The sequence below is a fragment of the Nuphar pumila genome, chromosome 6 (assembly GCF_984573655.1).
Source record: "Nuphar pumila chromosome 6, dmNupPumi1.hap1.1, whole genome shotgun sequence".
Classification (NCBI taxonomy): Eukaryota; Viridiplantae; Streptophyta; class Magnoliopsida; order Nymphaeales; family Nymphaeaceae; genus Nuphar; species Nuphar pumila.
In genome coordinates, this window is record NC_143254.1 from 93,556,914 (window position 1) to 93,613,389 (window position 56,476).

General features: G+C 36.2%; 1 protein-coding gene, 4 non-coding genes and 1 pseudogene across 5 annotated transcripts; 3 read left to right on the plus strand and 3 right to left on the minus strand.

Annotated features, from left to right (window-relative positions):
- Positions 1-12,424: 12,424 nt before the first annotated feature.
- On the minus strand, positions 12,425-12,542 carry LOC149835198 (U5 spliceosomal RNA). The gene has a single exon (XR_016432922.1). It is a non-coding gene; the product is annotated as a U5 spliceosomal RNA (small nuclear RNA).
- A 2,578-nt stretch (positions 12,543-15,120) lies between these two features.
- Positions 15,121-15,306, minus strand: LOC149835199 (U2 spliceosomal RNA; annotated as a pseudogene).
- Positions 15,307-19,077: 3,771 nt separating this feature from the next.
- Positions 19,078-19,195, plus strand: LOC149835200 (U5 spliceosomal RNA). The gene has a single exon (XR_016432923.1). It is a non-coding gene; the product is annotated as a U5 spliceosomal RNA (small nuclear RNA).
- Positions 19,196-38,197: 19,002 nt separating this feature from the next.
- On the plus strand, positions 38,198-38,394 carry LOC149835201 (U2 spliceosomal RNA). Its single transcript, XR_016432839.1, has one exon. It is a non-coding gene; the product is annotated as a U2 spliceosomal RNA (small nuclear RNA).
- A 2,572-nt stretch (positions 38,395-40,966) lies between these two features.
- LOC149835202 (U5 spliceosomal RNA) lies at positions 40,967-41,084 on the plus strand. Its single transcript, XR_016432924.1, has one exon. It is a non-coding gene; the product is annotated as a U5 spliceosomal RNA (small nuclear RNA).
- An 8,072-nt stretch (positions 41,085-49,156) lies between these two features.
- LOC149835203 (uncharacterized) lies at positions 49,157-53,355 on the minus strand. The gene is made up of 4 exons (XM_090009536.1): positions 52,981-53,355; positions 52,335-52,473; positions 50,626-50,747; positions 49,157-49,528 (listed from the first exon to the last, which is right to left on the minus strand). The coding sequence occupies exons 1-4, from the start codon at positions 53,353-53,355 to the stop codon at positions 49,157-49,159; spliced, it is 1,008 nt and encodes a 335-aa protein (XP_089865662.1).
- Positions 53,356-56,476: the final 3,121 nt, after the last annotated feature.

Genomic DNA, 56,476 nt, shown 5'->3' on the forward strand with positions numbered 1-56,476 from the left:
ATATGCAGTTGCCACCCGGGTATCGTCAATAGGGAGAAAGCCGAGTATGTCGACTTAACAAATCTCTATATGGGCTCAAACAAGCTTCCAGACAATGGTTTACAAAGTTTTCCAATACTGTCATCAAGTTCGGTTTCACACAATCTCGAGCAGATTACTCACTCTTTTTTAAGAGACATGTTGGACACAAAATATTTATTTTGGTTTATGTAGATGATGTTATTATAACAGGCAACGATGATGTGGCCATTGAGAAGCTAAAAGAGCTTCTTGACAAAACATTTCACATCAAAAATCTGGGAAAATTAAGATACTTTCTAGGTATAGATGTGGCACGATCAAGACAAGGGATATTTCTTAATCAAAGAAAGTACATTCTTGATTTATTAAAGGAAGTAGGATTTCTAGGATCAAAACCATCAGCTATACTCATGGAGTCTCAAAAGAAATTTGATCATAGTGGAAACATGGTCACAAATGCAGCCGGTTTTAGGAGGTTAATTGGTAGACTCATTTATCTGACCATTACAAGGCCGGATATCACATTCACCGTGCATATTCTCAGCCAATTTATGCATGAACCACGAGAACAACATTGGGAGGCAGCCACCAAATTATTGAGATATCTAAACGGAACACCTGTGTGAGGTATCATGTTAAAAGCAAATAATGAACTCAAATTAAGTTGTTATGTGGACTTTGACTGGGCAAGTTGTCCAATAACAAAAAGGTCTACATCGGGTTATTGTACCTTTCTAGGTGATAATATCATATCTTGGAAAACGAAGAAACAGACAGTTGTTTCTAGATCATCAGCAGAAGCTGAATTTAGAAGCATGGCGACAGGAACAAGTAAAGTTGCATGGTTAACATATCTTCTTGAAGACCTTGGTTGTAAGCAAGATAGCCCAGCAGTCTTATTCTTTGACAACCAAGCCACAATGCATATAGCGGCTAATCTGGTGTTCCACGAATGAATTCTTCTGATTAAATACCGCTAACACTCAGGCAATCATAACGCTATCATTGACATTGAAACTATATGGGTGTGATGTAGCATTCACTTAATAAGTCAAAACTAGTTATTTGTAGGCATGATGTGTCATTCACTTATACGCTAACATAAACGTCATAAGAAAAATTAGACCTATATGTGTTAATCGGTTCAAGTACAAAGCAGATTAGCCATCATTTGTTTCGGGTTTGGGTTCAAGATCGAGTATTGTAGATCAGTAGGGGTTAATGTATTCAAGTATAGACTGGTTAGGGTATAAATGGGTTGTGTTTGTCACCAGCTCATTCTTAATTTAGTTGGTTGCTTCTTTAACAAGATAATGCATTCTCTTAAAAAAACAAGATTATACATTAAAAAGCCTTATTATATTTATGAACACTTGTAATTCGTAAAGCATATTAAAGATCACTATTATAAAGTATGCTTAAAAATTGAAGACAAAAAGAATATTATTGAAAACTAACCAAATTATCGATTTAAAACGAAAATTTTCCATTTAAAAAAAGAAAATATTGTAAATATTAGTTCATATTTAGAAAGAATCAAAATCAATAATTTAATGCAATTACTTTTTTTTTGCTTTTTAGAGCTAGTAATCCAGTTATCATAAAGGAAGCCAATTGGATTAGTGCTATGATATTTCTATAAAATGATTAAAGTTATCATAAATGTTGTGCATTGGGTTCGGGTTACATAATGTCCAGGACTGGATTTGGATCAGGTTCGGGTTCAAGTACATACCTGGTTTCAGTTGAAGTCATTTGAGGTATAGATTGCTTTGAACTGTTTGCACCAGGCAATAAAACGGTCAGGTCGAAACATGTTTGCTTCTATACCTTTCACAATAACTTTGTAAACAGAATTTTACTTGTCCAGTACTGGGTCGTTAGAAATGAAACAGGTTTGGGTTGAGGTACAGATTGTATAAAATAATTTTTGTATGTGTATAAAATGGGCTTAAGTGCATATCGGATTTGGGTTTTGGTTGGTTAGGGTATAGATTGTTTATAATTGTTTGCACCGGGTATCAAAAACAGATTTGGTTTTATATCCTTCACCATAACTTTGTAAATAGTTTTTTTACCTGATATGCACACGGTAATGATGCATCACTACAAGAAAACTCTAAATAGCGACGGATATTGGTGATGAATTTTTTCCGTCGCCCATTAGCGACGACTTAGCGAGAGCAAAATATCTGTCGCTACCATTCGAATTATTTATGAAATTAGCGATGAAAATTAGTTTGATGCTCATCTGTTTCTACGTAACAACGGATTAACGACATACAAATTTTGTCGCTACTCCATCACACAGTTGCTACGGAATAGGCGATGGCATTTGGCCATCGCTAATCCATCGCTAAATTTCCCCTAAATCCCTAATTTGAGCCACTTTTTCCTTTCTTTTCTCTGTTGTCGGTCGTCGAGCTCCCGTCGCCCGTCCGCCCACCCGTCGGTTGTCCGCCGCTCCGCGTCCTCTCGTCGCCCACGCGCCTGCCGTCATCCTCTCATCCGACAACCAGAGGTGACCCCACACCCCTCTTCTTCACCTTCTTCTTGGTCCCGCCCCCCTCACTCTCTTTCAGGTTGTCAGAGGGCCAGCAACCCTTGTCGTGCCCTCCCCTCTCTCTGTTTTGGGTTGTCGAAGAGCCGACAACCCCTGTTGTGCCCTCCCCTCTCTCTGTTTCATTGTCGGGAGGCCAACAGGAAACCGGTGGCCCCCTGTCGCATCTCTCGCCACCCTTTCTCTCTTTCGGGTTTTCAGATGGCCAGCAACCCCTGTCGTGCCCTGCTCTCTCTTCTTTTCGGGTTGTCGTAGGGCCGACAACCCCTATCGTGCCCTCCCATCTCTATGTTTCATTATTAGGAGGCCGGCATGAGGCCGGTGAACCCCTTCCACGTCTCTCGACCCCCTCTCTCTCTCTTTCGGGTTTTCGGAGGGGCGACAACCCCTGTCATGCCCTACCCTCTCTCTGTTTGGGGTTACCGGAGGGCCGGCAACCCTTGTTGTGCCCTCCCCTCTCTCTGTTTCAGATTGTCGGCCCTCCGACAACCCCTGTCGTGCCCTTCCCCCTCTTTGTTTCGTTGTCGGGAGGCCAACAGGAGGTCGGTGGCCTCTTGCCGCGTCTCTCGCCCCCCTCTCTCTCTTTCGGGTTTTCGGAGGGCCGACAACCCATGTCATGTTCTCCTTTCTCTCTGTTTCGGGATGCCGGAGGGCCGGCAACCCATGTGGTGCCCTCCCCTCTCTCTGTTTTGGGTTGCCGGAGGGCCCACAATCCCTGTTGTGCCCTCCCCTCTCTCTGTTTTGTTGCCGGGAGGCCGGCAAGAGGTCGGTGGCCCCTTGTCGCATCTCTCTCCCCCTCTCTCTCTTTCAGATTCTGGGAGGCTGACAGGAGGTAGGAGGCAGAAGGCCACTTGGCCCCCTCTTTTTCTTTTTCTTTTTTGCAAGGGAGGGGTCAAGCCTCCTCCCTGTTATTTTTTTTTGCCATGGAGGGGTCGAACATCCTCCCTGTATTGTTTTGTATATTTGTTCTTTGCAGGTACGTTGCTGAGCAAATTGTGCGATGCTTATTGCTTAGCATCACATGCTGTAAAAAATACAATGCAAAAAGAAATAAGAAAAAAATTGAAAGGCAAAAGCAATTCAAATCGGGTAAATACCTGTGGTGAGTAAGTGATGAAAGTGCATCACATGTTATTTTTTTTTTTATGCAACACTTTTTTGTTCACATACTTACTTAGTTGTTGATATCTAAGACTATTTTGATGGAGTTTGGAGATCATGTTGAGCATGATTTTAATATATGTGAATAGAAGTGCTCTTATTTTTGGAGTACGGATTTCATGCTAAGTATGGTAGTAGTTAGCAGGATAATGGAGTGTGTTTGTTGCAGGTACATGTTTGACTTTTTTTATATAAATGATTTGGATGTATTGCAGTGTTTAATGTGATTGTATCCATGCTTGCATGTAGTTACTTTCAATTTGATTATAACTTTCATGTGAAATTGTATAATGAAAGCATGCTTCAAATAAATGTATCATATTATGAATAGTTTGCATATGAAAATATTAAGTTATCAATGCATGCATCATAGTCCTTGTGATTGCATAACATTATATATGTATATATGTGTGTGTGTGTGTGTGTGTGTGTGTGTGCGTGTGTGTGTGTGTGTGATATATATCAAATATATAACATGCATCATATATTGCATGATAAATTTGATATTTTCTTCACCATAGCATTCTGATGATTCTCTTTTAATTAGTTAGGATACTATTCGTAACTTCATACGATAAAATGACTACAAACTGTGAATGGATGTATCATAGGAAAGTTGGCAATGATGTATCGCATGAATATATAGATGGTGTTGAAAGTTTTATTGAATTTGCAACAACAAGTGTCAATACCGTGGATCCCACAGGTCGGATTAGGTGTCCCTGTAAGATTTGTAAGAACAATCAATTTGTAGAACCTCTTGACGTTAGACATCACCTATACATGAAGAGTTTTGTGAGTGATTATCAGAATTTAACATTTTATGGTAAAGAATTTAGGAACAATTTTGATGCACGGGTGGATGTGGTGCATGATAATACATATATGGATTTGATATTTGATACCGCAAGAATAGAACTAAGTTCTACTATGGGTTCTAATGATATAACAATTGGGGTAGAGGAAGAAGCACCAAACGATGCAGCTAGTAGATTTTATAATTTACTTAGAGATACTGATGAACCACTTTGGAATGGTTGCGAGAGTCACACTATCTTGTTTGCAGTTTTTCAACTACTGAATTTGAAGTCCGAGTGTAATTTGAGTCAATCATGTTTTAACCGTTTGTGCATGATAGTGAAGAGTATGTTGCCCAAAGATGAGAAATTACCAAAAAATTTCTATCGTGGGAAGGTTATGGTCAACGCTCTAGGTATAAGGTATCAAAAGACAGATGCTTGTCCAAATTACTACATGTTTATTTTAAGGATCTGAAAAACAACATATCATGCCCATCATGTGGGCATCCTCGGTTCAAGCCAAAGACAATAGGCAATGGTAGCACGAGATCAAAAGAAGTTTCATACAAGTCGCTCTGCTACTTTCCTATCACCCCTAGATTGCAACGATTGTATATGTCTTCAAGGACAGCTAAACACATGAGATGACATGCAAATAAAGTTCGACATGATGAAGACAAGATCACGGATTCTGTTGACACGAAAGCTTAGAAGCACTTTGATCGTACTCAACAAAACTTCGCAATGGAAGTGAAAAATGTTAGACTCAGTCTATGTACAGATAGATTTAATCCATTTAGGGGTAGATCAACTCTATACTTATGTCGGCCAGTATTTGTAACTCCATACAACCTTCCACCAAGTTGGTGTATGAAGTGTCAGAATCTTTTCTTGTCTCTATTGATCCCTGGTCCGACCTCACCTGGCCAAAATCTTGTTGTATATTTAAGGCCATTAATTGATGAACTAAAAGTATTGTGGGATGATAGTGTTATCATGTACGATGCCCACAAAAAATAAAATTTTAATATGAAGGTCATTGTTTCATGAACAATCAATGACTTCCTTACATATGGTATGTTATCTGATTGGAGCACACATGGGAGGTTGGCATGTCCGCATTGCATGGAGGATATAAAATCATTTAGATTGACGCATGGAAGAAAGCAGTGCCGGTTTGAGTGTCATCGTCGATTTATATCCAGCGACCATCTGTTCCGAAGACAAAATAAAATATTTCGAGCAGGCATAACTGAAATGGAAGGTCCACTGACAAGATTGTCTGACATAGAGATTTTAAGAAGATTGTGATACTTTCCAGATGTATTAACAGATGCTCGTAGTTCGATGCCCTTCCTTGGATTTGGGAAGAATCACAATTGGACAAAGAACTCTATATTTTTAGAACTACCATATTGGCCGAACTTATTGATACGACATAATTTGGATGTGATGCATGTGAAGAAAAATATGTTTGATAATTTGTTCAATACAATAATGAATGTTAAAGGAAAAAATGAAGGATAATTTGAAGGCCCTTATGGATTTAAAAGTAATATGTAAAAGACCAAAATTGTAACTCAAAGAGTATAATGACAAAATACTGAAACCAAAGGCAAGATATGTGCTTCGATCTGATCAAATAAAGCAGGTATGTCAATGATTGAGACAGTTGAAATTTCCAGATGGATACGTCTCTAACATTGCTCGGGTTGTAAAGATCGGCGATGAACAGTTATATGGGTTGAAGAGCCATGATTGTCATATTTTTATGCAACGATTGATACCCCTAGCATTCCATGATATGTTAGACAAACCTATATGGGGAGTATTATCTGAGTTGAGTAGATTTTTTAGAACATTGTGTGCATCGAAAGTCATAGTATCTGAGTTAAAGAATCTCGAGAATTCTGTCGTCACTACTATTTGTCATCTAGAGAAGATATTTCCGCCATCATTTTTTGATGTTATAGAACATTTGATCATACATTTGCCATATGAATTAAGGGTTGGTGGTCCTGTGCAATATCGGTGGATGTATCCATTTGAAAGGTATATTTTTTCTTATATTTTTGTCTTCAATGACAGATATTTCAAATTTAAGATGTATATTTTTGACAGATGCATGTTTGACCTCAAAAAAAAAAGGTTCGGAATAAAGCAAGAGTAGAAGGTTCTATTTGTGAGGCGTACACTTTAGAAGAGATTTTAAATTCCTCATCTATGTACTTTGAACCTCACATTTCAACACGTTATACATGCTTACCTCGTAACGATGATGGAGAACAATTTACTATAGCTGACAAACTGTCGATATTTCAACCACTTGGGCATGCATTTGGTAGTTGCTGATCAAAACTCTTGGCAGATAGAGAGCAAGACGCAGCACAAATCTATATTCTTTTTAATTGCTCAATGATCGACCCATACATTGAGTAAGTACATGTACATACAAAACAAATCTAAATCCTTTTATGTTCTATATGTGCATACATGGTTCGGTAATATAAGTATTTGTTATGTACAAACGATTTGATCTGGAGTTGCGAAGAGAAGTTTCGCATCTCACTGATGCAGAAGTGCAAAAAGAACGTGAAACTAAGTTTATGAAGTGGTTGAAAGAGTTGGTAAGGACGATGACATAAATTGTCTATGTGTAAACAACACTAAGTTACTTAATTGGTTGTGATCATAAATTGTCTTCTTCATTATTTATGTTTGTAGGTTCGTCGTGGTGATGTTAAAGATCAAGGAATATGTGATTTACAAAATGGTCTGACCAAAGTTGTGCAATGTTACAACGGGTACATCGTAAATGGTTATCGATTCCATACAAAAGACTACGGTATAAATAAATCAATGATGAATAGTGGTTTGTGTGTCAAGGGTAGCAATTACGGTAAAAATAAACATGATTACTATAATGTTATAGAGGAAATAATGGAGTTGACTTAGGCATAAATAATAGGGTAATTTTATTCAAGTGTCATTGGTTTGATCCAACTGCAACAAGAGTTGACAAAGCCTTAGGCATTGTGGAGGTGAATCATAAATCAAGGTTTGGAACATGTGAACCATTCATATTAGCCTCGTAAGCTCAACAAGTTTACTATACTTCATATCCGAGTACAAAGAAGTCAGATAGAAATGAATGGTGGGCAGTTTGCAAGTTGAAGTCCAAACTATACCCTGAGTATGATCAGTTACAGGAAGACAAGTTAACTGAAGAGAGTGATTACTATCAAATAGATGATATCTATTACTTTTCTTATGGTAACGATGTCGCGCATGATATGATGTCATATCTCCATTGGTCGATACTCCATTCATGAAAGATTGTGATCCAAATGATATACCAAGTGAATGGGCATACAATGAAGAAGAAGATGAAGAAGAAGAAGAATATGAAAGTCAAACAAGTAATGAAGAAGAATTCTCGAGCTAGTGAGCAAAATCTTATAATACAAACCTCTATTGAATGTATTGTAACGTGTTTGAATGATTTGAATGTATTGCAATACTTGATGTGAATAATTTGAATAATTTGAATGTATTGAAATGTATTGCAATGATGTGAATGATTTGAAGGTATTCCAATGTTTGAATGTAATACAAAATCATTTTTTATTTTTTGATTATGTATCTTCGATATGTATTGAGTTATGATTTGAATGTATTGTAACGTGTTTGAATGATTTTAATGTATTGCAATACTTGATGTGAATGATTTTAAATTATTTGAATGTATTGCATGACATTTTTTATTTGTTAGAATATGGTTCGTGGAGGTTACAGTGGTCGTTTATCCAGTGTTAGCCAGTCTCAGCCTTCATCTTCATGGGCTGCTTTGATAGGTATATCATTTAACTAATTGTATACTTGATTAGTTTAAATGCGTATTCTGAGAATTTATAATGCATTTTTCTACAAATGATGTTTCGCCTATACATGACCCACCTATACCAGTTGTTCATACAAGTCACGAAACAACGTAGGATGCAGAGTCTTTTCAGTCTGACACAAGAAGACTCATTCAAATAGTGTATATCGATAATCGACCATAAGTATTTCATTTTCACTTATTACTTATCTTATAAATATTGTATATTGATAGTTAATGTGTACCAATTCATGTGCAGCGCAAGGTTTGAGCCACAAGAAGTAATACGAGATGTTAGAAATTCACTACTTCAACATCTACCAGAATTAGACTCTCAATGGAAAGAGTACCCAAAGGAGGTGTTGGACAGATTGTGGTCCTTATTCACGGTATATAATTGTTTCTTATAGTTAATGTGTTTCATATTTAATTTTTTGTTATAGTCATGTCTACTAACTTTCTGAAAATATTTGTAGGCTTCGAATCACTTCGCGACTACGATGGAGGAACATGATGCAAGAAAGGTGTGGCAGAAGGTGGTTGCCAATCGATTTGCAGATATGTTGCACAATATGAAGACTGCAGCAAGAAAAACATCTGGTAGGATAAATGATCCACTGCAATTGAAGGGCCATGGACCTCTTACTATTAAGTCAGTTGTTTGGGATGCAATGTGCAACAAGTGAGCGGGGCATGAATTTCGAAACTGCTCAGCGAAGGCTGCACAAAACCGAGCGACAATGCCTGATGTCCATCTACACATAGGTGGATTTAGGATTTTTGGGAGCTACCAGAAGAAAATGGTAATTCATCAATATATATAATGTCAATTTTATAAGTATTGTTGCAAACCTGTTAAATAATTCTTTTATCATTTAACTTCACAGGAAGCAGAAAAAGGATGCATTATGTCATACAAGGATGTGTTTGTAGAAACACATAAATGTAAGACCGCGAGAGAGTTCGTATCAGAGAAGGCGAGAACGACAACGATATGTATTTATTGTATTAATAATCATTGTAATATATAAGTTATCATAAACATTGCAATTCTTAATTATTAATTCATATTGTAATCATTACTTTGTAAGAGTCCTATGAGCAACAGATGGTAGAGCGATATGGCCATGACTTCACTCAGCATCCACATTTTGATCCTACAGCATGGGTGACTGCAACAGGTGACCCCAAAAAGGGTCGTGTGTTTGGGTTTGGGAGTAATATAAACACTTTACTAGTCGTTGCTTCCTCCAGTCACGGCTCACAGAGTTCTCCCGTCAGCATCAGCTCCAAGCATTCGACTGATCCGCCTAATTCTTGGGATGGTGTACGCCAGCTCGTTAAGGACAGAATGCATGACTACTTACATTAAGCAATTTTCGACCTTGTCCGTAATGAGTTGAGCGGGTTTTTTCAGAACAGGGGAACTTCATCTAAAGGTGAATCTCAGGTATGAAAGTTTCATGTTATGTATTGTATGTCGTTAGATTTCATGTCACTTTGATTGCCTTAACTTAGGTGCATTGCATATAATTTATTTCAGTATATTTTGTTTATCAATATTAAACTTTCTTTTCTCTTATAGGTTGCTGGCGCTAATCAGCATAGTGGAGCTGAAGGCGCAGATCGAGACAATGAAGAAGAGGACGCACAAAATCTTGGCGATGATTAGATTCATGTGTTGCATTTGTTGTACCTTCTTTTTGTTTAATAATTTTAAATGTTCAATTGTAAATAATTAAAACTTGTGAATTTTATAGTGGATCGATTAATTGTTTTAGTTTCCTTATATATGTTTTTGATGTGTACTTTGTATTTATTCACAGAAAATATAAATTGTACAGGAAAAACAAATTGTATTACGAGAATTTTTTCTCGATATTTATGTTTTAAACAATTTTTTTATTTTTTTTATTTTTTTGCGATGAATTAGCTACAGAAATATTTGTCGCTATTTGGTACCGCCATGTAATTTAGTGACGGATAAGGGACGAATTTAATTCGTCGCTATTTACTAGTTGGTCAATGTTTTTACGACGGTTCTTAGTTCGTCGCTGAGTTCATCGCTATATTAGCGACAACGTTAGCGACTGATATTAATCCGTCGCAAAACAAAAATCTTCATATAGTAATGACAGCTTTGCGACGAAACTTGTCGTTCTCTAAGTCCCCGCAAATTAGTGACAAAACGGGTGACAAATAGTTTCCGTCGCTACTTAGCAACAATAATTTTTCGATAAAAGTTATTCGTCGTTACTCCGATGTTAATCCGTCACTAAACACTTTAGCGACGGATTAGCACCATATTAGCGACGAAGTAGGGTCGTCGCTAATTCACACATTTATTGTAGTGCATGTAATATGTCTTAATGAAAATTACCATAAATGTTTCATTTTTATTCTTGAAAGGCAAGTTGGGTGGTTAGGCAGACCACTACCAGTTATGCCAATTATACTAAGATTAGCCAAAAATGACAAATTACCCTATAAACCATTAGCAAGATCCACATAATACACGAATACGGTTTAATAATTTATAAACTCCATCAAAAATATATTTAAATATAATATATATAGTGATTTATAGCTAAAAATAGTTTTATAAATGCAAATTATACCCTGATTGGCCATAAATGAACAAATGAATATGTAATATATCAAAAAATAAAAAGCTAAAAGCTAAAAATACATTTATAATTTGTTGACAAAAAATAAGATATTTATTTATTAATAATCCTTAAAAAATAGGTTTCTCCAATTATCTTCAAAAAATAAAAAAACATCTTCAGTTTTTTCAGATTTGAAACACCCAAGTCTTTTTTGAAAATTATATACATAGAAATCTTTTTCAAGAAGGTACTTCCACCATTAAGTTACCCGATCCTGCCTTAGAGTTTCAAACTAAAAAGATACTTAGGCTCTGGTTGAAAAATGGTTGTTCGAGGAAGTCTATGCATTTGGAAAATTGGTAGCTGCCAAATCCATTGCTTGGTGCAAATATAAAGGAGAGATAGTCTCATTTCTTCTCCCAAATGCAGAAATTCCCATCCCAGCAACGGGTTTCCACACAACCACCACCAAGGTGGTTTGACCATGTATTTACCAAATCCATAAAGTCCCATCCCAGGTGCCACTTACCAAACAGATTAATTTGACTTGCAAATCCTACCCAAAACCATATATGTGATTCTTCAAATTAAACACCCTTGGGTGCCTTTGAGAACCTCCGATCTCTGATCTGATGATCCGATGTAGGGTGAGGAGCAACTGATACGACACGGGGCACATGCTTAGATTTTTGTTTTGTTTTTTTATTTACGGGGAGAAATCACCCCCAGGATGAGAGACCTAGCCGGACTGGCTCTGTCTAGATCATATAGACATATCGAACTCTGGACTAGCTTTGATCGTATTGACTGTTTTTTAACTTCGATTAACTTTGTATTATTTGGCATTCAATACCATCTAGTGGTAGAAAGTTAAACAAAACTTAGGTCAGCTTACGTGACTGGGTTTAGACTCAAAATTGTTGTTTTGTGTTATCGAACTCTTTTTTTATAATAATTTTAGTTCTAATTATTTTATTCTTAAAATGTAAATGACGATTTTTTTTGTGGTGACTAATCATGATTTTTCAAAGAATCTAAATGATGAGGATGGTCGAGGCTGATTAATCACTATTTGCCAATTAAAGCACTTACTGGGGAATTACGGGCCAATTAAATCCAACAACTTCCAAGGTGTCATGGGATCCAGAATGAAGATCCAATCCACGACCCAACCTATAACAAATCGGTTTTCACCTCCTGTCTTTCATATCCAAACAAAGAGAGTCGTCCGTAACAAATGAAAACATTAATTTTTGTGTAAAAAATTCAAATAAGATTAAACGATTTTACAATAAACATATAGAGACTCGAGACAAGTTTGGACACGATAAAACATGACAAAAAACCATAGCCCCATCGAAGCAAAGAATTTAAATCAAGAACATTGCTAGGGTTTTCCCTTGAGGGAAACGCCCTCCAAAAATAGGCGTATGCCGTTTTTAAGTGGCGAGCACACGGTATTCTTTAGTAAAAGGCGAAAGAATAGTTCGCTCTGTGCTCACCACGCGGCTGCGTGATTGTAAACGGTTGCATGCCACCCCTTTATATACAAGAGACTTGGCCACCAACATCTCTCGCTGATCGATATGGGACTAACACATTCATTTGTTGAAACCACCCAACAGAACAGACTACAACGTTCCCTCGTATGCGGTTTCATCTCTGTTGCTCGTCTAAGCCGCGTAACATTGGTCTCAGGAACAGAGCCTCTATCGTTGAGCTCGGTTTGGACCTGAAACTGAGCTTCTATGGTTCGGGTCATGCTCCACTTTCTAGGTTTACTCCTAAAACTGGGACAGCCCAGTCTTTAGTTTTACATGTTCGAGGTCTGCTTGTTTGGGCATCGTGAGCAGCCCAAGGGCTTGATGCCTTACATAGGGGAGCAAGTAGGTGCGGCACTCAAGGTGTAAGTAGGTCCGAACAGGAACTAGGCCAAGTTCATGAACAGGGCTACCTTCATCTGGACCCGGAACTGGATCCTACTGGAACATACTGCCTTAATTAGATCCTTGTACCCATCCAGCATGATCTGAAAATACGGTTGGCCAAGACGAATATCAAGACCGATTATTTATTGGACCATATCCAAAAATCAAGGGGTGGATTGGAGTTCAGCTGTCGTCAACCTATTTTAATTGGATCTAAATACATCTGGAACCGATCCAGCTTGATTTTCGTCCAGTGTGGGTATGGCTGAAAATTGTGGACCCATATGGGTTTTAGCGGGTTGGGATGCAAATGGGCCAGGTCTTAAGTAGACACATTTTTTAACTGGGTATAAAAATTAGACCCGTATGTGTTAATCGGTTCAAGTACAAAGCAGGTTAGCCGTCATTTGTTTCGGGTTTGGGTTCAAGATCGAGTATTGTAGATCGGTAGGGGTTAATGTATTCAAGTATAGACTGGTTAGGGTATAAATGGGTTGTGTTTGTCACGAGCTCATTCTTAATTTAGTTGGCTGCTCCTTTAACAAGATAATGCATTCTCTTAAAAAAAACAAGATTATACATTAAAAAGCTTTATTATATTTATGAACACTTGTAATTCGTAAAGCATATTAAAGATCACTATTATAAAGTATGCAAAAAAATTGAAGACAAAAAGAATATTATTGAAAACTAACCAAATTATCGATTTAAAACGAAAATTTTCCATTTAAAAAAAAAGAAAATATTGTAAATATTGGTTCATATTTAGAAAGAATCAAAATCAATAATTTAATGCAATTACTTTTTTTTTTGCTTTTTAGAGCTAGTAATCCAGTTATCATAAAGGAAGCCAATTGGATTAGTGCTATGATATTTCTATGAAATGATTAAAGTTATCATAAATGTTGTGCATTGGGTTCGGGTTACAGAATGTCCAGGACTGGATTTGGATTTGGATTTGGATTCAAGTACATACCTGGTTTCAGTTTAAGTCATTTGGGGTATAGATTGCTTTGAACTGTTTGCACCAGGCAATAAAACGGTCAGGTCGAAACATGTTTGCTTCTATACCTTTCACAATAACTTTGTAAACAGAATTTTACTTGTCCAGTACTGGGTTGTCAGAAATGAAACAGGTTTTGGTTGAGGTACAGATTGTATAAGATAATTTCTGCCTGTGTATAAAATGGGCTTAAGTGCATATCGGATTTGGGTTTTGGTTGGTTAGGGTATAGATTGCGTATAACTGTTTGCACCGGGTATCAAAAACGGATCAGTTGCAAACAGATTTGGTTTTATATCCTTCACCATAACTTTGTAAACAGTTTTTTTACCTAATATGCACACGGTAATGATGCATGTAACATGGCTTAATGAAAATTACCATAAAATGTTTCATTTTTATTCTTGAAAGGCAAGCTGGGTGGTTAGGCAGACCACTACCAGTTATACAATTATACCATTGGGTTTTGAACCTGCAACGTCCCAACACAAGGTGAGGTGCACTAGTTGCTCCTACCAGACAAGCGGAGCCTGTTGGTATAAATGTTTCAAGTGTTGCTGAACATGATCCTTGGAATTCTTTGGTGGACATCGGGTCACCCCATCCTAGCTTGACCAAGCCTTGTTATGGCTTGACAGGCCTGACCCGGTCTCAGCCTCGCAAAAGACAACCAGACTCTTGTAGGGTTTGAGCTGGGCACAGGACTTATTGGGCTGAGGCGGATCTTGCCGATTGCCGAGCCCTTTCAGTCCAAGTAGTGAATGGGTCAGGTTTGGTTGGACCTCCAGCCTGAATTTCTTATACAGATCATGCAACAAGATCCAATCTATGGATCAGATTCATTCTTATCAGATCAGACTTTGTGTATTTTAGACTTTTAGTCAATATTTTCAGCAAGTGTGTTGAACAAGTTGTTCCACCAAGTTTCAAATTTTATTTTCCCATCGAAGTCCTTAAGAGTTTAAACCATCACAGGATCATATATCACAATCCTAAAAGACACATACCAATCCAAGACATCTTCAAAGTTTTTATAGAATAAATTGTGGAGATCTGATCCACGACCCAGCATGAATCCAACCGGTTTTCACGTCTTCCATTACTGAAAATGAAACCCCACAATCGATAAACTAATAAAATTTCATCATTAGAGATTGGTAGGGGTGCGCCAGGCCCGTGCAGTAGTGCAACGCTCGAAGGGCCCAGTAGCAAGCTACTGTGGTGGCACCTTCCCCCAAAAGAAATTAATTTAATATCGTGTGGTCACATGGACCACATATCAGATATTAAACTGATAAGAACAGATACTACACTTGATCTTAGCCAAAAGGCCGAGAAAGGCATGAGTTCAACATTCCTCTCGACCTCACTTTATACACCCTTCACCCCCTCTCACTCCGCTCTATTAGTCGATATGGGACTAAAATCGAAGTCTCATATTCTACCACCGAGCAAAAACACCCACCCATGGTTTTCCTCTCTTGGGCAAGCGTTCCTCATCATCAAAAAACATGACGATGATAGGTATGTATTGCCCGTATGGGTAACCCTTGCCCGGAACCATGATGTATGCAATTCAAGTTAAATGCAATGATCAGATGATGGTCATATTGTAGATCTATTTAGCTTGCCAGATGGAGCTGCATTTGATATGTTTTTTTTTTTTTTTGGCTCATTTTTGGTGTTGCATCATTTTCATGAGGTTAGAGGTGCGGATGGATTGCATTGGGTCGGACATCCGACCCAAATCTAATGTAGTTTTCTAAAACATATCTTCAAATAAAAACTCAATGTTGCGTTTGACGGGCAGCCTAGGTTCAAATCCCCATGGGTGTCACCCCCTGTGGAAGCCGAAGCTTGGCGACTCTGTGAGTCGAGTGGTAAACCCTTAGTTTTACACTGGCAGGACAGCGACCAAAAGCATGGCAGGCTGACCCAGCACAGCTTGGTCTATGCGCCTGGGGTGGTTTTTCTGAGTAAAAAAAAACTGAATGTTGAGTCAGTTTGGGTTCAGATTTAAGTGGTACCACTGGGTTGAACCTTTTATTTGACCTCCATTCAACTCTTAGATTGAATATTATCCATGTCATAGGTTTTTACGTAATTGCTTGTTTCCATCACTTTTTCAATACAAGATTCGGTATCACCATATAAAATCAGGTTTTCCCATAGTGACAAATATTCCTAATACTTCAAAAATGTAGCAGAGAAAGTAGCCATATTTTGGTGGACATTTTAAATGGTCAAAATATCACACAATACTTTCAAAATATCATGATATTATCACATAGCAAAATATCATGATTTTGTTGTGATATTTACCGCAAATTAATGGGAAAAGACTGCAGTTTACATATTTTGTTGTGATGTTAAGATGAACATGGTTGAATGCCAACTAAAGTTCAAACTCAGACTTAGAGATAAGAACAAGAAATTCAAATTCAATGCTAAAAAGAGAAAAATGTTTTCTCCTATACTTATGAAAAATCGGGTCACTATGCAAGAAAATGCCGACCCCGAAAGGATTTTTATAGCAATAAATCTAGTAAACTCGATGATGACTTGGTGACTGTAGTTAGTGAGGTATTTATGATTAATTCAGATAAAACCCAAATTTTGTGTGAAAAAGTGCATTGTCCAAGACCAAGTAGACCATTCATCTAGGACGGTAACTCCTTGTGAGGTTGTATATTTCCCAGAACAGGTGATCCGACATAGACCTTGTGAATATTTATATAATTAAATGAAATGTTATGATAAATTGTGATGATCTTCTAAGTTGACTGAGATAGACAATTATGAATCTATAGATTTGACTTTTCTTTGTAGCATAATTATATACTCAACTCAGATGTGAGAGTCAAATCCTTATTGATTTTATATATTGATATGAGGTTATGATTATGACGTTTATATTAGCATATAAGTGAATGACACATCATGCCTACAAATGACTAGTTTTGACTTATTAAGTGAATGTTACATCACACGCATATAATTTCATTGTCAATGATAGCGTTATGATTTTCTGAGTGAATATATCACACCTATGTATCATGATTGATGAGAATTATAAATATCTAACTAAATTTGTTAGAAGGTATGTACGTGTGTTTCATGCTGGAATGGTCAAATATCATTTGACATATTATTTATAAGAATTACGAATGCATATAAAAATGATGCAATGATCTGAATATCTTATATATATATATATATATATATATATATATATATATGCGATTACCTCTATGACTTGAATGCATATAGATTTTGCTTTATTATGTGAGTTAAGGTTAAATAGAATATTAAGTGATGAAATGCTTTTAAATGCTTTATGTTTCAATGCTTGAAATGATATAAAACCAAATCTGTTTACAAAGTTATGGTGAAGGATATAAAACCAAATCTGTTTGCACCTGATCCGTTTTTGATACCCGGTGCAAACAGTTATACGCAATCTATACCCTAACCAACCAAAACCCAAATCCGATATGCACTTAAGCCCATTTTATACACAGGCAGAAATTATCTTATACAATCTGTACCTCAACCCAAACCTGTTTCATTTCTGACAACCCAGTACTGGACAAGTAAAATTCTGTTTACAAAGTTATTGTGAAAGGTATAGAAGCAAACATGTTTCGACCTGACCGTTTTATTGCCTGGTGCAAACAGTTCAAAGCAATCTATACCCCAAATGACTTAAACTGAAACCAGGTATGTACTTGAATCCAAATCCAAATCCAGTCCTGGACATTCTGTAACCCGAACCCAATGCACAACATTTATGATAACTTTAATCATTTCATAGAAATATCATAGCACTAATCCAATTGGCTTCCTTTATGATAACTGGATTACTAGCTCTAAAAAGCAAAAAAAAAAAAAAAAAAGTAATTGCATTAAATTATTGATTTTGATTCTTTCTAAATATGAACCAATATTTACAATATTTTCTTTTTTTTTAAATGGAAAATTTTCGTTTTAAATCGATAATTTGGTTAGTTTTCAATAATATTCTTTTTGTCTTCAATTTTTTTGCATACTTTATAATAGTGATCTTTAATATGCTTTACGAATTACAAGTGTTCATAAATATAATAAAGCTTTTTAATGTATAATCTTGTTTTTTTTAAGAGAATGCATTATCTTGTTAAAGGAGCAGCCAACTAAATTAAGAATGAGCTCGTGACAAACACAACCCATTTATACCCTAACCAGTCTATACTTGAATACATTAACCCCTACCGATCTACAATACTCGATCTTGAACCCAAACCCGAAACAAATGACGGCTAACCTGCTTTGTACTTGAACCGATTAACACATACGGGTCTAATTTTTATACCCAGTTAAAAAATGTGTCTACTTAAGACCTGGCCCATTTGCATCCCAACCCGCTAAAACCCATATGGGTCCACAATTTTCAGCCATACCCACACTGGACGAAAATCAAGCTGGATCGGTTCCAGATGTATTTAGATCCAATTAAAATAGGTTGACGACAGCTGAACTCCAATCCACCCCTTGATTTTTGGATATGGTCCAATAAATAATCGGTCTTGATATTCGTCTTGGCCAACCGTATTTTCAGATCATGCTGGATGGGTACAAGGATCTAATTAAGGCAGTATGTTCCAGTAGGATCCAGTTCCGGGTCCAGATGAAGGTAGCCCTGTTCATGAACTTGGCCTAGTTCCTGTTCGGACCTACTTACACCTTGAGTGCCGCACCTACTTGCTCCCCTATGTAAGGCATCAAGCCCTTGGGCTGCTCACGATGCCCAAACAAGCAGACCTCGAACATGTAAAACTAAAGACTGGGCTGTCCCAGTTTTAGGAGTAAACCTAGAAAGTGGAGCATGACCCGAACCATAGAAGCTCAGTTTCAGGTCCAAACCGAGCTCAACGATAGAGGCTCTGTTCCTGAGACCAATGTTACGCGGCTTAGACGAGCAACAGAGATGAAACCGCATACGAGGGAACGTTGTAGTCTGTTCTGTTGGGTGGTTTCAACAAATGAATGTGTTAGTCCCATATCGATCAGCGAGAGATGTTGGTGGCCAAGTCTCTTGTATATAAAGGGGTGGCATGCAACCGTTTACAATCACGCAGCCGCGTGGTGAGCACAGAGCGAACTATTCTTTCGCCTTTTACTAAAGAATACCGTGTGCTCGCCACTTAAAAACGGCATACGCCTATTTTTGGAGGGCGTTTCCCTCAAGGGAAAACCCTAGCAATGTTCTTGATTTAAATTCTTTGCTTCGATGGGGCTATGGTTTTTTGTCATGTTTTATCGTGTCCAAACTTGTCTCGAGTCTCTATATGTTTATTGTAAAATCGTTTAATCTTATTTGAATTTTTTACACAAAAATTAATGTTTTCATTTGTTACGGACGACTCTCTTTGTTTGGATATGAAAGACAGGAGGTGAAAACCGATTTGTTATAGGTTGGGTCGTGGATTGGATCTTCATTCTGGATCCCATGACACCTTGGAAGTTGTTGGATTTAATTGGCCCGTAATTCCCCAGTAAGTGCTTTAATTGGCAAATAGTGATTAATCAGCCTCGACCATCCTCATCATTTAGATTCTTTGAAAAATCATGATTAGTCACCACAAAAAAAATCGTCATTTACATTTTAAGAATAAAATAATTAGAACTAAAATTATTATAAAAAAAGAGTTCGATAACACAAAACAACAATTTTGAGTCTAAACCCAGTCACGTAAGCTGACCTAAGTTTTGTTTAACTTTCTACCACTAGATGGTATTGAATGCCAAATAATACAAAGTTAATCGAAGTTAAAAAACAGTCAATACGATCAAAGCTAGTCCAGAGTTCGATATGTCTATATGATCTAGACAGAGCCAGTCCGGCTAGGTCTCTCATCCTGGGGGTGATTTCTCCCCGTAAATAAAAAAACAAAACAAAAATCTAAGCATGTGCCCCGTGTCGTATCAGTTGCTCCTCACCCTACATCGGATCATCAGATCAGAGATCGGAGGTTCTCAAAGGCACCCAAGGGTGTTTAATTTGAAGAATCACATATATGGTTTTGGGTAGGATTTGCAAGTCAAATTAATCTGTTTGGTAAGTGGCACCTGGGATGGAACTTTATGGATTTGGTAAATACATGGTCAAACCACCTTGGTGGTGGGTGTGTGGAAACCCGTTGCTGGGATGGGAATTTCTGCATTTGGGAGAAGAAATGAGACTATCTCTCCTTTATATTTGCACCAAGCAATGGATTTGGCAGCTACCAATTTTCCAAATGCATAGACTTCCTCGAACAACCATTTTTCAACCAGAGCCTAAGTATCTTTTTAGTTTGAAACTCTAAGGCAGGATCGGGTAACTTAATGGTGGAAGTACCTTCTTGAAAAAGATTTCTATGTATATAATTTTCAAAAAAGACTTGGGTGTTTCAAATCTGAAAAAACTGAAGATGTTTTTTTATTTTTTGAAGATAATTGGAGAAACCTATTTTTTAAGGATTATTAATAAATAAATATCTTATTTTTTGTCAACAAATTATAAATGTATTTTTAGCTTTTAGCTTTTTATTTTTTGATATATTACATATTTATTTGTTCATTTATGGCCAATCAGGGTATAATTTGCATTTATAAAACTATTTTTAGCTATAAATCACTATATTTATTATATTTAAATATATTTTTGATGGTGTTTATAAATTATTAAACCGTATTCGTGTATTATGTGGATCTTGCTAATGGTTTATAGGGTAATTTGTCATTTTTGGCTAATCTTAGCATAATTGACTTTTTTAGTGTTTTTGGCATTTGCGATCACACATAAAGGATTCATTGTATTTCTTGGGTAGCGGTTTTTACGGACTTTGAAACTCTTCTATCATTTAGGTTTTGAATTATTGTTCTTCACACTATTCACATAAGATACCTTAACTGAACTTCGTAGAAAGCATGCTTAGGCATTAATTGTGTCAGTATGATATTGTTGCACTAAATATTTAAATGAATTGCAAATACAAGTTATACACACACATCGTACCTAGTTGTCGATATCTAGGGTTCTTATGTATACAAATGTTGCCCGATATGTTTAACTGATTTGAGTGCAGGATATACCAAAAACATGATACTTATGCTAAGTATCAAAACGACTATAAACTAGTGTGCATTGAATCCTTCGTATTATGAAATGTGCATGTTCACGTATGAATGCATAGAACTTATGTTTGTTTACACATGCTTCGATGTTCAATTTATGAAATACAATATTCCTTCTGCTGATGATATGATGCGTAGGATAATACTCTTCTGTATGATATGATTTAAATGCCACATGATATAAAAATTATGAATACGTGCGATAAATGTTGAAGTTTAATAGTGAACTATGGTTCATAGAACCTTATGGATTAAATGTGTGATCTTATAATTTAGATGCCCTATAAAGTGATGTACGGTGCGATGCGAAGCATTTTGATTGTATACAGGTTTGTGCCCTTGTTGGTGGCTATAAACCTTGAGAGTAGTTAATTATATTGATGAATGTATAAAAATAATTTTTACTGGATATGGTACCTATTAAGAAACTGTTCCCACAAGATTCTCTATGAGGGTGCACATGACCAGATATTCCGGCTAGAGCGGTAAGTCTCTGTGAGGAAGTGCATGGTCCAAGAACAGGTAGCCCGCGAATTTGATATATTCCTGTGATAAAGTGCATTGTCCAAGAACAAGTAGACCATTCAACTAGGACTGTAACTCCTTGTGAGGTTGTATATTTCCTAGAACAGGTGATCCGACATAGATCTTGTGAATATTTATATAATTAAACGAATTGTTATGATGAATTGTGATGATCTTCTGAGTTGACTGAGATAGACAATTATGAATCTATAGATTTGACTTTTCTTTGTAGCATAATTATATACTCAACTCAGATGTGAGAGTCAAATCCTTATTGATTTTATATCTTGATATGAGGTTATGATTATGACGTTTATGTTAGCGTATAAGTGAATGACACATCATGCCTACAAATGACTAGTTTTGACTTATTAAGTGAATGTTACATCACACCCATATAGTTTCATTGTCAATGATAGCGTTATGATTTTCTGAGTGAATAAATCACACCTATGTATCATGATTGATGTGAATTATAAATATCTAACTAAATTTGTTAGAAGGTATGTACGTGTGTTTCATGCTGGAATGGTCAAATATCATTTGACATATTGTTTATAAGAATTACAAATGCATATAAAAATGATGCAATGATCTGAATATCTTAGATGTATATATATATATATATATATATATATATATATATATATATATATATATATATATATATATATATATATATATATATATATATATATATATATATATATATATATATATATATATGCGATGACCTCTGTGACTTGAATGCATATAGATTTTGCTTTATTATGTGAGTTAAGGTTGAATACAATATTAAGTGATGAAATGCTTTTAAATGCTTTATGTTTGAATGCTTGAAATTTATCACTCATAGAACATTGTTTCCTTGTCTATCACTTAACGATTCATGAATAATATATCATGTCTTTACCTTTAGAAGCTTGATATGTTTTCTTCCAGCTTGAGTTTGGGTTGCTTTATCAGACTTCAGCGAGTCTGACCCCATTTTATGGGAGACAGGTAATGCATGTAAAGTATGATGCATAGTTGGAGTGAAGCAGTGATTGTGTTGCATCCTCGAGGACCCACTCTTACCTTTCGATCTTGGTAGACACGATCTTTTCATTTAAAGTAGTTAATCATGTAGAAATTGAACTGTTGTTTTTATACTCTTATTTGAAATGAAATTAAAACTCTTCATATTTCAGTCCTATATTGTACATGGTTTAAAATGTATATATCCCGTACATTTTAATTTGATTGTTATCTTTAGTATAATTTCGTCCAATGTTTAACTATTTTTAAAATTACTTTCACTTAATAAGATTTGATTTACTTATACTTATAAAAAAAAGGATCTCAAAATTTTAATATTTGAATAATAATTAAGGTTAAAAATTTTGAGGCGTTACACCCACCGTACCAACTCTGGAGCTTGCTGGTGTAAAAAAACTTTAGGTGTCTCTTGCCCACAAGGGAATACATCCAGTTCTCGCCTCGCCAAAAAGGATACACACCCATAAGTTTCAAACTCGTGATGTCCTTTCAACTTGGACTTGTTCAAGAGTCACCCCTACCAAATGAGTGGAACCCTCATGAGTGCCTTCTCAACAAAATAAAGAACGATAAGTTTGTCTCTTGAATATGGGGCCTAGTCCGCTAGGGAGTCAGTTTCAGTTCAAATCTTATGGGCGTCACTCTTTGCGCAAGCTAAAGCGTGACAACTCTCTTGGGGGCGAGGGGTAAGCCCTCCCATGGAGTTTTACGTTGCTAAGATAGCGACTGTAAGTATGGCAGGCAAAGTTAATGCAGCTAAGTCTTTGTTCTAGAGGATGGTTACGAGGTGTAAATTTCAAAAAAAGCTTGTGAGATAGACAAAATTGTTGGATAGATAAAGATGTCTGTAAAAAATTGGCCCCTTACCAAAAGCCTTTACCCTTAAATTTTTTCATGGTTCATGCCTACATATATGTATATATTAGACAACGAGAGCATTCTCTTTCAATGGTTAATCTTTAATGTAAACTTTAGAAAAATTTGCAAAAATACACCTAACTCTTGGCCTATTTACAAACACATGTTTAACTTTTGAAATATTACAACTACATGTAAAACTTTTGAGATTTGCTTTTTTTAACTCAGCATGTATTTATAATATTTCAAAAGATAAGCGTGTTCAAAATAAGCCAAAAATTAGACTTTTTTTTATAATTTTCCTATAATTTATTAGGTCTGTATTTTAGATTTGCTTTCAGTAACCTCCGCCCCCTTTTAGAACATATCAGGTCCAAGTGACCTTGTACGGAAAACCATTCATGACACCTTGGATGCCCTCCATCAAGAAAATGAACAGAACTCAAAAATGCACTAACTCCTCTTTTTTTTTTATGAATTTTAGCCCTTCATTTTAGTGTACTCCATGGCATTCATCTATGAAATGAATGGCACCAAAAATTTTTGTGTGGACCATCCATATGAACACCATCTTATTTGATGAGTTTTGGGTACTGTTCTTCATTTTGATGGACAACATCTAAGGTTCCTTGGACGATTTTCTGTCATGGGCCCTTTGGACCTGATCTGCTCTCGCCCTTTTTTTATTTCTAACGTGTATATTTTGGGTGAGTTGTCATTTCTTCAAGATTTAAACTTTTTTTGATATATACATGCATAAATCGTCGTCATGATCAGAGACTTAGTCACATTGGTTTTGCCTATCGTACTTACTATTGTTGTCCTCTGAGAGTAAAAAACTGTGGGCTTACCAGTCTTTTCTTCAAGCTTCTAGCTTAGTAGGCCATTGTAATTGGAGTAAGTACGTACAATCCTAACAAAATGTTAGGAAGGGTAGTTATGCCATTCTCATCCTAGATGAGAAAATGAGGCAACAAGTGAGGGTATGCCCTATTGCCCTATATTAGCCATAAGGAAAGGTTGTTTGATTTGAACTGTCCTCACTAAATTATCATGTTTCACGTACAAGGTTCTTTCTTTTGTGTGCATAGGATTTTACTTGGGTCGGGTTTACCCGGACCCAATCCGTGCCAAACCCTATAAAATCCGGTATGGTGATAAATAAGACGGCCTAATTAAGACTCAGGTCTGGACCCGAAAGTCCAATTAATACATGGATCTGGGTATCGAGGATTAAGACCCTTAATTTTTCAATGTAAAAATGATAAAAAATAGTATTTTATTGGGTATGGCTTGGGTCTGGTTCATGTAGTTTTTATCGGGTCCATGTATGGTTTCTCTTACGGTGAGTCTGACGGGTGTGAACACAATATCATACTTGAAAATCGAGGCAAAGTCTGGTTTCACCGGGGTTTGAACCAACCCGATCTATTGACACTCCTAAGTACGAGGATCCTTGTGAGTTGAGTGAGGTGCCTACAAAGTTTTACGTTGCCAAACAATGACCTGACACACACTCCAGCTTAGGGGCGTGAATCATTATGGGCTTCTTGTAAGCATTATGGAACATCGATTCTGCAATTATTACCAACGGGGGGCTATGCTTGTTTGGCAAGACCAGTTAGTGCACTTTACCTTGTGTTGGGACATTTAAAATCCCCTTATGTAGGGACGTTGCAAGTGTTGAAGCTTATGGAAAGTTATCTCAAGCATATCGTATGATCTGTTATGAGATCACGATAATCAAGGAAGATGATATTCTGTAAATCTTACCAAGGATATCATATATTCTATTGTGAGAAACAACGATAATCAAAGTCGCCATTTGAATATATCGTGAATCAGATGCAGAGATTTAAGGAAATATTTTGAATGTTATCGATGATCTTTATCCAGAATCTGCCTTTGTACAAGTATATATATTAGCTTTGTAAACATATTTTATTTATTCAATACACAAAATTCTTTTTTCTTCCTCTGCGTACTCTACATGGTATCAGAGCAGTCAACCTGGGTTTATATCTTTAGTGCATATCAAAATTAAAGCATGTCTGCAAGGCCTTTTGAATTTGTTCATTTTTTTAATAGGCTCATCTTCTGTGGGATTTGGTCAGCACGTCTCCTATTTTTTTGCCTGCTGACGCTCTCTGTTGCTCACCAATACTCACCATTTTTTTGGTCTAGCACAGCAATTTTGTCCCACCTGTTGTCAGAACAGGTTAGTTGCAAATTTTTTTTTATCACCGTATGATACTGTCACCTACATCAAGACTATGTCATCATCTGAAGCACATCATGTTACTGGTAGCATCATGTCAACTGATGCTAACACAAATAGTCCTTACTACCTTCACCACTCCGACAATCCGAGACTTGTATTGGTTTCAAATCTCCTTACAGGAGATAACCATGCTTCCTGGACTCAGGCTATGACGATTGCCCTCACTGCCAAAAACAAAATGGCATTTGTTGATGGAAGTCTTCCTGCACCAGATGCGTCTTCCCCAAATGCCATGGCATGGGTTAGATGTAATAACATGGTTCTATCTTGGCTTTTCAATTCTCTCACCAAGGAGGGCGCAGATAGTGTTCTGTATGCTCAAACGGCAGCTGAAGTTTGGTGTGAACTTCATGCGTGCTTTGCCCAAGTTAGTGGACCCTATATATTTCAATTGCAAAGGTCCATCATAACGTTCCATCAAGATAACTTATCAGTTTCTGCATATTATACAAAACTGAAAATGTATTGGGACGAGCTTAATGCTCAACTTGCCTTGCCGTCTTGTTCGTGTGGGGCGGCTAAAGCATTGTTTGATTATAGGCAAAACGAAAAGTTAATTCAATTTCTCATGGGATTGAATGAGTCATATGCGGGGGTTAGAAGCAATATTCTTGTTATGGATGCTCTACCGACAATTAACAAAGCCTATAATCTTCTTTTTCAAGAAGAGCATCAAAGAGATGTTCGTATCCCCTCACTTATGGAAGGAAACATTGTTGCGTTTGCTAAAAGAAATATTAGATTTCAAAAAGGTCAGTATGAGAGTAGATTCAAAGGAAAAGAGAGGCCAAAATGTGATCATTGTGACAAAATGGGACACATGAAAGACAAATGTTACAATTTGCATGGGTTCCCACCACGCCTTAATAATCAGCTTGCCGCCAAATGCATCTCTTACGAATTCATCCACAAAGGAATCCATGCCCGTTTCTCCTCAGTTAACCATGGATCAGTACAACCAACTTTTATATCTTCTGACGACAGGTAAAGAAAGTCTGATGGTGAACATGACAGGTAATGACGTCTCTTACTTTTCTTCCTTTTATTCTACTAGTTGGATTTTGGATACTGAAGCAACCAATCATATGTGTTGCTCTTTATCTTTGATGACTAATGTCAAAAAGTATACTGATTTCAAGCCCATTAAACTTCTAAATGGAACGACCGCCTCCATATCTCACATTGGTCAAGTCATGTTGTCCTCAAAACTTACTCTTTATAATGTATTGTTTGTTCCATCCTTCAAGTTAAATCTCATATCTGTATCTAAACTCTCTCAATTTTACAACTATAATGTCTTTTTCTCCCCTTCTTCATGCCAAATACAGGACCTGGAGACGTAGGAGACGATTGGATCAGGTAGAAAGTGCATGGGACTTTATATTCTTGATGATGGTGGAAGTATGGTCGTTGCCACCTTCATGAATAAAGATCAGATGAACATTTAGAACATGCATTTGGGTCATGCTTCTGATTTACGTTTAAAATATTTATTTCAAAATTTTGGTTTGATACAAAATAAACAAACTCTACGTGAAATTTGTCCCCTTGCCAAATTCACACGGTTGCCCTTTCCTATTAGTGCAAGTCAATCTCAAGGTCTTTTTGCACTTGTTTATTTTGATATTTGGGGAGCTTATAATGCGACATCTTTTACTGGAGTTCATTTTTTTCTAACCGTTGTTGATGATTTTAGCAAAGCAACATGGATTTATTTAATGAGATATAAATCCCAGACACAAGAAATCTTGAGAAATTTCATTAAAATGGTCAAAATTCAATTTAACAAACGTGTGAAACAAATTCGATCCGACAATGGAGCAAATTTTTTTTCACATGAAATTCAAAATTTCTTGCAAGCAAATGGGATTTTACATCAATGCTCTAGCGTCAGGACTCCCCAACAAAATGACATTGTTGAAAGAAAGCACCGACACTTATTAGAAGTCGCCCGCGCAATTAAATTTCAAGCCAACATGCCAACAAAATTTTGGGGAGAATGTATTCTCACCACTGCATATTTAATCAATCGAACTCCCACCATTACCTCTTCTAACAACCACATACCACATGAACTTCTTTATGGCATCAAAAAAAAATATGACCATCTCAAGGTTTTTGGTTGTCTTTGTTTTGCGTGTTATAGTTCTAAAAATAAATTTGATACTCGTGCCAAGAAATGTGTTTTTGTAGGATATCCTTTTAGACAAAAAGGGTACAAGGTGTTCGATTTGGAAACAAACACTATTTTTGTTATCCGGGACATAGTATTTCATGAAACCATATTTCCCTTTAGGGAAGCATACTTTTTTGAAACATTCTCCAAACAGTTCTTTGAAGTCATTTTACCCAATCCCGTTGCGTACATGTTCCATTCAAACTGTCCTCTTGAAAATGTTTTTCAAAATCAGCATTCATGCCCAATCTCAAGTGACAATAGTCATCCAGATCCTAATTCTAATTTGGATATTCGCTGACCTGAATGGATCCGATCCAGACCCACTTATCTATCAGATTATGAATGTTACCAAGCACTTTTTTATGGCCATTCGTCACCTACCTCCAAAACATCTACTTCTCATCCCATGTCCTCTTGTCTAGATTTTTCCAAACTCTCCAATTCCTATCGTGTTTTCTTGACCTCCATTTCTACCCATGAAGAACCTAAGGACTATCTTATTGCCATGAGGGATGAAAGTTGGAAGGCTGCCATGGATGCTGAGGTACGGACCCTTAAAGCAAATAACACATGGACCCTTATGACTTTACTCCCAAGGAAGCATGCTATAGGGTCAAAATGGGTCTACAAGATTAAATACAAATCAGATTGGAGTATAGAGCATTACAAGGCTCGATTAGCGACGCAAGGTTATACTCAACAAGATGGATTGGATTATCATGACACATTTGCTCAAGTTGCCAAGTTAGTTACTATGGGATGCCTTTTATCCATTATCGCCCACCACAATTGGTCCCTTCATCAATTAGATGTTAATAATGCATTTTTGCATGGGAACCTTGAGGAAGAAATTTATATGCAGTTGCCACCCGGGTATCATCGACAGGGGGAAAGCCGAGTATGTCGACTTAACAAATCTCTATATGGGCTCAAACAAGCTTCCAGACAATGGTTTACAAAGTTTTCCAATACTCTTTCACACAATCTCAAGCAGATTACTCACTCTTTTTTAAGAGACAAGTTGGACATGAAATATTTATTTTGGTTTATGTAGATGATGTTATTATAACAGGCAACGATGATGTGGCCATTGAGAAGCTAAAAGAGCTTCTTGACAAAACATTTCACATCAAAAATATGGGAAAATTAAGATACTTTCTAGGTATAGATGTGGCACGATCAAGACAAGGGATATTTCTTAATAAAAAAAGTACGTTCTAGATTTATTAAAGGAAGTAGGATTTCTAGGATCAAAACCATCAGCTATACCCATGGAGTATCAAAAGAAATTTGATCATAGTGGAAACATGGTCACAAATGCAGCCGTTTTTAGGAGGTTAATTGGTAGACTCATTTATCTGACCATTACAAGGCCGGATATCACATTCACCGTGCATATTCTCAGCCAATTCATGCATGAACCACAAGAACAACATTGGGAGGCAGCCACCAAATTATTGAGATATCTAAAGGGAACACCTGGGCATGGTATCATGTTAAAAGCAAATAATGAACTCAAATTAAGTTGTTATGTGGACTTTGACTGGGCAAGTTGTCCAATAACAAAAAGGTCTACATCGGGTTATTGTACCTTTCTAGGTGACAATATCATATCTTGGAAAACGAAGAAACAGGCAGTTGTTTCTAGATCATCAGCAGAAGCTGAATTTAGAAGTATGGCGACATGAACAAGTGAAGTTGCATGGTTAACATATCTTCTTGAAGACCTTGGTTATAAGCAAGATCGCCCAGCAGTCTTATTCTGTGACAAACAAGCCGCAATGCATATAGCGGCTAATCTGGTGTTCCACGAACGAACAAGACATATTGAGTTAGATTGTTACTTTGTTCGAGAAAAAATAGAGGCAGGAGTAATTCGTACCGTGTACTTTCGAAGTAAAGATCAAAGAGCGGACATACTAAACAAAGCAATAAGTAAAGAAAGTTTCAGGTATCTGGTGAACAAGTTGAACCTGCTAAACATAGAGGCACCAACTTGAGGGGGAATGTTAAAGCTTATGGAAAGTTATCCCAAGCATATCGTATGATCTGTTATGAGATCACGATAATCAAGGAAGAGGATATCTTGTAAATCTTACCAAGGATATCATATATTCTATTGTGAGAAACAACGATAATCAAGGTCGCCATTTGAATATATCGTGAATCAGATACAGAGATTTAAGAAAATATTTTAAATGTTATTGATGATCTTTATCCAGAATCTGCCATTGTACAAGTATATATATTAGCTTTGTAAATGTATTGTATTCATTCAATACACAAAATTCTTTTCTCTTCCTCTGCGTACTTTAGAACAAGTTTGAATCCCAATGGTATATGGTTATATAACCAGTAGGGGTCCGTCTAACTTTAGCTTTCTCTGTCCCCCCCCCCCGCTACCCCCAAAAAAAAAAAGATTCTGCACAATCATTGCTACTAGTTGGGGCCAATACTTTATGTTCACTACACGCACCTTTTAGCGGTTGCAAATATTTTTTTAGCAAGAATGTAAGGATTGCAGGCCAATCAAATTCTAAAAAAGGTATTTGATGCCTAAACAATATAATAAACAACGAATCTCATAATTATCATAAAAATAGGAAACAATTCAGGACAAATTTCAATGGTGAAGCTGAGCCACTTGGATACCTAGTTACATACATACATATTTAAAAAAATATGTAATTTTCAAATTTCTCCCAAAGGGTCACTGCTCCGCCTGTTATGCATTGAACAGTGGATCTAAGGATCGATGTATTCATGTAGAGCCTTACTAAATCCAGAACATTTCATGCCCAGATATTTGTATCTTTGTGAGGTCTGTCAGCATGATTGCTTTTTATTGCACTCTGGATTTGAAGATGTAAATCATATAGTGCCTTGCTAAATCCAAAACGTTCCATATCTAGATCCGAGCAATGCAGGTCCAATCCATTTTCAGCCTTTTGTTCAAAAATTTGTATGTCTTTTCTTTGCTTCCTTCTCTCTCTAATTTCATTATTTTCTCTCCCACTTAAATTCGGTAATATCTCTAAGACTATTCAGCCTATCCTCAATCCTTGATCACTGCAGTTGTCAGTCCAAATTCCATGAAAACATTGCCAAGCACAAAAATAGAGATGTGGACACGACTTGACTTATGACTCGAGTTTGATATACCATTTAGCAAATTTTCTGAAATATAGGATAAGGTGATACATGCTTTAAATGTTTTATTATGAAAAAAAGTTATTTTTTGGTAAGAAAATATTTAATCATTTGTTTTTATTGAAATATAACTAAAATTTAAAATAGTGTTTAACAAATTAACTAAAATAATGTCCATACATGTTGGAGTCATGTCCTCACTCATGACGCAACATATAAATGGTGTGTCCCAGTGACATGGATCGACATAGTCCCAAAAATAAATAAACAAATTGTATTTTATTACTAATAAAACAAGAACTTAAAGGCTGTGTTTGAATGCATCGGCTCTTGGGATTTGAAATCCTCAGATTTGAGAACCATGGATCTCTAACCCAACCATACAGAGGGGGCCCACACACCTCGCTAGGTGGGTCAGCTTAAGGCTTTCAAGTTGAAGGAGGTGGATCAGCTTAAGGCTTTCAATGTTTGTCATTAACTGCTGGGAATTTGGTTTATTAACCAAACCGTTGTACCAAAGCTTCTACCCAATATATTACAGGGACCTTAGAGTGAAAAATAATTAATATTCCCAACTCTACTACGGTCCTCTGTCTTCTCTCAGCTAGCCCATTTTGCTCAAGGGTCTTAGGGCATGAAATATTATGCTTGATTTCATTCTGTTTTAGAAACAATTTTAGTAGACATATTCCTCGCCACCATCTGATTGAATAACCTTTATTTTCTTTCCAATGTAGGTTTTAATAAAATTATGAAAAATCTCAAAACATTCCACCAACTCTGATAGTTGCTTCCAAGGTAGAACTAAGTATAACAGGAGTGATCATCCAAAAAAAAATACACAATAGTGAAACTCTTGATTAGAAATTATAGGAGACGGACCCATAAATCTTAATGAACCTTATCAAAAGGCTTATTATATGAATAACCAGAATCATAAAATGACACTCGACACTATTTGGTCATTGCACAACTGGTGCAACTTTTATTCAACTTATGCAAAAAACTATTAATTATCATTTTTATTCTTCTTCAAGAAATTCACAACCTCCATTTGTGGGTGCCTGAGCCTTTGATGCCAAATGTTGTCGTGCACTACTCAATAACGAGTAGCAAAGCGAGTTTTATTCTATTCTTTCTTGGATCAAGAAAATAGAGATCTCCACTTCTATGCCCCACTGCTACTCCCGACTTGCTTGCCCTGTCCTTTAAGATAAACCCATCAGAGTAAAATTTGACAACCAGTGGTTGTTCAAAAGTCAATTGACTAACATAAATTAAATTTCTTCTTATTTTTGGAGTGAGCAAAACATTGTCAGGACATCCGATCGACCATAATCTTCCCAGGTGCTTCATACTTAACTAAGTTGTGAAGTTTACCTGAATCAAAAGACATATGAGACAATGCACTAGTGTCAGAGAACTAGGCATGATCCTAGTTTTTCCAAATTGTCATAACAGGTACGTATTACTAAATGTCTTTTGCTTGATATGTTTGATTTAAACAATGCCAGCATTTGAGAGTCATGTGGTTTGGCTTGAAGCAAATCTGGCATAGCCCATCGGTTTTTGCGCTTGATGTCTGATTTTGAGTTTGGCCTCCTTGCAATAGCTGATTATTATTTTGTTCACCTCTTCTATTTGAACCTTGATTATTGGCCTCCTTGATCTATTGGCTGACTCTTGGGCGAATTCTCTCCTCTTTGATGTGAAATTTCCAGGACTTCTCCCTTACATAGTGACAAAAGTTAAATTGAAACGGCAAATCATTGGCAACTAAAAATTTGTAAGAGTTTTTTTTTTTGAAAATCTCACATTTTTGGCAAAATTATGACAATAAAAAATTAAAATATAAATTTTATAAGAAAATATACATAAAAATATTTAAAATTAAAAATACATATTTTTTCATGATAAATAGATGTTTAAAACATAAATATCATGTTTAAAATACGATATTTATGTTTTTGATGAAAAACTCATGAGAAATTGAAAATATCTTGAGAATTTACTCATTTTAATTTTTGGATAATTTCTCACAATAATTTTGTGAGATTTTCATAAATCTCAGAAGATTTGTCACTATGCTCCGTTGAGGGTGACCAAAGAAGGCAACATTGTAATTGACAAGGATTGATAGTTTGCCTACATGAAAGCTCTTTATAGTTAATGTCCTTGAAGCATTGGGACAATCTCTTTGAACGTTTAAGTAGGAGGTTTTGACATTGTTGCCACTAAGTACTCATATCTAGGTCTGAGTCTGTTCAACAACATAGAAACCTTGGTATGAACGTTGATTGGTTTCTCGATTGCTGCCAAATCATCACAAACATTTTTAAAATTAAGATAATCAAACACAAACAACTTTCTTTTGTGAATCATTTGCAACTCTAGCAAGAGATGGCACTCTCTTTCTTGAGAGTCCAATGTGAATGTTACTGAAACTTTTAAGACTAAATCATCGTAAACGTGTTGTTTTTTAAGCAATAGTTGCTCTACTTAGAATCAAGTCATCAGAGTAATGAGTACTCGTGTAACTATGCTCTCAAGAAACAACCGAGCTTTTGAATGATCGGACCATGCCCTACATTGGGTGAGCCCAACAACCTCGACACAGACCCCCCTTGAACAACCTATTGACTAATGTTGAATCAGGTATAGATTTTGAGTATGGATATGAGTATGAATCTGGATCCTATAACAACTTGGCTATGGATCACAACTGGATCTAGGCTAACTCGATTAGGACAAAAAGAATTTGGGCTAACTGAATCTAGGTTAACCGGATCGAGATAGAAATTGAACCTGGATTCAAATAGTAACTGAATCCAAACTTCGAACTTTGAAAACCAAAAGAGGAAAGAGAAAGAAAAACTCAAGGAGAATATAGTGAGCAGAGTGCACTCGTGAGAGAAAGAAGAGAGAAGAGAATGAGATGCTTAGAATGGGAGAGGGTTGGGGTTTATATAGGCCCTAGCCTAACAATTAACAATTAAGGTCATAAAGGGCTTTGAATAGGCCCAAACGATCAGAAATAAATGAACCACGGTCGGCTAAACGGTGAGCCATGAATGCCCAAATGGCTGGAAAGAGAGGGCACCCATTTTGGGTCCAAAATAATCATGAAAGTGTCAAAGTCAACAAATACTGGGTCAATAATAGAAGGTCAATAAGTTTGGATGGCTATGGACCGTTTGGACCTTTAATGCCCATGCAAAAATGTTGGGCAAGGCCCAAACAGATTCTGGTCAGTGTCCAAAAAGATTCAAATAGTTTTAATGGAAAGTCAAAATCGATTTAATGGTTGGTCAAAGGTGACAAATATACTTGAGGATTAAAATAGTCGTAAGTACTAAAAAAAAGTCAAAGACGAAACCAAACCGAGTCAGGTCGAGTCTAGATCTGTAATCCACAAACCCAAATCTAAATCTAAATCTAAATCTAAATCTAAATCTACATATATATTATTTATGATCCAAGATCCAATTGTGGGTTTATAGGTTTGTTCAAGCCCAAAATCTAATGCCCTTGAGGGCAATGCACTCTAAGGCACCACCCTTCTATACAAAGTCAATGAAAGTTCCTACGACTTCCAAGACCAAACTTTTGTAGAACACTCAAAACCCACAGCTTAATCAAATAAAGAAAAATAAGTAGGAAACTTAGGTAGTTTTAAGATATAATCCCAATAATCCCCATGTGGATTAAAACTATAAGAAGAGATCTCAAGAGGCAATTCGCAAAGTGTATAATTGAGGGTACCTTTTGGATTTAAACCCCTATGTTAGTGTTACTTAGTTTGAGATCTCAATGACGTTAGTTTTGAATTGAGAATCCTAATTGACTTTCTAGACACTGTAACAAACACTTTCACTTTAGGTGGTCAAAAGTGTGTTTATCAATATATAAAAGCCGCACATTAAGGGTCATGTGTTGTATCTCAGTTTTATGAGTGCTTTAAAGACAAAGTTCAAAGTCTCATATTAGGCAACCCCCACCTTTATACTTACATAGATAAGTCCATCAAGGGTGTAAACTTGTTCGAAACAAACCCAACTATAAGGCATATGGATCTTATTAAGAGTTCAACACGAATCAAGCTATGTACGCAAGTTTCAAGCACTTGACATCAAGAACGAAAAAATTATTAAGTGTTCAATTTAGTTACTAAGAGACTTGTTCTTTCATTAAACCACTCGACATATTTTGACCATTATCATGTGGTTGTGTTCCTATCAATGATGTTTGCCTTTATAGACTTTAGCTCAATTTTTCTTGATGTCTTAAATACAATATCTCGAGAAAATTCTTTTGTCGACGGATCTGATAAGTTTTTACAAGATTTTACATATTCAATTGAGAATACTTTTTACTTGAGTAAATTATTCACATAATTATGCTTTAGACTTATATGCCTAACTTTTTCACATAAAATAGTACTTTTTGCTTTATATATAGTTGTTTGACTATCACAATGCATAACTATCGAGGGTACAAACTTATCTCCTAATGGCATCTTCATTAAGGGATTTTTTAGCCACTCAGCTTTGATACAGGCTGATGCTAGTTCTATCAATTCTATTTTCATTGTACAATGTGTTATCAAAATTAGTTTCTTGAATCTCCAAGCAATTACTTTATATTTTTGGGTAAAAATCCAACCACCTGTGGATAATGATTTATTGAAATAAGAAATTCGATTTGTATCATTGTACCGATCGATCAAGTACAATGGGTTCTCTCTCATAAAATCTTTCATATTCTAAAGTTTCTCTTAAGTACTTCAGGACTCGATATATTGCATTTCAATGCGCTTGTCCTGAATTACTAGTATATCAACTCAGCTCACTCATGCTAAATGTTATGTTTTGTTTAGTTCTTAACACTAGGATCCACAACTTGCACATATGAGGCTGCCAATACTACTTGCATAATCTAACTGGGATATACTTTTTTCAGTATTAATCGACAACTTAACACTATGATCAATCGGAGTAGCAACATTATTATAATTATACTGATTATATTTTCTAATTATTTTCTCAAAATAGCGGGATTGAGTTAATCCATAATCATTTTCATGTCTAATAAGTTCAATACCAAGTATAACATCAGCTAAACTCATGTCGAACTTAGATGAAATAAAGCTTTGGATATTATTTATGCATTCTACATCATTACTCATGATTAACATACCATCCACATAGAGATAAATAATTATAACATTATTATCTTTTATTTTGCTATATATGCATTTATCAAAGTCATGAATTTTAAAACCATATTAAATGATTACTTTATCAAATTTCTCATGTCATTGTTTAAGTGATTGTTTTAAACCATACAATGACCTTAAGAGATTGCAAACTTTCTTTTCTTGATCGGGTGTTATAAACGATTGTTTAGGTGATTATTTTAATCCATACAATGACCTTAAGAGATTGCAAACTTTCATTTTTTGACCTGGTGTTATATAACCTTCCAGTTGTTGCATATAAATTTTGTTCTTCTAAGACACCATTAAAAAAGGTAATTTTGACCTCCATTTGATGAATTTTAGAATTGTAAATTAACGCAAAAACAACCATTATTCTAACTCATGAAATCCTACTTCGAGGGGGTATAGGTGTCAAAATAATCAAATTCAGGTTTATGTTTGAAACCTTTAGCTACAAGTCTAGCATTAAAGTTTTTAATAGAGTCATTAGTTCAAATTTTTCTTTTGAAAATGCATTTGCGTCCCAAGGGTTTAAAACTAGTTGGTAAATCAACCAAAATTTGGGTTTTATCTGAATTAATCATAAATACCTCACTAACTACAGTCACCAAGTCGTCATCGAGTTTACTAGATTTATTCCTATAAAAATCCTTTCGGGGTCGGCATTTTCTTGCATAGTGACCCGATTTTTCATAAGTATATGAGAAAACATTTTTCTCTTTTTAGCATTGAATTTGAATTTCTTGTTCTTATCTCTAAGTCTGAGTTTGAACTTTAGTTGGCATTCAACCATGTTCATCTTAACATCACAACAAAATATGTAAACTGCAGTCTTTTCCCATTAATTTGCGGTAAATATCACAACAAAATCATGATATTTTGCTATGTGATAATATCATGATATTTTGAAAGTATTGTGTGATATTTTGACCATTTAAAATGTCCACCAAAATATGGCTACTTTCTCTGCTACATTTTTGAAGTATTAGGAATATTTGTCACTATGGGAAAACCTGATTTTATATGGTGATACCGGATCTTGTATTGAAAAAGTGATGGAAACAAGCAATTACGTAAAAACCTATGACATGGATAATATTCAATCTAAGAGTTGAATGGAGGTCAAATAAAAGGTTCAACCCAGTGGTACCACTTAAATCTGAACCCAAACTGACTCAACATTCAGTTTTTTTTTACTCAGAAAAACCACCCCAGGCGCATAGACCAAGCTGTGCTGGGTCAGCCTGCCATGCTTTTGGTCGCTGTCCTGCCAGTGTAAAACTAAGGGTTTACCACTCGACTCACAGAGTCGCCAAGCTTCGGCTTCCACAGGGGGTGACACCCATGGGGATTTGAACCTAGGCTGCCCGTCAAACGCAACATTGAGTTTTTATTTGAAGATATGTTTTAGAAAACTACATTAGATTTGGGTCGGATGTCCGACCCAATGCAATCCATCCGCACCTCTAACCTCATGAAAATGATGCAACACCTAAAATGAGCCAAAAAAAAAAAAAACATATCAAATGCAGCTCCATCTGGCAAGCTAAATAGATCTACAATATGACCATCATCTGATCATTGCATTTAACTTGAATTGCATACATCATGGTTCCGGGCAAGGGTTACCCATACGGGCAATACATACCTATCATCGTCATGTTTTTTGATGATGAGGAACGCTTGCCCAAGAGAGGAAAACCATGGGTGGGTGTTTTTGCTCGGTGGTAGAATATGAGACTTCGATTTTAGTCCCATATCGACTAATAGAGCGGAGTGAGAGGGGGTGAAGGGTGTATAAAGTGAGGTCGAGAGGAATGTTGAACTCATACCTTTCTCGGCCTTTTGGCTAAGATCAAGTGTAGTATCTGTTCTTATCAGTTTAATATCTGATATGTGGTCCATGTGACCACACGATATTAAATTAATTTCTTTTGGGGGAAGGTGCCACCACAGTAGCTTGCTACTGGGCCCTTCGAGCGTCGCCCTTGCGTTGCACTACTGCACGGGCCTGGCGCACCCCTACCAATCTCTAATGATGAAATTTTATTAGTTTATCGATTGTGGGGTTTCATTTTCAGTAATGGAAGACGTGAAAACCGGTTGGATTCATGCTGGGTCGTGGATCAGATCTCCACAATTTATTCTATAAAAACTTTGAAGATGTCTTGGATTGGTATGTGTCTTTTAGGATTGTGATATATGATCCTGTGATGGTTTAAACTCTTAAGGACTTCGATGGGAAAATAAAATTTGAAACTTGGTGGAACAACTTGTTCAACACACTTGCTGAAAATATTGACTAAAAGTCTAAAATACACAAAGTCTGATCTGATAAGAATGAATCTGATCCATAGATTGGATCTTGTTGCATGATCTGTATAAGAAATTCAGGCTGGAGGTCCAACCAAACCTGACCCATTCACTACTTGGACTGAAAGGGCTCGGCAATCGGCAAGATCCGCCTCAGCCCAATAAGTCCTGTGCCCAGCTCAAACCCTACAAGAGTCTGGTTGTCTTTTGCGAGGCTGAGACCGGGTCAGGCCTGTCAAGCCATAACAAGGCTTGGTCAAGCTAGGATGGGGTGACCCGATGTCCACCAAAGAATTCCAAGGATCATGTTCAGCAACACTTGAAACATTTATACCAACAGGCTCCGCTTGTCTGGTAGGAGCAACTAGTGCACCTCACCTTGTGTTGGGACGTTGCAGGTTCAAAACCCAATGGTATAATTGTATAACTGGTAGTGGTCTGCCTAACCACCCAGCTTGCCTTTCAAGAATAAAAATGAAACATTTTATGGTAATTTTCATTAAGCCATGTTACATGCATCATTACCGTGTGCATATTAGGTAAAAAAACTGTTTACAAAGTTATGGTGAAGGATATAAAACCAAATCTGTTTGCAACTGATCCGTTTTTGATACCCGGTGCAAACAGTTATACGCAATCTATACCCTAACCAACCAAAACCCAAATCCGATATGCACTTAAGCCCATTTTATACACAGGCAGAAATTATCTTATACAATCTGTACCTCAACCCAAACCTGTTTCATTTCTGACAACCCAGTACTGGACAAGTAAAATTCTGTTTACAAAGTTATTGTGAAAGGTATAGAAGCAAACATGTTTCGACCTGACCGTTTTATTGCCTGGTGCAAACAGTTCAAAGCAATCTATACCCCAAATGACTTAAACTGAAACCAGGTATGTACTTGAATCCAAATCCAGTCCTGGACATTCTGTAACCCGAACCCAATGCACAACATTTATGATAACTTTAATCATTTCATAGAAATATCATAGCACTAATCCAATTGGCTTCCTTTATGATAACTGGATTACTAGCTCTAAAAAGCAAAAAAAAAAAAAAAAGTAATTGCATTAAATTATTGATTTTGATTCTTTCTAAATATGAACCAATATTTACAATATTTTCTTTTTTTTTAAATGGAAAATTTTCGTTTTAAATCGATAATTTGGTTAGTTTTCAATAATATTCTTTTTGTCTTCAATTTTTTTGCATACTTTATAATAGTGATCTTTAATATGCTTTACGAATTACAAGTGTTCATAAATATAATAAAGCTTTTTAATGTATAATCTTGTTTTTTTTAAGAGAATGCATTATCTTGTTAAAGGAGCAGCCAACTAAATTAAGAATGAGCTCGTGACAAACACAACCCATTTATACCCTAACCAGTCTATACTTGAATACATTAACCCCTACCGATCTACAATACTCGATCTTGAACCCAAACCCGAAACAAATGACGGCTAACCTGCTTTGTACTTGAACCGATTAACACATACGGGTCTAATTTTTATACCCAGTTAAAAAATGTGTCTACTTAAGACCTGGCCCATTTGCATCCCAACCCGCTAAAACCCATATGGGTCCACAATTTTCAGCCATACCCACACTGGACGAAAATCAAGCTGGATCGGTTCCAGATGTATTTAGATCCAATTAAAATAGGTTGACGACAGCTGAACTCCAATCCACCCCTTGATTTTTGGATATGGTCCAATAAATAATCGGTCTTGATATTCGTCTTGGCCAACCGTATTTTCAGATCATGCTGGATGGGTACAAGGATCTAATTAAGGCAGTATGTTCCAGTAGGATCCAGTTCCGGGTCCAGATGAAGGTAGCCCTGTTCATGAACTTGGCCTAGTTCCTGTTCGGACCTACTTACACCTTGAGTGCCGCACCTACTTGCTCCCCTATGTAAGGCATCAAGCCCTTGGGCTGCTCACGATGCCCAAACAAGCAGACCTCGAACATGTAAAACTAAAGACTGGGCTGTCCCAGTTTTAGGAGTAAACCTAGAAAGTGGAGCATGACCCGAACCATAGAAGCTCAGTTTCAGGTCCAAACCGAGCTCAACGATAGAGGCTCTGTTCCTGAGACCAATGTTACGCGGCTTAGACGAGCAACAGAGATGAAACCGCATACGAGGGAACGTTGTAGTCTGTTCTGTTGGGTGGTTTCAACAAATGAATGTGTTAGTCCCATATCGATCAGCGAGAGATGTTGGTGGCCAAGTCTCTTGTATATAAAGGGGTGGCATGCAACCGTTTACAATCACGCAGCCGCGTGGTGAGCACAGAGCGAACTATTCTTTCGCCTTTTACTAAAGAATACCGTGTGCTCGCCACTTAAAAACGGCATACGCCTATTTTTGGAGGGCGTTTCCCTCAAGGGAAAACCCTAGCAATGTTCTTGATTTAAATTCTTTGCTTCGATGGGGCTATGGTTTTTTGTCATGTTTTATCGTGTCCAAACTTGTCTCGAGTCTCTATATGTTTATTGTAAAATCGTTTAATCTTATTTGAATTTTTTACACAAAAATTAATGTTTTCATTTGTTACGGACGACTCTCTTTGTTTGGATATGAAAGACAGGAGGTGAAAACCGATTTGTTATAGGTTGGGTCGTGGATTGGATCTTCATTCTGGATCCCATGACACCTTGGAAGTTGTTGGATTTAATTGGCCCGTAATTCCCCAGTAAGTGCTTTAATTGGCAAATAGTGATTAATCAGCCTCGACCATCCTCATCATTTAGATTCTTTGAAAAATCATGATTAGTCACCACAAAAAAAATCGTCATTTACATTTTAAGAATAAAATAATTAGAACTAAAATTATTATAAAAAAAGAGTTCGATAACACAAAACAACAATTTTGAGTCTAAACCCAGTCACGTAAGCTGACCTAAGTTTTGTTTAACTTTCTACCACTAGATGGTATTGAATGCCAAATAATACAAAGTTAATCGAAGTTAAAAAACAGTCAATACGATCAAAGCTAGTCCAGAGTTCGATATGTCTATATGATCTAGACAGAGCCAGTCCGGCTAGGTCTCTCATCCTGGGGGTGATTTCTCCCCGTAAATAAAAAAACAAAACAAAAATCTAAGCATGTGCCCCGTGTCGTATCAGTTGCTCCTCACCCTACATCGGATCATCAGATCAGAGATCGGAGGTTCTCAAAGGCACCCAAGGGTGTTTAATTTGAAGAATCACATATATGGTTTTGGGTAGGATTTGCAAGTCAAATTAATCTGTTTGGTAAGTGGCACCTGGGATGGGACTTTATGGATTTGGTAAATACATGGTCAAACCACCTTGGTGGTGGTTGTGTGGAAACCCGTTGCTGGGATGGGAATTTCTGCATTTGGGAGAAGAAATGAGACTATCTCTCCTTTATATTTGCACCAAGCAATGGATTTGGCAGCTACCAATTTTCCAAATGCATAGACTTCCTCGAACAACCATTTTTCAACCAGAGCCTAAGTATCTTTTTAGTTTGAAACTCTAAGGCAGGATCGGGTAACTTAATGGTGGAAGTACCTTCTTGAAAAAGATTTCTATGTATATAATTTTCAAAAAAGACTTGGGTGTTTCAAATCTGAAAAAACTGAAGATGTTTTTTTATTTTTTGAAGATAATTGGAGAAACCTATTTTTTAAGGATTATTAATAAATAAATATCTTATTTTTTGTCAACAAATTATAAATGTATTTTTAGCTTTTAGCTTTTTATTTTTTGATATATTACATATTCATTTGTTCATTTATGGCCAATCAGGGTATAATTTGCATTTATAAAACTATTTTTAGCTATAAATCACTATATATATTATATTTAAATATATTTTTGATGGAGTTTATAAATTATTAAACCGTATTCGTGTATTATGTGGATCTTGCTAATGGTTTATAGGGTAATTTGTCATTTTTGGCTAATCTTAGTATAATTGGCATAACTGGTAGTGGTCTGCCTAACCACCCAACTTGCCTTTCAAGAATAAAAATGAAACATTTATGGTAATTTTCATTAAGACATATTACATGCACTACAATAAATCTGTGAATTAGCGACGACCCTACTTCGTCGCTAATATGGTGCTAATCCGTCGCTAAAGTGTTTAGTGACGGATTAACATCGGAGTAACGACGAATAACTTTTATCGCAAAATTATTGTTGCTAAGTAGCGACGGAAACTATTTGTCACCCGTTTTGTCACTAATTTGCGGGGACTTAGAGAACGACAAGTTTCGTCGCAAAGCTGTCATTACTATATGAAGATTTTTGTTTTGCGACGGATTAGAACTAAAATTATTATAAAAAAAGAGTTCGATAACACAAAACAACAATTTTGAGTCTAAACCCAGTCACGTAAGCTGACCTAAGTTTTGTTTAACTTTCTACCACTAGATGGTATTGAATGCCAAATAATACAAAGTTAATCGAAGTTAAAAAACAGTCAATACGATCAAAGCTAGTCCAGAGTTCGATATGTCTATATGATCTAGGCTGAGCCAGTCCGGCTAGGTCTCTCATCCTGGGGGTGATTTCTCCCCGTAAATAAAAAAACAAAACAAAAATCTAAGCATGTGCCCCGTGTCGTATCAGTTGCTCCTCACCCTACATCGGATCATCAGATCAGAGATCGGAGGTTCTCAATGGCACCCAAGGGTGTATCCTGTTTAATTTGAAGAATCACATAACATAGCTTGATTCGAGTTGAACTCTTAAGAAGATCCATATGCCTTATAGTTGGGTTTGTTTCGAACAAGTTTACACACTTGATGGACTTATCTATGTGAGTATAAAGGTGGGGGTTGCCTAATATGAGACTTTGAACTTTGTCTTTAAAGCACTCATAAAACTGGGATACAACACATGATCCTTAATGTGCGGCTTTTATATATTGATAGACACACTTTTGACCACCTAAAGTGAAAGTGTTTGTTACAGTGTTTAGAAAGTCAATTAGGATTCTCAATTCAAAACTAACGTCATTGAGATCTCAAACTAAGTAACACTAACATAGGGGTTTAAATCCAAAAGGTACCCTCAATTACACACTTTGCGAATTGCCTCTTGAGATCTCTTCTTATAGTTTTAATCCACATGGGGATTATTGGGATTATATCTTAAAACTACCTAAGTTTCCTACTTATTTTTCTTCATTTGCTTAAGTTGTGGGTTTTGAGTTTTCTACAAAAGTTTGGTCTTGGAAGGCGTAGGAACCTTCATTGACTTTGTATAGAAGGGTGGTGCTTTAGAGTGCATTGCCCTCAAGGGCATTGAACAAACCTATAAACCCACAATTGGATCTTGGATCATAAATAATATATATTTAGATTTAGATTTAGATTTGGGTTTGTGGATTACAGAACTAGACTCGACCTGACTCAGTTTGGTTTCGTCTTTGACTTTTTTTTAGTACTTATGACTATTTTAATCCTCAAGTATATTTTTCACCTTTGACCAACCATTAAATCGATTTTGACTTTCCATTAAAACTATTTGAATCTTTTTGGACACTGACCAAAATCCGTTTGGGCCTTGCCCAACATTTTTGCATGGGCATTAATGGTGCTAACGGTCCATAGCCATCCAGACATATTAACCTTCTATTATTTACCCAATATTGGTTGACTTTGACCCTTCCATGATTATTTTGGACCCAAAATTGGTGCCCTCTCTTTCCAGCTATTTGGGCATTCATGGCTGACCGTTTAGCCGACCGTGGTCCATTTATTTCTGATCGTTTGGGCCTATTCAAAGCCCTTTATGACCTTAATTGATCATTGTTGGGCTAGGGCCTATATAAACCCCAACCCTCTCCAATTCGAAGCATTTCATTCTCTTCTCTCCTTTTTCTCTCATGAGTGCACTATGCTCACTATATTCTCCTTGAGTTTTGCTTTCTCTTTCCTCTTTTGGTTTTCAAAGTTTGAAGTTCGGATTCAGTTACTATTCGAATCCAGGTTCAATTGCTATCTCGATCCGGTTAACCCAAATTCAGTTAGCCCAAATTCTTTTGGTCCTAATCAAGTTAGCCTAGATCCAGTTGTGATCCATAGCCAAGTTGTTATAGGATCCAGATTCATACTCGTATCCATACTCAGAATCTATACCCGATTCAACACTAGTCAATAGGTTGTTCAAGGGGGGGTCTGTGTCGAGGTTGTTGGGCTCACCCAGTGTTGGGCATGGTCTGATCACTCAAAAAGCTTGGTTGTATCTTGAGAGCATAGTTACACGAGTACTCATTACTCTGATGACTTGATTCTAAGTAGAACAACTATTGCTTAAAAAACAACACGTTTACGATGATTCAGTCTTAAAAGTTTCAATAGCATTCACATTGGACTCTCAAGAAAGAGAGTGTCATATCTTGATAAAGTTGCAAATGATTCACAAAAGAAAGTTGTTTGTGTTCAATTATCTTAATTTTAAAAATGTTTGTGATGAATTGGCAGCAATCGAGAAACCAATCAATGTTCATACCAAGGTTTCTATGTTGTTGAACAGACTCAGACCTAGATATGAGTACTTAGTGGCAACAATGTCAAAACCTCCTACTTTGACGTTCAAAGAGATTGTCCCAATGCTTCAAGGACATTAAACTATGAAGAGCTTTCATGTAGGCAAACTATCAATCCTTGTCAATTACAATGTTGCCTTCTTTGGCCACCCTCAACAGAGCATAGTGACAAATCTCCTGAGATTTATGAAAATCTCACAAAATTATCGTGAGAAATTATCCAAAAATGAAAATGAGTTAATTCTCAAGATATTTTCAATTTCTCATGAGTTTTTCATCAAAAACATAAATATCGTATTTTAAACATGATATTTTTAATTTTAAATATTTTTATGTATATTTTCTTATAAAAAATATATTTTAATTTTTTATTGTCATAATTTTGCCAAAAATGTGAGATTTAAAAAAAAAACCTCTCACAAATTTTTAGCTGCCAATGATTTGCCGTTTCAATTTAACTTTCGTCACTATGTAAGGGAGAAGTCCTGGAAATTTCACATCAAAGACGGAGAGGATTCTTCCAAGAGTCAGCCAATAGATCAAGGAGGCCAATAATCAAGGTTCAAATAGAAGAGGTGAACAAAATAATAATCAGCTATTGCAAGGAGGCCAAACTCAAAATCAGACATCAAGCGCAAAAACCGATGGGCTATGCCAGATCTGCTTCAAGCCAAACCACATGACTCTCAAATGCTGGAATTGTTTAAATCAAACATATCAAGCGAAAGACATTTAGTAATACGTCCTGTTATGACAATTTGGAACAACTAGGATCATGCCTAGTTCTCTGACACTAGTGCATTGTCTCATATGTCTTTTGATTCAGATAAACTTCACAACTTAGTTAAGTATGAAGCACCTGGGAAGATTATGGTCGATCGGATGTCCTGACAATGTTTTACTCACTCCAAAAATAAGAAGAAATTTAATTTATGTTAGCCAATTGACTTTGGAACAACCACTGGCTGTCAAATTTTACTCTGATGGGTTTATCTTAAAGGACAGGGCAAGCAAGTCGGGAGTAGCAGTGGGGCATAGAAGTGGAGATCTCTATTTTCTTGATCCAAGAAAGAATAGAATAAAACTCGCTTTGCTACTCGTTATTGAGTAGTGCATGACAACATTTGGCATCAAAGGCTCAGGCACCCACAAATGGAGGTCGTGAATTTCTTGAAGAAGAATAAAAATGATTATCTAATAGTTTTTTGCATAAGTTGAATAAAAGTTGCACCAGTTGTGCAATGACCAAGTAGTGTCGAGTGTCGTTTTATGATTCTGGTTATTCATATAATAAGCCTTTTGATAAGGTTCATTAAGATTTATGGGTTCGTCTCCTATAACTTCTAATCAAGGGTTTCACTATTGTGTATTTTTTTTTTGGATGATCACTCTCGTTATACTTAGTTCTACCTTTGAAGCAACTATCAGAGTTGGTGGAATGTTTTGAGATTTTTCATAATTTTATTAAAACCCAAATTGGAAATAAAATAAAGGTTATTCAATCAGATGGTGGCGGGGAATACGTCTACTAAAATTATTTCTAAAACAGAATGAAATCAAGCATATTATTTCATGCCCTAAGACCCTTGAGCAAAATGGGCTAGCTGAGAGAAGACAAAGGACCATAGTAGAGTTGGGAATATTAATTATTTTTCACTCTAAGGTCCCTGTAATATATTGGGTAGAAGCTTTGGTACAACGGTTTGGTTAATAAACCAAATTCCCAGCAGTCAATGACAAACATTGAAAGCCTTAAGTTGATCCACCTCCTTCAACTTGAAAGCCTTAAGCTGACCCACCTAGCGAGGTGTGTGGGCCCCCTCTGTATGGTTGGGTTAGAGATTCATGGTTCTCAAATATGAGGATTTCAAATCCCAAGAGCCGATGCATTCAAACACAACCTTTAAGTTCTTGTTTTATTAGTAATAAAATACAATTTGTTTATTTATTTTTGGGACTATGTCGATCCATGTTACTGGGACACACCATTTATATGTTGCGTCATGAGTGAGGACATGACTCCAACATGTATGGACATTATTTTATTTAATTTGTTAAACACTATTTTAACTTTTAGTAATATTTCAATAAAAACAAATGATTATATATTTTCATACTAAAAAAAACAAATGATTATATATCACACCTATGTATCATGATTGATGTGAATTATAAATATCTAACTAAATTTGTTAGAAGGTATGTGCGTGTGTTTCATGCTGGAATGGTCAAATATCATTTGACATATTGTTTATAAGAATTACGAATGCATATAAAAATGATGCAATGATCTGAATATCTTAGATGTATGTATATATATATATATATATATATATATATATATATATATATATATATATATATATATATATATATATATATATATATATATATATATATGCGATGACCTCTATGACTTGAATGCATATAGATTTTGCTTTATTATGTGAGTTAAGGTTGAATAGAATATTAAGTGATGAAATGTTTTTAAATGCTTTATGTTTGAATGCTTGAAATGAATCACTCATAGGACATTGTTTTCTTGTCTATCACTTAACGATTCATGAATAATATATCATGTCTTTACCTTTAGAAGCTTGATATGTTTTCTTTAAGTTTGAGTTGCTTTATCAGACTTCAGCGAGTTTGACCCCATTTTATGGGAGACAGATAATGCATGTAAAGTATGATGCGTAGTTGGAGTGAAGCACTGATTGTGTTGCATCCTCAAGGACCCACTCTTACCTTTCGATCTTGGTAGACACGATCTTTTCATTTAAAGTAGTTAATCATGTAGAAATTGAACTGTTGTTTTTATACTCTTATTTGAAATGAAATTAAAACTCTTCATATTTCAGTTCTATATTGTATATGGTTTAAAATGTATATATCCCGTACATTTTAATTTGATTATTATCTTTAGTATAATTTCGTCCAATGTTTAACTATTTTTAAAATTATTTTCGCTTAATAAGATTTGATTTACTTATACTTATAAAAAAAAGGATCTCAAAATTTTAATATTTGAATAATATTTAAGGTTAAAAATTTTGATTTACATCTTCAAATCCAGAGTTCAATAAAAAGCAATCATGCTGACAGACCTCACAAAGATACAAATATTTGGGCATGAAATGTTCTGGATTTAGTAAGGCTCTACATGAATACATTGATCCTTAGATCCACTGTTCAATGCACATCAAGCGGAGCAGTGACCCTCTGGGAGAAATTTGAAAATTACATATTTTTTTAAATATGTATGTATGTAACTAGGCATCCCAGTGGCTCAACTTCACCAATTAAAAATTGTCCTGAATTGTTTCCTATTTTTATGATAATTATGAAATTTGTTGTTTATTATATTGTTTAGGCATCAAATACCTTTTTTAGAATTTGATTGGCCTACAATCCTTACATTCATGCTAAAAAAATATTTGCAACCACTAAAAGGTACGTGTAGTGAACATAAAGTATTGGCCCCAACTAGTAGCAATGATTGTGCAGAATCTTTTTTTTGGGGGAGTGGGGTGGGGGTAGGGGGGGGGGGGGGGGGGAGAAAGCTGGAGTTAGACGGACCCCTACTGGTTATACAACCATATACCATTGGGATTCAAACTTGCTCTAAAGTACGCAGAGGAAGAGAAAAGAATTTTTTTTATTGAATAAATACAATACGTTTACAAAGCTAATATATATACTTGTACAATGGCAGATTCTGGATAAAGATCATCAATAACATTTAAAATATTTTCTTAAATCTCTGCATCTGATTCACGATATATTCAAATGGCGACCTTGATTATCGTTGTTTCTCATAATAGAATATATGATATCCTTGGTAAGATTTACAGGATATCCTCTTCCTTGTTTATCATGATCTCATAACAGATCATACGATATGCTTGGGATAACTTTCCATAAGCTTTAACATTCCCCCTCAAGTTGGTGCCTCTATGTTTAGCAGACCCAACTTGTTCACCAGATACCTCAAACTTTCTTTACTTAATGCTTTGGTAAGTATGTCCGCTCTTTGATCTCTACTTCGAACGTACTCGGTACGAATTACTCCTGCCTCTATTTTTTCTTGAACAAAGTAACAATCTAACTCAATATGTTTTGTTCGTTCGTGGAACACCGGATTAGTCGGTATATGCATTGCGGCTTGGTTGTCACAGAATAAGACTGTTGGGCTATCTTGCTTACAACCAAGGTCTTCAAGAAGATATGTTAACCATGCAACTTCACTTATTCCTGTCGCCATGCTTCTAAATTCAGCTTCTGCTGATGATCTAGAAACAACTGTTTGTTTCTTCGTTTTCCAAGATATGATATTGTCACCTAGAAAGGTACAATAACCCGATGTAGACCTTTTTGTTATTGGACAACTTGCCCAGTCAAAGTCCACATAACAACTCAATTTGAGTTCATTATTTGCTTTTAGCATGATACCTCGCCCAGGTGTTCCCTTTAGATATCTCAATAATTTGGTGGCAGCCTCCCAATGTTGTTCTCGTGTTTCATGCAAGAATTGGCTGAGAATTTGCACGGTGAATGTGATATCCGGCCTTGTAATGGTCAGATAAATGAGTCGACCAATTAACCTCCTAAAATCGGCTGCATTTGTGACCATGTTTCCACTATGATCAAATTTCTTTTGAGACTCCATGTGTATAGCTGATGGTTTTGATCCTAGAAATCCTACTTCCTTTAATAAATCTAGAACGTACTTTTTATATTAAGAAATATCCCTTGTCTTGATCGTGCCACATCTATACCTAGAAAGTATCTTAATTTTCCCAAATTTTTGATGTGAAATGTTTTGTCAAGAAGCTCTTTTAGCTTCTCAATGGCCACATCATCGTTGCCTGTTATAATAACATCATCTACATAAACCAAAATAAATATTTCATGTCCAACTTGTCTCTTAAAAAAGAGTGAGTAATCTTCTCGAGATTGTGTGAAACCGAACTTGATGAGAGTATTGGAAAACTTTGTAAACCATTGTCTGGAAGCTTGTTTGATCCCATATAGAGATTTGTTAAGTCGACATACTCGGCTTTCCCCCTGTCGACGATACCCGGGTGGCAACTGCATATAAATTTCTTCGTCAAGGTCCCCATGCAAAAATGCATTATTAACATCTAATTGATGAAGGGACCAATTGTGGTGGGCGACAATGGATAATAGGCATCTCATAGTAACTAACTTGGCAACTGGAGAAAATGTGTCATGATAATCCAATTCATCTTGTTGAGTATAATCTTGTGTCGCTAATCGAGCCTTGTAACGCTCTATACTCCCATCTGATTTGTATTTAATCTTATACACCCATTTTGACCCTATAGCATGCTTCCCAGGGGGTAAAGTCATAAGGGTTCATGTGTTATTTGCTTTAAGGGCCCGTACCTCAGCATCCATGGCAGCCTTCCAACTTTCATCCCTCATGGCAGTAAGATAGTCCTTAGGTTCTTCATGGGCAGAAATTGAGGCCAAGAAAACACGATAGGAATTGGAGAGTTTGGAAAAATCTAGACAAGAGGACATGGGATGAGAAGTAGATGTTTTGGAGGTAGGTGACGAATGGCCATAAATAAGTGCTTGGTAACATTCATAATCTGATAGATAAGTGGGTTTGGATCGGATCCATTCAGGTCACCGAATATCCAAATTAGAATTAGGATCTGGATGACTATTGTCACTTGAGATTGGGCATGAATATTGATTTTGAAAAACATTTTCAAGAGGACAATTTGAATGGAACATGTCCGCAACGAGATTGGGTAAAATGACTTCAGAGAACTGTTTTGAGAATGTTTCAAAAAAGTGTGTTTCCCTAAAGGGAAATATGGTTTCATGAAATACTGTGTCCCAGCTAACAAAAATAGTGTTTGTTTCTAAATCGAACACCTTGTACCCTTTTTGTCCAAAAGGATATCCTACAAAAACACATTTCTTGGCACGAGTATCAAATTTATTTTTAGAACTATAGCACGCAAAACAAAGACAACCAAAAACCTTGAGATGGTCATATTTTTCTTTGATGCCATAAAGAAGTTCATATGGTATGTGGTTGTTAGAAGAGATAATGGTGGGAGTTTGATTGATTAAATATGCAGCAGTGAGAATACATTCTCCCCAAAATTTTGTTGGCATTCTGGCTTCAAATTTAATTGCGCGGGCGACTTCTAATAAGTGTCGGTGCTTTCTTTCAACAATGTTGTTTTGTTGGGGAGTCCTGACGCAAGAGCGTTGATGTAAAATCCCATTTGCTTGAATGAAATTTTGAATTTCATGTGAAAAAATTTTTGCTCCATTGTCGGATCGAATTTGTTTCACACGTTTGTTAAATAGAATTTTGACCATTTTAATGAAATTTCTCAAGATTTCTTGTGTCTGGAATTTATATCTCATTAAAAAAATCCATGTTGCTTTGCTAAAATCATCAACAACGGTTAGAAAAAAATGAGCTTCAGTAAAAGATGTCACATTATAAGCTCCCCAAATATCAAAATGAACAAGTTCAAAAAGACCTTGAGATTGACTTGCACTAATAGGAAAGGGCAACCATGTGAATTTGGCAAGGGGACAAGTTTCACATACAGTTTGTTTATTTTGTATCAAACCTAAATTTTGAAATAAGGATTTTAAACCTAAATCAGAAGCATGACCCAAATGCATGTTCCAAATGTTCATCTGATCTATATTCATGAAGGTGGCAACGACCATACTTCCACCATCATCAAGAATATAAAGTCCCATGCACTCTCTACCCAATCCAATCGTATCCTTCATCTCCAGGTCTTGTATTTGGCATAAAGAAGGAGAGAAAAGGACATTATAATTGTAAAATTGAGAGAGTTTAGATATAGATATGAGATTTAACTTGAAGGATGGAACAAACAATACATTATAAAGAGTAAGTTTTGGGGACAACATGACTTGACCAATGTGAGATATGGAGGTGGTTGTTCCATTTAGAAGTTTATTGGCCTTGAAATCGGTATACTTTTTGACATTAGTCATCAAAGATAAAGAGCAACACATATGATTGGTTGCTCCAATATCCAAAATCCAACTAGTAGAATAAAAGGAAGAAAAGCATGAGACGCCATTACCTATCATGGTCACCATCAGACTTTCTTTACTTGTCGTCAGAAGAGATAAAAGTTGGTTGTACTGATTTGTGGTTAACTGAGGAGCAACGGGCATGGATTCCTTTGTGGATGAATTCGTAAGAGATGCATTGGCGGCAAGCTGATTATAAAGGTGTGGTGGGAACCCATGCAAATTGTAGCATTTGTCTTTCATGTGTCCCATTTTTTCACAATGATCACTTTTTGGCCTCTTTTTTCCTTTGAATCTACTCTCATACTGACCTTTTTGAAATCAAATATTTCTTTTAGCAAACACAACAACGTTTCCTTTCATAAGTGAGGGGATATGAACATCTCTTTGACGCTCTTCTTGAAGAAGAAGATTATAAGCTTTGTTAACTGTCGGTAGAGGATCCATAACAAGAATATTGCTTCTAACCCCCGCATATGACTCATTCAATCCCATGAGAAATTGAATTAACTTTTCGTTTTACCTATAATCAGACAATGCTTTAGCAGCCCCACACGAACAAGACGACAAGGCAAGTTGAGCATTAAGCTCGTCCCAATACATTTTCAGTTTTGTATAATATGCATAAACTTATAAGTTATCTTGATGGAACGTTACGATGGACCTTTGCAATTGAAATATACGAGGTCCACTAACTTGGGCAAAGCGCTCATGAAGTTCACACCAAACTTCAGTTGCTGTTTGAGCATACAGAACACTATTTGCGCCCTCCTTGGTGAGAGAATTGAAAAGCCAAGAAAGAACCATGTTATTACATCTAACCCATGCCATGGCATTTGAGGAAGACGCATCTGGTGCAGGAAGACTTCCATCAACAAATGCTATTTTATTTTTGGCAGTGAGGGCAATCGTCATAGCCCGAGTCCAGAAAGCATGGTTATCACCTGTAAGGAGATTTGAAACCAATACATGTCCCGGATTGTCAGAGTGGTGAAGGTAGTAAGGACTGTTTGTGTTAGCATCAGTTGACATGATGCTACCAGTAAGATGATGTGCTTCAGATGATGACATAGTCTTGATGTAGGTGACAATAGCATATGGTGATAAAAAATTTTTGCAACTACCCTGTTTTGACAACAGGTGAGACAAAATTGCTCTACTAGACCAAAAAATTGGTGAGTATTGGTGAGCAACAGAGAGCGTCAGCATTCAAAAAAATAGGAGACATGCTGACCAAATCCCACAGAAGATGAGCCTGTTAAAAAAAATGAACAAATTCAAAAGGCCTTGCAGACGTGCTTTGATTTTGATCTGCACTAAAGATATAAACCCAGGTCGACTGCTCTGATACCATGTAGAGTACGCAGAGAAAGAGAAAAGAATTTTGTGTATTGAATGAATAAAATACGTTTACAAAGCTAATATATATACTTGTACAATGGCAGATTCTGGATAAAGATCATCGATAACATTCAAAATATTTCCTTAAATCTCTGCATCTGATTCACGATATATTCAAATGGCGACCTTGATTACCGTTGTTTCTCATAATAGAATATATGATATCCTTGGTAAGATTTACAGGATATCCTCTTCCATGATTATCGTGATCTCATAACAGATCATACGATATGTTTGGGATAACTTTCCATAAGGTTCAACACTTGCAACGTCCCTATATAAGGGGATTTCAAATGTCCCAACATAAGGTAAAGTGCACTAACTGGTCTTGCCAAACTAGCATAGTCCCCCGTTGGTAATAATTGCAGAATCGATGTTCCATAATGCTTACAAGAAGCCCACAATGATTCACGCCCCTAAGTTGGAGTGTGTGTCAGGTCATTGTTTGGCAACGTAAAACTTTGTAGGCACCCCACTCAACTCACAAGGATCCTCGTACTTAGGAGTGTCAACAGATCGGGTTGGTTCGGACCCCGGTGAAACCAGACTTTGCCTCGATTTTTAAGTATGATATTGTGTTCACACCCGTCAGACTCACCGTAAGAGAAACCATACATGGACCCGATAAAAACTACATGAACCAGACCCAAGCCATACCCGATAAAATACTATTTTTTATCATTTTTATATTGAAAAATTAAGGGTCTTAATCCTCGATACCCAGATCCATGTATTAATTGGACTTTCGGGTCCAGACCTGAGACTTAATCAGGCCTTCTTATTTATCACCATACCGGATTTTATAGGGTTTGGCACGGATTGGGTCCGGGTAAACCCGACCCAAGTAAAATCCTATGCACACAAAAGAAAGAACCTTGTACGTGAAACATGATAATTTAGTGAGGACTGTGCAAATCAAACAACCTTTCCTTATGGCTAATATAGGTCAATAGGGCATACCCTCACTTGTTGCCTCATTTTCTCATCTAAGATGAGAATGGCATAACTACCCTTCCTATCATTTTGTTAGGATTGTACGTACTTACTCCAATTACAATGGCCTACTAAGCTAGAAGCTTGAAGAAAAGACTGGTAAGCCCACAGCTTTTTACTCTCAGGGGACAACAATAGTAAGTACGACAGGCAAAACAAATGTGACCAAGTCTCTGATCATGACAACGATTTCTGCATGTATATATCAAAAAAAGTTTAAATCTTGATAAAATGACAACTCACCCAAAATATACACGTTAGAAATAAAAAAGGGGCGAGAGCAGATCAGGTCCAAAGGGCCCTTGACAGAAAATCGTCCAAGGAACCTTAGATGTTGTCCATCAAGATGAAGAACAGTACCCAAAACCCATCAAATAAGATGGTCTTCATATGGATGGTCCACACAAAAATTTTTGGTGCCATTCATTTCATAGATGAATGGCATGGAGTACACTCAAATGAAGGGCAAAAATTCATAAAAAAAAGAGAGGAGTTAGTGCATTTTTGGGTTCTGTTCATTTTCTTGATGGAGGGCATCCAAGGTGTCATGAATGGTTTTTAGTACAAGGTCACTTGGATCTGATATGTTCTAAAAGGGGAAGGAGGTTACTGAAAGAAAATCTAAAATACAAACCTAATAAATTATAGGAAAATTATAAAAAAAAAAGTCTATTTTTTGGCTTATTTTGAACACGCTTATCTTTTGAAATATTACAAATACATGCTAAGTTAAAAAAAGCAAATCTCAAAAGTTTTACATGCAGTTGTAATATTTCAAAAGTTAAACATGTGTTTGTAAATAGGCCAAGAGTTAGGTGTATTTTTGTAAATTTTTCTAAAGTTTACATTGAAGATTAACCATTGAAAGAGAATGCTCTCACTCTCTAATATATACATATATGTAGGCATGAACCATAAAAAAATTTAAGGGTAAAGGCTTTTGGTAAGGGGCCAATTTTTTACAGACATCTTTATCTATCCAACAATTTTGTCTATGTCACAAGCTTTTTTTGAAATTTACTTCTCGTAACCATCCTCTAGAATAGAGACTTAGCTGCATTAACTTTGCCTGCCATACTTACAGTCGCTATCTTAGCAACGTAAAACTCCATGGGAGGGCTTACCCCTCGCCCCCAAGAGAGTTGTCACGCTTTAGCTTGTGCAAAGAGTGACGCCCATAAGAATTGACCTGACACTGGCTCCCTAGAGGCCTAGGTCCCATATTCAAGAGACAAACTTATCGTTCTTTATTTTGTTGAGAAGGCACTCATGAGGGTTCCACTCATTTGGTAGGGGTGACTCTTGAACAAGTCCAAGTTGAAAGGACATCACGAGTTTGAAACTTATGGGTGTGTATCCTTTTTGGCGAGGCGAGAACTGGATGTATTCCCTTGTGGGCAAGAGACACCTAAAGTTTTTTTACACCAGCAAGCTCCAGAGTTGGTACGGTGGGTGTAACGCCTCAAAATTTTTAACCTTAATTATTATTCAAATATTAAAATTTTGAGATCCTTTTTTTTATAAGTATAAGTAAATCAAATCTTATTAAGCGAAAATAATTTTAAAAATAGTTAAACATTGGACGAAATTATACTAAAGATAACAATCAAATTAAAATGTACGGGATATATACATTTTAAACCATGTACAATATAGGACTGAAATATGAAGAGTTTTAATTTCATTTCAAATAAGAGTATAAAAACAACAGTTCAATTTCTACATGATTAACTACTTTAAATGAAAAGATCGTGTCTACCAAGATCGAAAGGTAAGAGTGGGTCCTCGAGGATGCAAC

Excerpts from the sequence above, each read along its gene's own strand:
- LOC149835203 (XM_090009536.1), bottom strand. The coding sequence starts at position 53,355 with ATGTCATCATCTGAAGCACATCATCTTACTGGTAGCATCATGTCAACT. Across the intron at positions 50,748-52,334 it reads TCTGATGGTGACCATGATAG|ATTTTTCCAAACTCTCCAAT; the intron begins GTAATGGCGTCT and ends CCTCTTGTCTAG. Across the intron at positions 49,529-50,625 it reads AGGCTGCCATGGATGCTGAG|AAACAAACAGTTGTTTCTAG; the intron begins GTACGGGCCCTT and ends TGGAAAACGAAG.